The sequence below is a fragment of the Ziziphus jujuba genome, chromosome 9 (assembly GCF_031755915.1).
Source record: "Ziziphus jujuba cultivar Dongzao chromosome 9, ASM3175591v1".
Taxonomy (NCBI): domain Eukaryota; kingdom Viridiplantae; phylum Streptophyta; class Magnoliopsida; order Rosales; family Rhamnaceae; genus Ziziphus; species Ziziphus jujuba.
The window spans coordinates 29554552-29619134 of NC_083387.1; the positions used below are offsets into that span (position 1 = coordinate 29554552).

The following is a 64583-nucleotide window of genomic DNA, read 5'->3' on the forward strand; positions in this document are numbered from 1 at the left end:
ATTAAAAGTTTTTATGTCATTTCTCCTTTTTCTACACCGTAAAAAGGAGAAGATTCATTCACGAGGGATGTGCTCAAAAACACATTCGAACAACTATAATCCTTTGTATTGTATTTGACGGTAAGAGATTATAAATAAACTGTTAATGAAATTCAGAGTATAAAAATTATAAATATATATATATATATATATTGCAACTTGCAATTGAAAATTTAGAGTAGTTTATAGGGTGGTTAGCTGTGTGTAATAGTAGGTTAAGAGTCATGATGCGGTGGATATAGATAGCAGCACAGCAAAAAGATGGATGTTGGGTTAAATCATTGTCATCAAGACTTTTAGACTTTATTTCTCAATCATTTTATATTATATATCATACTCATCAAATATTAATTAATTTGAACTACTTACCCCATTTCACAAAATCATAATTCCAACTCCTTATTTGTCTTTATCATATATTTTTTAATGGTGCTGGTCATTTTTCACATCGATAGCATATCATACATAGGTGTGGTGTGTATATAATATATAATCGTTTTCTGTTGGATAGCATCGAAGATATTATGTTGCATGACAACTAATTGATAAGGATAAAATCCATGGCTAGATTACAGCTAATTGATCAATAGCCTATTGTAACATAACATGTCTACATATACTTGATTTAAAGATTAAAAGCAGATTCCAATCCCATTCAACTACCTATACTAGCTATCTATTTTATAGATTTGATGTTTAGTAGAGTAGCTAGAAAAGAAACCAAGAAAATTAGACCAAAACTGGTTATTTATCCACTTTAATAATAAAAAATGAAAGACACATGGCTTTCTCTTTCATATATAATAAAACAAAACCAAATAATATTGAAGACAAATTCAGGATTCTATCCAATCCAATCGGACACACATTTCTTGGCAAATAGTTTAACAAATAAAAAAAAAGGAAAAGAAATTATTTAGTAATTAAGAAAGTAGGACAGAAAGAGATATATTAATGCATAGAAAGTACAAATTAACATCCTAGAAGCTCCAAGTAAGACTAACCCTGGAAGGGAAAGAGGCAATCAAGACCTTTGGCATTCCAAAATTAGAAGCTTGGTAGCTTTTTATTTAATAAGTTCAGTACCTAATTATATATATATATATATATATAAATAATTTATTCAAAGATGAGAAACTTGTACAAGTTCCACAATCTTATAAAGTTCATGATCATCAATGAGCAAAAACCAGTCCAACTAAATTGGAAAGGCTTGGGGAGCTCCAACATGTTCCAACAGGCCATCAGGACCCATTCTAAGGATCATATTTTGAGGCTTGTCTTTTCCATGATCAAAAGCTGAGAAGGAGTTGGGAAACTGAAGTGAACTCTGGTGCATCTGATCATTAGACTGCACCAGATGATGATTCACATCCATCCCTGCTGGAATTTGCAGTGAAGATGGATTTGATGACAGAAGATAGAGAGCACAACCACCAGTCGAAACCTCATTTGGTACCTTTTCTGTTTGCCCTTTAATGGTGTTCAGAATTGGGTAGTCACAGAGGAATGCTTCTGGGGTTGCTTGGTTGCTCTTTTCAGGATGATTTTCCTGCAAGAAGAAGAATTGGGTGTCTCTCCCATTGGAGAAATCTGGAGGTCTGTTTCTTTGTTGACGACCATAAACAAAAGGTTCTGATCCATTTCTCATAGTAGTAGTAGCGGTTGGAGCATATATCTGTGGAGGACTGCCAAAGTGCAAGATTTTGGGACCTGGAAAGTTGCACCAAAACAAAAAAATAAATAAAATAAAATAAATTGAAGGACTTGATAATTAAACAGGAAAAACACTTCAATCTTATAACAACATTAATTTTTCAAATGGAGAGATTGAGAATCAACATGCAACACAATTAAGAGCCAAAATTCTCTCTGCTGTTGAATTTTAGATACCAGAATATGTATAGATATGTATATAAGAGCATGGTCAACCAGAAAATAAGTGAAATTGGTCCAATCCAAACCTTTGTAAGCAGATGACAAGAAGCTCTTGGAAGTGAACAAGAGGGATTCCGGCTGAGATTTTCTCCGGCGTCGGTTGTGTCCATCAAGACGTTTCCTGCAGCTTCTCTTCACCTCATCAAATTCACCAAGAGCATGGAATCTGAAAAAGTTTTGGCAAAAGCAAAAAAAAACTTGATATCTAATATTATATACCATACCAGCACGAGAAGAACAGAGATAATATTATAGTACAATTTCTACCATATCATGATCAATCATTGTGGCAAAGAAATTAAAAAAAAGAAAGAAAAAAAAAATACCAAAAGCATATTTGCTTTGATTATAATCATATTATTATTATCAATCTACCTGCTGCACTGCTGGCAGAATCGTTTTTCTTCACCCTTAACCATCACAGTTGGGGTCTTGGAATGGCGCTCACAGACCCTATGGCGCTTATGATACTCCCTGCAACTACTGAGGTCTGCTTTGCAATCATCTACCAAGCATGAAACTTTCTGAGCTCCATTAACCTTTTTTGATGATGGTCCTGGAGATGTTGGTGAAGATGCCAAGATTGAGGTTGTTCTTGCTTCGTTTGATTTGCTGAATGATACTGGTTCTGCAGAATCAACCACTGTAAGCTTCAAATCCCCTGAAGATCCATTTACTGTTGTTGTTGTTGTCTGTTTCTTCGAAGTGCTGAATTCCACCATAGCAGTAAGGTCGCTTTCTTCTTTTTGCTGATCCAACTCGTGAGTTGATTCCCAAGCAAATTCCTTCAAGTCCCACTCCATAACACCATCTACTTTTTCAATCTGTTCCCCTTGGTTTCCTGTACATGACAAAAGCCCATATTATACTTCTTTTACTACCTTAATTTTTCTCACCACATAGTAAATATCACAAATTGAACATTTTCTACAATTCTATATCCAAAATCTAAGAGAAAAAAACAAAATTGATGTTAGAAAAACCAGTATGTATATACTTCTTAACAGATGCTGAAAGCAAAAACGGAAACAACCCAGTTCGTGAAAAAAAGTTTCTTTGTGGGCAAAGAGGGCTAACTTGAGAAAGCAAATTGAGAAAGTGGTTTCTGAACCTTTTTGATTCCTTAGTTGCAGAAAGAAATCTGAAGCAAAATACATATAGATTGCAAGAGTTCACATATATGATATCTATATCTATATATGGTTATAAACTACCCCCCAAACAGTGAAAATTGCAGAGGAACTTAATTCCAAGAAGCGGGATTTGAAGAGAGTAGAAGAAGAAGCACTATATTCCTTGTCCCCTCCTGTAGGGAGGGTCAAAGGATCATTGCAAATTTGATCATGTTGGAATAACTAAGTGGCTCAACAAAATAATCTAATTAATGAACCACTAAGTAGGGAATAAAATACTATAAAAATGCAGACCATAACCCTTAAGAAGGACCATCTTCAGTCTTGGTGGGATTTGTTTAACCCTAGCTTCTGCTTTTTCTGTGGTTGTCCCTTCCTTTCTTTTCCGGGGTCCACTTTGGATTTCTTAAATATAATGAACCATTGAAGTGGAAAAAATAAAGAGAGAATAATAAAAATAAAAATAAAAATAAAAAGTGGGGGAGGGATAAAAAGAGAAAGAAAGGTATGGTAAAGATGGAGACAGGTAATGTCACTTTCAACTTTACTTGACAAATTAACAAATATTTAATAATCATAATGGAAGAAAAGGAGCAAAGAGAAACTTGGGGAATCAATAAGACAGGCCAAGCAAGCATATAGATATATATATGTTTATCTAAACTATTTGTTTCACAATCCATGACGAATGGTCCATTTGTTTTTCCGCAAAACGATGATTTGCCTCAAATGTGGTATCAGATTAAAGACTTGAAAATTTTAGTGTACATTGAGATAGCTTAAAATAAGAAAGATAAGATTTCAAATTGAACACACATGTACATAAAAATAAAAAGTAAAAATAAAAACAAAAATACAGAGTGATGGAAAGTTTACTGAATAATTAAGTTTCATGATTTTGGGACACACCACCTTATGTTAGGTAATAGCTGTAGCTATAGGCATATTGGTATAGGTGTCCTTGTCACTAGCTAGTCATTAGAAAATGAAGTTTTCTAATTAAACCTGTTTATCGAAATGAAGTTTTATAATTAAACCTATCTTAATATAAACCTATGTTATAGACATAATATTAAAATAGTTTATTAACATAATATACCATATCTTACCTAGCAAGATGTGAACATTCTTCTCAAATTTCATCATTCAATATATTTAATATATAGTAGAAAAGGGTATATTATATACTACTAACTCCCATCATTCAATATATTTATTATATAGTAGAAAAGGGGTATTTTATGTACTACTTACTCCAATCCATTTTGCCTGTACTATATATGATTCTTTTTCATTTCTTTTTATCTGGTTAAATTAGTTATGGAACAAGGAAATTGGGAGGAGCCAGTGTGAGCTACTTAAATCCTTTCTTAGGAGTGAGTAGGATTATCCCATGTGTCTTCTAATGATCAATAAGAAAATTGACAAAAATTCGTACAATATTTATTTTTGTTTAAATCCTCCAATATCCAACTAGTATGATATTTCAGTTAAACAAAATTCAATTGGCCAATTAATTAATTTCTACCCAACGGTACCATAGTTTGTAAGGGAAATAGGGAACAAAAATTTTCTCCACAAGTACTTCAATTCTCTGACTATTTTAAAAAGTTTTTTTTTTTAATCAAAATTAAGTTGTTTGAGGACTAGTTAGCAGCATATTGAAATGAAAACAATAATTGGGAAGCAAATTTCAAACAAGAATTTGAAGACTGAAGAAGTAAAAAAGCCTTAAACATATAAATAGACTAAGCAAAAAGCTAGGTCATGAAAGATAAAGACAAGGGAAAAAACAAAAAAAAGGGGTTTGTTGATGGGTGTCCATCCTGTTGAAAAACATGAGGCCTTTGTTTAACCAAGGGAGTTCTTTTAACTTATATGGAGTGTTGGCTCTCCAAACCTCAACAGCTGTTGTGTCCTATGGTCTAGTCATTTTCATAGACGGAATCAAACTAGCCTTTACTACAATTCTATATAATTTTGGTACTTTGACCTATAGATATTTTATATATATATATATATATATTTGTATATATTATTTTATAAAAATATAATATTATATTATACATTGGGCCTTTTTTTTCATAATTTGGGCTTCTCATTCCATCTCACGTGTGGCTCAACTTTAGCATTGGAAGTCCAGCCATCCAGTTCTATTTCTTGCAGTTTACAAACACAAGCGTTTCAGTACCAACCTTTTCTCCCATACCCAATTTCAGTTTTTCTTATATGATATATATTTGTCATAAATCATAATTTGAAAACAAAAAAAATGGTGCCAAGAAGGAATCTACCTATGTTGTTTTACACCCCAAAACCTAAAAAATGTTTGACAAAACAAATGCAAATTGAGAAAATTCACATCCAAAATACAAAGAGAGTCATTTTAGATGAAATCAATTCTTACTGTCTCTACTGAGGCCTTTTTTTGAATTTTTTTTTTTTTTTCCCTAGGGTTTCTGCTAAGGGTTTTCTTCTTTCCAAACTTAAAATTAAATTCATGCCATAGTATGTACTTCACTTTTTGCAGCTTGTACAATTACTTCAATTGCTGTATTCAATTATTGTCCTTTCTTATCCGTTCAATTAATTAAAGACAATCTTTCTTTACTGGCGCTTAGCAAAATCATTAAGAACAATTTCATCCTGTGTTGCTTTCTATACACATAAATGCGTATACCAACATCCACTTAGTAAATAAATGTCGTTATCTGTAAAATTATACTTACTCAACCCTTACTCCCTCTATGTATATATTATTTAATTAATACATTCTCGATCATTTACACTACTTGGATATACGTAGGTACTAACAGCAGATATACGTGCATATGTATGTAAGGATGCATACATACATAAACGTCCCCTCCCTTAATGATTCATATATATACATATATATATATATATATATATATATATGATTATAAATAATATATATCACATTTTAAAACTCATTTTATAGAACATTTTTTGACAGACTATATGTATATATATATATATATATATGCATGCATATATATGAAGTCGATCCATAAATAAAAAACAACCATAAATCACGCATTAATTTAGCAATTTTCATATTGTTACACAGCTAGCTATCACCACTTAAGCACACGAAACTGAATAATAGATTATCTCTAAATTAAAGAATATAAACCCGTAAAAGTTATGTTTTAATTAAGTGGTTCTAGGTATTTCAAAATAACTACTCAACATTCACTTAGACCCTATTTAGTTTGGTTTTTTTAAAAGCCACTTCTGATTAAAGCTTAAAAACTGCCTTTAAGAGTAATGTTGGAGAGTTTTTTAGAAACGATTCAAATTTCCAAAAGATCTTCTAACTAAATCCCTTTAAAGGCAGTTTTTGAACATCTTTGAAGAAGCAAAATAAAAATTATCCCAAACAAAACCTTAATATATATCAATTCATAGCTAGAGAGAAATATATTATGCAGGTCACTTCACAAAGCATAATTTTTATTTTTCCTATATATAGGCTACATAATCTAGCTTAGTATCTGCATCAGGACATTGTTTTACAAAACGGAAGAGTAAGCAACTTGTAGTTCAAAAGGGAGTGTAAATTTGCATCTGATTCAAGATATGTTCAAAATTGTCAGTAGGCTTGTCAATTGGATGTGAGTGCATCCCTTCATAAGTAGTCACTATAATTCCATCATCCCTTGTTAGGCGCTGGACTTGCTTCTTTACATTGCACCCCTGATATGTACATCTATAGTAGCTCCTGCATATATATAACATTATTAATTATCAACCATATAATTAATAAATCATAAAAGAATATGTAATAACATCTAACTTACAAATCATCAAATATAATCGCATGCTTTAACCGAATTCAGGTTATCTGCTATTTCATGTCCTTTTATTTGTCTTACTGCTCTTTTACTTATATTTGAATAGTCGAATAGTTGTGTGTAAAGAGTGATCTTAATTTCATGTTGAAATGATGTGAAGGTGATTATAGGTGATCTGACTTGTTGCATGCTACATTCTTATTAAATTGAAATTACAATATTATTATCTATCAATTTTGAGAAAAATTATAGAAAACTCAATTTTCAACGTAATCCTGGAATGATATTAATAGATCAGTTTTCTGCTTTTGAAGTAGTAGTAGTAGTGGTAATAACAATAATAATAATAATAATAATAATAAAGAAATAAAAAGTTTCCTTCTCTTCAAGTAACTTTTGTATTTTGTTTTTTATTTAAAAAAAAATAATCAAAATATAGATATAGAAAAATTAATATAATACGTACTAACATGATGTAAATCCAACAATCAACAAAGTTACATATACTGTTACTTCTAGAGAAGCAATGTCTATAAGTAGACATTAGTTAATTATATTCGTGTAAACCCTAACTATGAACTAACTAGACAGTTCTGTGAAAGCAAGTAATTCTATATTGTCCTGGGTTAATTTTCGTATCAAATCTTAAGGGAAATTCTTTGCATGTGCAATTAATTAATCATTTAATTCCCGATAGCTTTTGCTTGAAGAGATTAAATAGAAATATTGAAACATATAGGTAACCTTTTAGATCGATCGATGCACGCAGATTGAATATCATTTTGTTGTTACACACAAATCATATATATATATATATATATATATATGATATGTGTGTGAACATGTGTAATTATTAATTATGTTCAAATAAAGAATCTCAATTTTCTCAAAGCAATAGAAAGAAAATGATAATTAAGGATTACAATTAGATCTTATATCCAATGAGGGACCGGACAGCATCAGAAAAAGGATCAAAAAACATTAAGAATTAAGAGAGAAAATAAGATGATCTAAGAATATTTCAAGAAATTTAAGTAATTAATGAAATTATAATTACCTCGGAAATTTATTGTTCTTCACTGCCTTTTGACCATATTTCCTCCATCGATATCCATCATCAAGAATATCAACCTGACTTCTTGTTTGAAAAGCATATCTGGGCTTTCTAATCTTCTTCTCCCCCTTCTTCCTCCCAGCTAACATTCTTGCCTGACCATTTTCAGCCCCATGATCAGCACTAGTAGTAATGCTTCCACTTTGAGAATGGTGTTTTTCGACTTCTTCTTCTTCTCTCACAAGCCGGACTTGGTTTTCTGTCCTCAAATTTAAAAACCCATTTAAGCTCTCTCCTTGTAAACCATTAAAACCCATATTAGAACTAGCAGCTCCCATATTTGATGCCATAGGAAACCCTGATGGTTGACCCATTGAAGATGAACAAGGAAAGAACATTTGATAATTCTCCATAAATAGTTAGAAAAATGAAGAAGAAAAGAAGAAGAAATGAACAAAGAAGAAAGAAGAAGAAGAAGAAGAATATATGGACATTCAGGTGGAAACTATAAGCTAATATAAGGGGATGAGGAGAGGAGGCGGCTGAGTGTGGCTAAAAAGTTGCGTATATAATGATGTAATCCATATTATAAATTAAATAATAAAATTTAAGTTATTAATATATTTATTAAATTTTTAGTAAATCACGTGATAATATTTAATTGATTTGTTTTATTTATATATTTAAATATTTATTTATTCATATAAATATATAAATTAATAATATTTTAATATAAATTATTTGTTAAATAAAATATAAAATAAAAATTAAATGTGCATAACAATATAGTTGTAAGGGGGTTGTTCATATACATGTATAAGATCTTACATGACAAACGGGAGGTGCCGTAAACGGCACGAATATACATAATCTGTGTATTTGTATATAATCTAAGGTGAAAGGTTAAAAATTTCAATAACTTCTTTTGGGGATGTGATGTTTGGAATGGAAAAAAAGTGAGTGGAAAAATGGTGGCGAAGAGCTTCATCATTACGGGTTAGAATTATTAGTTTCCTTTAAGTATTAATCACTTTGATGAAAGAATTGATCTATGGTGTAGATTCAGACAAAATATATAATTAACGGATTTTAGTCTTTAATTAATTAATTGAAAATTTAAAGTCTTAGCTTAGGGTAGACTAACAGCAGTTACCTTTAGGCTGAAATATATACATATTTATATATATAATTACAATAATAAAAGCTATGTATTATATATTTATTGTACATAAAGACACCTATAGATAAATATATTTATATCACACGTGTACATTTATACAGAGAGAAGGAGGCGGCCACCAGCCAAGGACGAGAAAGTTCCTTAATTATAATTTGAGGAGTAATTAATTATTCAAGTTTATTATAAAATTATAATTTGAGGAGTAATTGATTATTCAAGTTTCTTATAAAATTAATGTGTTGGTGTTTTTTGGTGGTGGGGGTGCATGGAGTAGTAGTGGTTTTCTAGTCCTAATAAATAGTACTGATTCATGCATGTGGAAAAGCAACCTCATATACATAGTTTCCAAGAAATTGCCAGCAGCATATGAAAGTTTTGATTTGGCTTCGTCTTATTAATATAAAAATATATCCAATATTTAAAGAGTGGTTCTGTTTATGTACTCGGGATGCTTTATGAGCAATATGATATATTAAAAAAAAAAAAAAAAAAAAACTTGACCCAAAAAAAAAACAAAAAGGAGACATGACATATAAAGACAATTACTAAAATTCTAATTTATTAATTAAGAAAACGATTAATGGATGTTTAGAAGGGTTTATTTTTATTTTTCAAGGCTTTGGATAAGTTAATCTTGCACCGGATTCATTAATTTGTAAAGAATATTTAGTTATCCTTATATGTTAAATAATTAATCCTTATTTGTCACACAGAAAATAAGAGTACATTACTTAATTAAAGATGGATAAATATATTTGCGCGCAAATTTACCAATACAACCATCCAAATATTAATTTGGGTCTAATAATTTCACTCTTCTTCTTTAATACGTGCTTAAGCATACTCACGTTTATGATTTAAAAAAAAAAAAATATATATATATATATATACGTGTTTAAGGAAAAAGTTTTCTATACAACGAGCATAATACAGATTAGTTAGCATTTTTTTTTCTTTTTTTGTCAACTGTAATACGCACTAATTAGCATTATAACAAATTAACTAATGATCAGTAAACGTTGTACCTATTTTAATGATATAAAAGAATTAATAATGCTAAATATACCAACTAATATACCAAAATATTTATCAAATGATAAGCATTATTATATATTATTGGTTTATATTTAATTATATTTGTTTTTAAAATAATTATTCATGTACATTAAAATTCCAACCAATAAAATAAAAACATGTATCTTGTGATATTATCTTGGTAAATATGTTGATAAGCTAGTTGTTACTTCTAGCATTATTCAGTTCAATTATATATATTAATCACTAAACTAATATAATAGTTGTTAATAATTGTTAAAATTAATTCATGTGATAAAAATTAGACATTAAATAAGTAAAAGATAAATTTTATTTATTTATTTATTTATTTTTTATATTGAAGATGGAATAACAAATTTGGATTATTGCAAAGTTAACATTGTGTTTTTCTTTTTCTTTTTCTTTTTTTTTTTTTGGTAAATAAATTGTGTTGTATCTACATAGCAACATAAAATTTATTTGATTAATATATATATATATATATACTATAGAGAGAAAGAGAGAGAATTTCTAAGTGAAAATTACTACCTAAGAGGGCGGTGAACAAAAGTTCCACATATGTATAAAATTCATTTTGCTGTTTAATAGTACTATTCAACAGATGAAAATAATAATTTCAATAGTTAAGCATTTCTATCTATATCATAAAAGTACAGATTAGAATAATGGGGATACAAAGATTTGGATAATTTTGAAATGTTAAAAAAAAAAAAAAGTAATATCCAAAACAATTGTAAATTTTACAAACTAAATTGGATAGCAATACTAAATATCATGAGAGTAGTATGCATGCATATATATATATATATATATATACACACACACACACACACATAGTGATAGAGGTTTGAGCATTCCTTAAACTTTTTAAATATTTGATACTCTTTATTTTAAAAAATCAATTCTTTAAAATGAGTCTAAATGAACTTTTTGTTTTAATTTTTTAATATAAATAGTTAGTTTAATTGTAAATATAAAAAGAGCCAAATTAACTGTTTATTAAAATATTATATTTATTTAAATTAATATTACATTCTTTTATACACTATTAATTTATATATAAAAAATTATAAATAAGACAATAAATGTTTATAGAGGAAAATAAAAATGAAAAGCATGCGAAAGATGATAATTTTATATCATGAATAATATGTTGGTTTATTTAAAAAAATCACGAGGGATACTATAAGGAAATACGAAGCACGGAAGGAGGGGCGCCATGTGAATTTCTCCAAAGCAGTTAGAAGAGTGGTCCAACTTCTAAGTGAGGGAAGTCACGGAAAGCATGTCACAATTCGTACATGTGGATTTGACCGTTGAAAAAAACCAAAAATTGAAAAACACAACAGCTTTCGACGGGGGCTGCGAAGTTACATTGTATGTATCTTAGCCTCATAATAAATTTCAAAACATAAGGTTCAAGATACCTTCCCTTCTCTTTTGGATTTTTCAAACCAATTATATATCAACTGTCTAACAATCATATGCTACGTGTTTTATATATAATAATTAATATTTTATTATTATCTTCAATTGTGATAGTTTTTGTTTTTGAAAATTACAAAATATTTTAAATTTTTTTATTTTATTATTCAAATTCATGATTTTTTTAGTATAGATAAAAATGCTTAATTATTGAAATTATTCTGCTCATCTTTTAATTATGATATTAAATATGAAATGATTGGAATTGAATTATCATATAAAATGATAGTTTTTGCACTGGACTTAAAATTATCAATTTTTTTTTTAATTTCTAAAACCTAAAGCTTACTTAAAAATATATATAATTAATTAATTCAACTTTTTGTTTCATATATAAGTAGATTGTGTGGGAAGATTGAATACTTGAAAAATCCTTAATTGGGTTTTAAAGATTCAACAAAATTGGTAGGAATTTCTGGTCTATTAGACTTATCTACGACCAAAGCATTAGGCATGCATGCTGGCTTTCCGGAATTAATTCTGAAGATTTGCCGTTCAAATGAAGTGTCGTGTACTTTTGTCAAGTCAAACTCCACCAAATGAAAAAGCATTAATTTATTATTTCATTCTGATGCAAGTTTCTATTAACTTAATATATATATAGAAAAAAATTGGTTTGAGAAGTGTCCTAAAAAATTGTTTTATTTTATTTTTATTATTTATTTTTTTGGGAAAGAAAGAGGTTGTCATATTAAAGGGTGAATAGCTACTTGATCAGAAAATAAAATATTAGTGAGCCACCTGCGACCCATTTCTAACGTAAACCAGACAGTAAAAGGAGCACAAGACAAAAACCAAATTGTTGCCAAAGCATGAGCAGCTGCGTTCGTACTACGATGAGGAGAGAAAGAACAAGTGAAAGCCCGGAAACTGATTCAGCAAAACATGCAAATCCATCATCAAATAAAACACTACTCTTCAATAAAATGCTCTTCATAGCTTTATAATCTTCATGAAGAGCATCGATCCACCCCTTCCAAAATCTGTTGACTAGACCGTCCACTATGACCATATGAAAAACTTTCATTACGTTTGGACCAGAGAGACCATGCAATAGTGCCCATAACGTTCAAGCTCAAAAAGTAGAGAAAACTAAATACTAGAGGCTATACGCAAATATACATCAGAAAAAAAAGAGGGAAAGTGAAACCCACTCAACACTCCATAAAATATTCGTCAATTTCCAAACATCCTTCGATCGAGGACCGCAACACTAGAGTGCATGGACCCAATCCTCCTCCTCCAATATTACAACGGTCACAAAGACCAGAAATTGCAATTTTTTCTCCTAAAAAGATTCCCTTTACAAGGTAAAATATCATGATTAACCCTCTCCAAAGAAAAAATGTGTTATCTTATTAGGAATGCATAGAGACTTTGTTGAAATATTACTAATTTTTAAAGTTTAAACTTATAGAAAGTAGGCTTTTCATTTTATTTATATTTTTTTTCTAACATTTCTCCTTAAATATGGGCCCGTTTCTTTTGGACTTCTCTTTAAAATCCTTACATTTGTTTTTTTTATTTTGGGTGAAGTTGTTGAGTTTTAAACTCAGAACCTTTTCGATATCTGACTCTGATACTATATTGAAATATCACTAATTCTAAAAACTTAAGTTTATAGAATTTGGATTTTTCATTTCATTTATATTTTTCCTCTAACAAAGATGTTGCCACCCCTGTAAATCAGTTGTTTTTAAATTCTTAAACCTACATAAGTTAAATGAGATATTATATCACTAATACAACATAATGAAAAAAAAAAAAAAAAGACAGAAAATCTTTATCTACACACTTATTTTGAAGTTTTGGAATTAAAGAGATAAGCATATTTGCAAAATGGTACAATGAATTAATTGAATCTCCAATTCTTTTATGTCCATCGTGATGGTTACTTTAACTTAATTAATTCCATATATAATAGATATGGAGTTATATGAACACAAGCTTATGACTGATCGAGAGAAATACATCTTTAATTATTTTGGGTCATCAAAAGGACACTTCTATAGTAAGTCCATATAGGGCCTCTCACCTGAATTAATTTGAGTTCAAATTTTTGAAGTTGAAGTTGAAAAAAAAAAAAAAAAAAAAAAAAAAAACCTCCAATTTCTAGAAGTATAATAGACTTAAGTAATATGAGATCTTTTGAAGAAATAACAGGTGGTATCAACATTTGAAGCACGATTTTAAATTGTATGATAGTTTGGTTGATTTTCTTCAACTAAAATATCATCCTTGATAATATAATAAATTTTCATATAACATTATCATTAGGATGATGATAATATTATCTTTGTAATAGACTAGTTTTGAATAATTTTACATCCAAGAACACAAACTTCAAATGTTGTTCATGAATTAAGTTTGCGATTATCATGAATATCATGGAAAAACTTCCACATGCATATAATAAGAAGCCCATAAACCTATATATGAGAAAATAAGCTCATATTATCTTCCAAAATACAAAGAATTATGCACACCCTCTCCAACAATCCCTTGAGGATATAGGAACTCACTTCAATTTCTATTATTACTTAAAAGAACTGAAAAAGAAATATGAACGTATATATATCCTTACGCAATTACATGACAATGCTGATAATATATGTAGGTCAATTTAGTTAGAAAGCTACATAATATTTTTTTGGGTTGAAGTCCCCCATCTCACTCCTAAGATGAAGACAACAAAATGATACTGCTTACTTGAGTACCTACAATACATTATATATTCATTATTACTCTTAAAAGTACTCATAAAAAAGGGAAAAAAAAAATGGAAAGCTGAAGTTTAATGATTAACTATGCACGATAAATTTTAGAATATATATATATATATATATATGATAAATAATTTTTTAAAAATATCTATACTAGTAATATCTTTGGTACCCTTTTTTTTTTTTTAAAAAAAGTAATTTTCTTAACTTTTTACATGCTTTAGCTCTTTGATGTTGAATGATGATTTGACACGTGTAATAACAATGTAGTAGACGTATGATTTAAAGGTCTCTAGGAAACAGAATACTTTTCCACACAACTAAATCCAATTCATTAGTTTTGCTAAATCTTGTGAAAAACAATTAAGAATGGGGGCAAATGTATATTTTCCAATCCCTATCAATTAAGGAGGGACTTTTTCTTCATTTAATTCCTATTTTTCTCTTCCGTCACACTAATTAAAGTCAGCTATGTGATTAGTATAAGGAATTGGCCCTATATATATGTATTATATTAATTAAAAAAATTATTCAGATGCTAATCCTCATAAATCTGATTTTAATGTAGCAACAATGCATTAATATTATTTACCCAAAAAAAATAAAAAGCAAATTGAAGTCGTTTGCTAATATGGTTAATATTTATTTTTTCTATTTAATTTTGCATAATTTACTTGCATTGTGTTAAACAGTGGTAATTATAATTTGTTTTACATTTTAAACAACTATAAACTTAAAAGAAAAGAGAAAAAATTTAAAATTGTGTTAATTTTGTGTTTTTTTTTTCTCCATTAATTTTATAAGTAATTTAAATGCTTAACAAATTCTATTTATCACTAAAATAATTCTTTTTGCAATGCTTTTGTAATGCAAAAATAATTTTATACGATTTCATAAAAGTTTAAATTAGTAAAATGTTCATATTTATTTTTTTCAATATAATTAATTTTCAAATTTTTTATTTTTTTATTAATTTTCAATTTTTTGTTTTTTATTTTTTATTTTTTGGTCTTCGACTAGCAATGGGGAAAATTTAATATTTTTCAATATCTGAAACTCTTTCATAGAGTTTCTCTGTTAACTGTACTTTTTCTTTAGAAAGAGATTCAAATTTTATCTTCCTTTTCTCAATTTCTTCTTATACCACTCTTTGCCCATCTCCATATCTTTCCAACAACCCTTACAATTTAATTTTCGTCCACGAATCTTTCTTCAGTTTCACGTCTAGATTCTTAGGCTTAATTTCTCGCTTTCCAACCATGGATTTGACCACCAATTTTCAACGCCTTGACCTCCGATGAAGCTTCCTCATTGCTTCCACATTTTTCCATATAGTTTGAAAATACTGAAGGGTTAAAATTTTACATTTTTTGTTTTTTCAAGCTTCATCAATAATGGAACCCTAGCACCCAGTACAAAGAAGAGGAGAAGATTTGCCGGAGAAAAAAGAACATCGACTTGGCAATAGCTAGAAATCAAATTTTGGCAGTCATGACATGGCAAATATTTCACATATGGCACTAATTGAATTTTGACTTTGTAAATGCTCCAAAAGGATAGAAAATTTATATTAGAGAAAAACTGGTTTAGGGTATTATAGAAATTTAAAATTTATATAACTGTATAAAATTTATTTTACAGTGCAATTAACACTTTTTCTATTATTAACTAATATTTACAATAGATAGATTACACAAAATTATGTAAAAAAAATAATATTAAAGAAAATAAAATACCAACTACATCAAATGGCATACCAGTATTATTTGTCCTTAAAGATACTAATTTTCTTATATATAATCCAATAACAAAATCTAAGATCTTATAAGGCAAAAGTTAAAAGTAAATAGCATTTATATAAATATATATGGTATTTGTTTCATACATCAAAATATTTGACAAAGATTTTTAATAAATATTGTATTGCTCATTAAATGCATAGATAACAAATAAAAACTTCTTAATACTTATCCACTCTTTAATATGCCCAATTTAAAGCAACATAATTTATTAAAATATATTTGCCATATATATACATATAATTTATTAAAAGATATTTACTATATATATATATATATATATATAGATCTAATAGTATAAATCATTGGAATAACTACCATAAATTAACTTGTCGATACTTATCCACTTTTAAATGTGTCCAATTAAAAGTCAAAATAATTTGTTAAAAGATTTTAATCAGATATCTTAGCACATTCAATGTTCCTATATATATATATATATATATATATATATATATATATATGTATAAAGTTGAAACTGTCATAAGATTAAGATAAAAGGTATTTAGTTCACGAGATTGACTATGGCCGTCCATCGACACTAATTAATCACGCACAAGCAAAAGAAAGTTTGAAATTAGAAAATATTCCGTCTATAATCATTTTGATAATGAAAAAAGCATGTATAGCTTTACCTATCAATATGAAAAGCTCCTTGGCATCCGAAGTTTGAAAATATGTGCATTATTATTAATTGTCTAGTCATTAACCTTTGACGAATTAGTTCTCTCTCTCTCTCTATATATATAAATAATATTTAGTTACCGTGTAGCATGAAAAGTTTTTTACTTATAGTTCTTAATTTTATTTTAGTTCCTCTGAAGATTCAAACTTTTAGTTACGTTTTACGTTGAAATAATAGTTGGATGATTTTTTTATCATATGGATAATTTGAATCTAGAACTTCATACATTAGAGAAATGCGAAAAGAAAATTAAGGAATGTGTTGCCACCTGACTATAATTGTATTTGTCTCATTTCTCCATTTAAAACAAAATAGTGCACGATTTTAGGTTTTTTTTTTTTTTTTTCCCTCCTCTTTTTGTTACAAATCAAAAATTGAAGGAGAAAATAAAAACCCAAAATTACATATTGAAATAGTAAGAGCTATCTATATTATATATATTTATATCTTAATTACGAAGCTACTATTTTTCTAACTCTTAAATTTCCTTCTTCGTTATAATATATATATATATATATATATATTTATAATAATGATATGTCCGGGACATTCTTAATATAAAATGAAAACACATTAAATATTGAAAATGTCACTTCAATTAAAATTTAATATTAAAATTCAAATAAGTGGCAATCTTTTAAGTATTTATTATGCGATTAACATAAAATGGAAAATATATTTAAAAGAGATAAAAAAAAATAAATAAATAAAGTATAGAGATATTAATGTGCATTAGTTAGTCTCAATGAAATATGGTTTATCGTCAGATAATTTTCATAATACCTATGCACAATTACTCAAATTTCAAAGTCTATTTTATTTCAAAAATAATAATAATAATAAAATAAATAACATAATTATATATATATAGCGAAAAAGGTTCTTATGGCAAATTTCGGGCCGATTGTTGAATTTGGGAATCCAGACAGGCCCACTTACTTGTTTGGGCTTGCAAGTCTACATGTAAGTTGTTCCAAATTAATAATGTTTTGATACACATCAGTTTAACATGTTAAAAAAAATTTTAAGTTTAAACTTTTTCAGTGACATATATTTATAGACAATATTTTAAAAAATAATTAAATAAATCAAACTTAATTATGGAATTCAGATTAGAGGGCGCATTGGGAAATAACGAGGAAGGCCTCTACGCCATGTGGAGGCAACGGTTGTTCTTTTTTAAATTTATAATATTCACATATTATATCTGCCTTTCAAAAAATAAAAAATAAAAAATCACATTATTCCTTCACTTTTATTTTATATAAACAAATTTTGAGATAGATTCTTCAAAGCACATTTCTCCAAATAAAAAAAAATCTCTAAACTAGTGGAAGCAATGTGAATCACGTTCAAAAAAACTTGATAGAATATATAAGTCGGTCACATTATAAAAATCGAATTTAAAATACTCTCCAACTCTAAGCATTCAAGACAAACATTCCTAGCAAGACAAAAATTTCCTGTCATCTAATTAATTTATATAATGTAATATATAATAAGTTTCTACTTTGAGTTCAATTGCTTAATCAAATTAATTATCCTTAGACATTAGCAAGTTTTTTACTATCATTTGTAAATCAAACATTTACTTAAATTCACATACCATAAAATTATTTTATTTTTTTTTCAAAAAAGTTCATATGAATGAATTTTTTTCATCAATTAATACTTTTATTTAGTTAGTTATATTTGGACATTTGAAGAATTTTGACATCATTTTTGTTCCATATATCAAAAACCTTTATGAATATTCAAAAGAAAGAAAAACCTGCATCTTTAATGTGAGATTATAAGGTGGTCAGACAATTACTTGTCTTTGAATAAAGAAAAGAAAACACAAAAACAGGGAATCCTTGCTCTTTTTTTTTTTTTTTTTTTTTTTTTTGCTTTGATATTATTATTTCTTCACATGACTTTAGGAGACATATAAGCTTTTTGGGACAATGGCAAAGCCACCATTTTAGAGCAAAAGGTCCCAAGTTGGAATCCCAAAAAAAATAAAAATAAAATAAAATAAATCTCAATGAGACAACCAAAAAGGCTGTGCTAGTCAAATGAGAGAGTGAGAATTACATATAAGACCTCATTCTTGGCCTCACAAGAGACAAAGCTCCATCAACAAAGATTGTAGTGCCAGTCATATACCTCGAACCATCACTGATCAAATACACAACACTTGAATTCAAATCATTTTTCACATCTAGCCATCTCTGAATTGGTACCACTTCCTTCTCCATCTTCTTTGCCCTCTCCTTCCCCACTGATTTTGGATATTCATCTTCAAGTTGCAAACCTCTTGCTATTGCATTCACTCTGATCTTGTATTTCCCAATCTCCAAAGCTGATACCTGAAAATTAGATTTCATGTATAGAGGCTGTTTTTTAAGACATCTCATGTACATTATGATGGGAAAAGTATACACACACACACACATATATATATATATATATATAAGTAATTTGCATACTGTTTATCGGAAAAAAAAAAAAAAAAGTAATTTGTATACATATCGGAAAGAGTTCTAGGAGCTGGTTTAAGTTAAAAAACGTTGTTTGACAAGATTATTTAACAATATATAGCACCATGCAAGTCCATGCTTTTGGGGCCGACCTTAAGAATAAATTCAAGAATTTCCACAAACAAAAGCTTAGAGAGTTCTATTACCGAAAAAAAAAAAAAAAAGAAGGCCTTAGACAGTTCATTTCAACAACAAAGTTAATTTGCCCATTTCTTGTTGTACAACATAAGTAGCTTATTTGATAGATACTTGATTGAATTAACAGATTCAGGATGTTAATCTGAGAAAATGTTCTATGATTTTGTTTCTTCAGCTCCAGCCAGGTATAGAGAAACCCAGTTAAAAAGAAATAAAACAGATTCACAAGGCCATGAAAGAATACCAGAAGAATCGAGGATATCAGGACATTAAAAAGCTCATTTTATAAAAAGATGGTTCATGAAAAAATGTATAACAACGAGTCTGTATGGTTCATGAAAAAATTGATAACAACTGTCTGTATGTGTATTTGCATCCAGAATATGTGAATATGCGATGAAACATTGACATACCCTAACTAGTTGCTGTATTCCTGCCAAACATGAAGCATATGCAGCAGCACCGGGATAAAGCCCTCTTTCAGAGCCTATTATCGATGTCAATAATACAATGGAGCCTCCTGATTTATGATCGCCCATTTTTCTGCCAACGTACTTTAACAAATACCATGGAGACATGAAGTTTATTTTCACTATCTTTTTAAACTCATCCTCAGCTAATTGTAGCTGGTCCTGCATCTTTCCTGTTTCAAATAATCAGAAGCAAATAATCTGTGCTCAGTTATAATACTACACAAGCCACTCTTCATGTTAGAATAATATAACGTTTACAATTGAATAAAAAAATAACGTAGATGGAAAAATGTGCATCAAAATAGGTTGTTGTCAATTTGCATAACATCAATACTATCTTGTCCATTGTTACTTGCGACTATCTATCAGAATTTTTCTGATCTTCAAGACTGAACCAGTAATTGTTTTAATTGGCAGCTTCTGTAGTGTCTTCATATTGTTTTGCCACCTACAATCCTCTCTGATGTTTGTCATTCCTATTCTACATCTTGTGATTTTATAGACTTGGTATTCTCCTCTGTATTCCCATATGCATGGAGTGGTGTTCTCTTCTAGCATGTAATTTCCAGTTTTTTTCTTTTTCTCTAAAGAAAATAATCTCTTAAACCATTCCTTTTTAAATAAACCATCACTAACAAGTCATGCTTAGCAAGAACTGCACAGACAAACAAGAAATTTTTATCATGTTTTGATTCTAGTTGTCTCTGGTCCACCAACTTGTCTTTCTAATCCCTGCTCCTGAATTTGCCACAACCTTTGCATAAATACTTAGCAAACATTATATACCTTTTTTCAGGGTTCACAGTCAGTCTAAAACCCCAGACATATGAAACAAGATATAAAAAATATTTTTACCTCTACTGAAAACCCACTAGCTAGGATATTGACTAAAGGGAAAAGAAAAAAAAAAAAAAAAAAAAATTCATGTGCCACTTTTTGGTTATCTGAAAGTCAAATTATCAAAAACTGTAAGCAACTCAACAACTGGAGTAACTAGACTAGACTTTACTTTAAAAGCCGCTATTGACTTAAAAAGCCACCTTTGTTTCCACTCAAATACCTACAATCTAATGCAGCTTTTCTTTGGGAACTTGCTAGTCTAAAAAGTGGTTGACTTTTCCGGTGCAGTTGACTCCTCTTTGAATCAAGCCCATTATGGTGTATGCGTGTCGATCTATAGGTAATATAGCATTAACACTCATATCCATAGCTCCGAAGACAAAGTCAATATGTCCCACTTCAACCTTCTTGATAAACCGTCTGGTTCAGTAGCAAAATTTTCTAATTATTAAGCTGTGAGTATACCATACTAGGAGTATTTTCTTAGACCAGCAAGTAGACATGAGTTTCAGACTAATTATAATATAATAACAAACTTCCTAACTGAGACAAAGAAGCCACTGAAAACCCAGATTATATAAATGGCCAAACTGGCATAACCATTTCAATGAACTAACTATATTAAATAATATATTTTGTGTTTCCAATGGAGAGAATATATAGCATACCTTCATAAGCATAGCAATTTACAAAAGCATCCAAATTCCCCAAAATTTTGCACGCCTTTTCCACTGCCTCCTCGAAAACCCCCTCTTTTTCTTCTTCCATATCTAGACCAACAACCTCCACCTTGTCCGCACCCTCGACAGAACTTTTAATTTTGTTGACAACATTCTGGAGAGTGCTCTCATTTCCCATCAAAACAAGCCTAATTACTCAAAAAAACAAAAAGAAAAGGACCCTTTAAATTCATATATAAATTCAAACCAATTTGTTTGTTCCATAAGAAAAATACCCAGAAATAGTAACAGTTTCCTGATTCATTTATTTTCTTCTTCTGCAAACCAGAAGCAAAAAGCAAATGACATTCATACAAGATTTTGAGAATTAACCTGCAGCCCCCTTGTGCCAAATGCAAAGCCAAATTCTGAGAAATATCGTCTCCATTAGCGGTGAGCAAAACATTCTTCCTACCAGAACTACCCATCTTGCAGAATCACTTTAAAGATTGAAACCCCTTTTTATGTAATAAATTCCAGAGAATCAAATCAAATCAAACCCAAAAAAACAGAATAAAGAAATCAAAAAAAGAAAGTTGGTATGAGAAATCACCAACAACCCAAAGTGCGTTTCCCACTTAAATATGAACGGTGTGAAAGAAAAGACACACGGCAGTCAAGTCAGTGAGTCAGTCATAGTCTTCTGTGGAATCAAAAAGAAGAAACTCAATCTGAAATTTCGCAGAAACCAAAAATTATACGTAACAAAAACAGAGTTGTTGAAAATTCGTTATATTCATACAAAAGTATATGTATATAAAACCAGCAAACTAAAACGGTCGAAAAAAATCACAATACTTGCATTTACTCCACATATCCAATACTTGGTATCAGCCACAGAATGCCCATTAAAGCCCGCCTTTTCAGACGATAAGGATAGAAACGAGGAGGAAAAGCATTCGCTTTAGAAAGAACAATGCCACCAGCTTGGAGAGAGAAATTTCATTCTCAGATCAATCTCTTGGTGATAACTTTAAAGACAAAAAACAAAATACCCAGATAAAGGTTTTACCTGACTCAGCCAAGAACACAATCATAGAATGGATGAGCATATTACGGGTTTGGATTTCCTATTATAGGGAAACTAAACAAATCAGAAAACTTATCTGACTCAGCCAAGAACACGGTCATATATAGGATGAACATATTACGGGTTTGGATTTCCTTTTATTGGGAGACTAAACAAATCAGAAAACTATCTGTATTTGGTTTATCATAAAGCATAAAAATAAAAAATCAATACTTTGAAGCAAAAAAATAAAATAAAAAAATAAAAAATAAAAAATCAATAATTCTTATATTAAACAAAGATCACATTTTTATGTATTTTTTCTCAGTTAAAACATTTTTCATGGGGATCACATTTGGCAAACCATTTTTATAGTCAATTGGTTTTTGGAAAGAAGGTTGACTTGGTTTTTTTTTTTTTTTTTTTTTTGGGGTCATGGAATGTATATGAAAGGTTCACTGAATTTTTGTATGAGAACCATTGAAGACGGTATGAATGGCGGACCCAAAAAAGTGCCACTTTAGAAAGCATTTTTGTAACAGATCAGTATTAGTGGAGAATTTTTATAATATATAAAACTTTTTGGCGAGTTTTTTATTGAACCAAAATAAATAAATAATCGCTGTTGATGGTGGAACAAGATCTAGTAGCTAGACCTGAAATTGATTGGACCCAAAAAAAGGACCCGAAATTGATTTTTTTAAGTGGATGAAGGAATTTATTTATTTATTTTATTGTTTGAGTGGAATAAGGAAAATAAATTAAAATAAAGTAAGCTAGTAAATTAATGTACAACAACTTTCCATGGCGTGTCAGCTTTTTTTTTTTTTTTTCCTTTCTTTTTTACTTTTTTTGAAGGCTTTTGCTTCGGCTTTTATTGCGTATGGGGTTAATTGAAAGCCATCACCTACCCCCAGCTTTTTTGGATTTTTTTTTTTTTTTTTGGAATATTTCTTTTACATTTCTTACATTCGGTATAAATATAATAGAATTGAAAAGGTTTTAAACAAATCGTCCACGTCTTCTGAAAGCAAAGTAAAAGTGAAGGACAAATTCAGAGTATAGCAAAAAGAAAATGATAGATTTTATAATTATCCATATTTTTTATAAAACGGTTATGGAAGAAAATGAATGTACCAGTCCTTAATATATTTATTTATTAGTCCTTTATATATCAGTCTTTTTCTATATATATAAAAAAAGAAAAAGAAGTTTATTTATTTATTTACTTCTTAGGAATACCGTTTCCTAATTCTACAAATGAAAGATTTCCCATGAATATTAATAATGCATGGATGTTATTATTTTAGCCTAGTTCAGTAATTATTCATCCATTTAGTATAAGTTATATTAAATTGTAATAAAAAAATGTAATTTTTTTGAGAAAAAAATGTTATATTAATTTGTAAATCATTCATTCATATATTGCTGCATCAATTCATATCCAATTGCAATAATTAAATTGAAAAATAGCAATTAAATAAATGGGTGCCTTTAAGACAGGACATCCATCAATATTTATCTAATGAGAATATTAATAATCCAATGACTTGCAGTGGAGCTCCAGTGGCAGAGCTCTACAACCTTGGCCTGTGAATCTGAGGTTCGAGTCTATGGGGTGGGTTGGGGTGCCTGGGGGCAACAGCCACACTAGCCAAAAAAAAAATATATATATATATATATAATTTAATTAGGATAACAATATTATAATATGTAAAACGGAAAACACTAAACACAAAGCAGATCATGGTTTTCTTTTCTTTTCTTTTCTTTTTCATTTTATTTTTTAGGATGCTAAGAAAGCAGATCATGTTTGACAAATTTTAACGACAAGGTTCCATGTGTTACCTTATTTTTGCAGTGGTTCATATGGGATTAAAAAGAAACAATAATATAATGCAAGCCAACTAATCATTTTTTTTTTTAAATTTTATCTCAAGTAATTCAAGCTTAACATAAGTTTTTCCTTGGATTTCGACTAATTTTACTTTTTTTCCTTTTTTTTTGGAAATTCCTATTGTATGATATCTTATAGCTTCACAGTTAGTCATTTTCTCATTATTTTGAATCTCTCATTTTCTATTTTTATAATCTCTTTCTTTCTTAAATAGTCTCTCATTTTATATTTTTATAATCACTTCCGTAGCCACTGGTGGACCACACATTTGGTATTTCACTATTATATATGTATATATAGTAGCAATTATTTATAAATTGTCCCCTTATATCAGGAAAATTTTGAAAGGACTTTAAAAGAAGACAGTCTTTCAATTATCAAATTGAATACTCTTTCAATTATCAAATTGAATAAGTAGCAGTGTCCCACACGATTCTCCAATTTGTTGGAGGTCTTGTTTGAATTCATTAAAAGCTAGTTATACATTTATTTCAAATAATATAGACTTTCTATAATTTGTTTCAAATAACAAAGACTTCTTTTATTTTATTTTTTATTTTTTATTTTTAAAGTCATATAGACTTTCTTGTACATGTATAAGAGTTGAAGGTTCATATCTCAAATAATAATAATAAAAAGAGAGAGAGGTCTATCAGCATTTTTTACTTCAATTCCATAGAATCCGTTTTTGGTTGGTAGATAATGCAACCTCTCTTTTTTTTTTCTTTTTTTTTTTTTTTAATATTAAAGTTTTTATTGTTATTCTTTCTGATAAATTAAATAGAGAGACTACAGGCCACCCAAAACTTGCCATTTGGATTGTCCTGATACTACTTTGATATATACTGAAGCTAGGGAAATCGAAACAATAACGTCTTATTTAAATAACAAAGCTAATATTTTTTTTATATATAAAAAAAAATAAGTTTAGTTTACCATTAAAAAAAATCACATTAATTTCTTTTTTTTGATAATAAAAAATCATATTATTAATTTTTTTTTTTTTGGTAAAAAAATTATAATAGTTGAATTGAATTGCCAGTAGAAAAGAAGATACCAAAAAAAGATACCATGTTAAATATTCTATTTCTTTTAGTAAGATTCAACAAACCCATAAAATTATTCATAAAAAAAAAAAAACCATAAATTTTAATTTGCCTCTCATTGTTTTGCGTTCTATGCTATTTCTTTTGGCTTTAGAAATATCTTACTATTTTATAGTAGAGTTTGGAAATGCTATCAAAATAGTTTAACTTTATTCATATTGATAACTAAAATGTAGTGGGTTTGAGATATCAATATGGAAAAAAAAATCATTGAATTGTTAAAAAAAGTTTTTGATTCATTCAAGATCTAACATATTAGTCTGCTGAGAGAGTGTCGAGGTATAATTATATTTAGTGACACCTGAAATTTTCTTTTGATTCTTGTAGGTTTTCTTTTGTTGCAGATAGCGCTAAAAATAGAAATTTTTTTCTTTTTTTTTTTTTCTAAAATTAAAACTTACCTAAGCCTTTTAATTTTTATTTTAAGTGTTTTTGCTAGATGAGTCGATTTTATGTACTTGTTAATTGAAATCATCTTTAACGAGTGCAAATAAATATGTGCCTAAACGCATGTTAAACTTTAATTTGCATTTTATGTGAGATAATGAAACTCAATAATAATAATAATAATAATAATAATAATAATAATAATAAAGCCCCAAAACAAAGGAAACTATAAAAAGTCTTTTTTTTTTTTTTTTTTGGTACATAACTACAAAAGTCATTTGTTCTGAACTAATCAACACCAAGATAGAAACAAGACAGTCTAGCTAACTAACTTGATCGGCTTCCAATATAATTAAATGATGTTTACTTAATACACCGTGTTAGTTTAATTATAAATCTTTTTCTTTTTCTTCTATTTGTTAATTTGATCTGCAGTCGATAGATTAATCAAACTTAGCATTCAATTACTCATCTATATATTTTAAAACTTTTTTGAATTGATGATAGTTGGCAAATTGCAAGTTCTACTTTTTTAATTAATGACGATTAGCTTTTGCCAAGTTGTTACAGTTTTTAATTGATGACAAGCCCAACACAGTTGGTCATTAATATTCAAGTGCTTTACAACATTTTGTATTTTTGCCGTTTGTTTTGGATCATGAATAAATCTCATTTAATTTAGAAATAATACATGGTATTAGCTATTCACCCAAAAAAAAAAAAAAAAAAGACATGTTATTAGCTTCTTTTTTTTTTTTTTTTAATTACTTTGACATCAATTAACAAAGACAAATTCTTTGTCCAATTAACGTCACAAATTTTAAATTAAAGTTTGATAATAAAAAAACGTCATGTTTTATTTATTCATGATCAATTGAATGAAATGTAACCAAAGAAATTAATAAATAATAAATGAAAGAGATTTGATGATTCAAAACATAAATAATAATAGCCAATCATAAAACTTAATTTTTTTACGTTAAAAACAATGAAAACTTAATTTAGTGTTTCTCTATTTTCAACTTAATATTCTTTTTTACCTCATTATTATTTTTTCCTTTTTCAAATGAATTGTTATTGTTATTATTATTTTCATGCTTTTGACCTTTTTTCTTTTTCTTTTTTTTTTGGTTTGCTTTTAGCTTTTCACCTTTTTTTTCTGGATCAATTGCAAGCTAACTAATTAGAAAACTCTAGAAAACCTTAGAATATCGGTTGATGGGTTAATAATATCTAGTAAATATCACTTTTGTGGTCGTTGACGATTGTTTTGCACATATAAATGCATCTCTATTTCGGAAAATATCATTATAGTCCTTCATATTCCATTTTTGTTTCATTTTAACCTTTACAATTCATTTTATTTTACTCTACTCCCCTTAGTAATCAAACTAATTAACTAATATGGTTGACTTTTTTTTTTATGAAGACTAATATGGTCGACTTAAGTGACACTTTAAACCTTTTTATTATTTTTTTTCTATATCTTATATTTGTTTTCAATTGATAGTTATAGTTTCATTCATAATTACTTTTAGACATAAATATTGAAAAAAATAATGGATAGTTAATAACTAAAAAAATTGTAATTAGTCTTTGTAAATTTTGGTTTGTCTTTTTCTTTTTTTCTTGTACATTTAAATTAAAAAAAAAGGGGTTAAAATTGTCTTTTTGATTAAAATATATTAGTTAACTAATTTGATTAGCAAAAGGAACTAAACGAAACAATAATACCACACTAAATATATTTGTGTATTAAAATTTTAATAAAAAATAATATGGTATTATGTAATTGGTTTTTCCTTTTATGATTATAGGATGTGGATAATTTATTAACCACTCATATACTATCACGACATTATTTATTAAAATTTTAGTAAACAAATATGATAAGTATAACATTACTAAAAATGAAATATGGAAGGGCTATGATGACACTTTCAAAATAAATATCCTTTGTGCAAAAAATTCAAATAAAGAGGGTAAAGTGATATTTACCCTATCTGGTATGGAGGAAACATACATAAGCTTCTAAAATTCTACTGATTGTCAAAATTATAAGAGTATCATCAATAATAACTGTAGATTGTTACATATTTATTATATAAATTTATTAGAATTGAAATCGATAGGATAAGTGGATGTAAAATAGAAGAATAAAATAAAAAAGCTCATTTATTTTTGTGAAAATTATAGTGGCACCTCCTTTGTTTTATTAGTTTCACATATAGTTTAAAATATCGAAACGTTCTTCAAAAGTTTCATAAAATTTTTATTTTTTAAACACATCAAAAGAAAATTTAGCTCTCAAGTGGAAATAAATATAATTTTTATAATTTTTATTGAAATTTTTAATATTTTTCTATAATTTCTATGAAAATTTTCATTATAATATCTACATCAAATTTTTCATAATTTTGTTAAGAAATCCATAATTTCCATCAAATTTTCATAAATTTCCATAGAAATTTTGAAAATATCTATGATTTTTTTGTTAAATTTTTTTATCAAATTTTTTTTATAAAAATTATTAATGTTTAGTAAATTTTTTTGCCAAATTAATATTATTGATAATTATTTTGAACTTTTAATTGTCTTTCAATAATTAAATAAAAAAAAATCACATTTAACAAATAATGTCCAAAATGATATTAGCCAAATCTACCTATCATATTCTTAGAGAATATTAGTATCATAACTTATAAATATACCTATCTATTATTATTTTTTACAATAATAGATTTAATGTTTATATAAATATTATAAAATAAATAAAAATTAGAAAGTAAATAAAAATTGAAATATGTGTAGGAATTATATTTTCTGCAAATCAAAGTTTAAAATTTCAATATCAATGGTATATCATTAATCATATGCAAATATTATTAATGTGATATATTTTTTAATAATTATTTTTCATATTTTATATTTTAAAATGGAAATGAGGAATATATAAATAATTTTCAACCACCCATAAGTTTTTTTTTATAATCTTGAAACAAAATTTATAAAATATAATATAATTGTAATAATTGTTCTATATATCTTAATTAATAAATAATTTCATTAAATATATATTATTTAATTTTTTTTATTAATAATAATATATTTTTAAATATTAATGTTTATTAAAAATTGATTGAATAAAAAAAATTATAATTTCCATTCAATATTTTTTATAATTTTAATAGTCAATTTGACAATTAATTAATTAAATAAGCTAATGTCAAAATTTTAATAAAAACTATTATTTTTAAAATAAATTTTCATCAATTTTTATTAATATTTGATATTTTTATAAATATTTTTATATTTTAAATTTTCGATATTTCTATCGAAATTTCAAACCTTAATTTCACATAAATGTTATCTTAATTTCAGAAATTATAAGAACACTGCTTCATGACTTATATTTCTACTTTGTTATAATGTCACCCATTTTATAAGTAAATTTTGAAAAACTTTTCATGCAAATTGAAATGTGAGACAATTTGAAAATGTAAATTACAATTTAAGCAATCGCATTTATATGAAAAATGTGTTGGTTTATATGTGAAAAAGTCAAAAAAAAAAAAAGTGAAAAGGGATGATACCGCAAAAAAAGAATTGAAATGTGAAAATAAATTATGGTAATTTTTGAAATTAAAAAGGTAATATTCGAAAAATTGGTAAAACAGAGGGTTGTTTAAGAATCAAATCTCATTGGAACTTTCTCCATGTCCAGTTCATCTTTTTGAGTTTTATCACAACGGAAAAATTTAAAGTATTGAATAATTATTTTGGTGACAAATAATAACTATTTTCTGCTCTACCAAATAACCATTATTTTTGTGAAAAAAAAAAAGAAAAAAGAAGGGAAAACCGAAACAGAAAATGTAAACAACGTTATCCACTTTGGCAGTCACAGGATCCCCATTGAACACAGACTGTAAGAGTAAGACACGGAGTAGAACGGAGGTATATAGAACGCGGTTTGGTCTATCAAAAACACGGAGACAGTGGAAATGGCCTGAGCTAAACCAGAGCGTGAGTTTGGGAGAGAGAGAGAGAGAGAGAGAGAGAGAGTTTGTGTAAGAGGGTGAGGAGGACTAAGAGGGGTTTTCAGCTGCTCCAAAAATGACATCCTATACACATACCCAGCTGCTCTATCCTCTCCCTTTACCAGTTTCATCGTCAAACACTCTCTCTAATTCCCTGCAAACCCACCAACCCACAACTCTTAACAAGCACACTCCTTTACTCAACCAATCCCTTCTTTCCACTTCTCCTCCCAAACCCATATCTCAGTCTCGCTCTTTAGCTTCATGGGTAGAAACCATTCGCTTCCAAGTCCGGTCTGGTCTTTTTCACGATGCCATTTTGACGTACATCGAGATGTCTGTTATGGGTGTCTCGCCGGACAATTTTGTTTTCCCTGCTGTTTTGAAAGCTGCTACAAGCCTTCAGGACTTGAATTTGGGGAAACAGATTCATGCCCATTCTGTCAAATTCGGGTATGGATCGTCTTCTGTGACTGTGGCTAATACCCTTGTTAACATGTATGGGAAATGTGAGGATATTGGAGGTGCGTACAAGGTGTTTGACAAAATAACTGAGAAAGACCAAGTTTCTTGGAATTCGATGATTGCGGCTTTGTGTAGGTTTGAGAAGTGGGAACATGCTTTGGAGGCGTTTCGTTGTATGGTGTTGGAGAAAGTCGAGCCTAGCTCCTTTACTTTGGTGAGTGTGGCACTTGCTTGTTCTAATTTGAATAAGCATCATGCCTTGTGGTTTGGGAAGCAAGTTCATGCCTTTAGTTTGAGAAAGGGCGACTGGAAAACGTTCACAATCAATGCTTTGATGGCTATGTACAGTAAACTAGGAAGGATTGATGATTCAAGAGGATTGTTTGAGTTGTTTGAGGACCGAGATTTGGTAACATGGAACACAATGCTAAGTTCATTATCACAGAATGACCGGTTTGTAGAAGCATTATTGTTATTGCCCCCTATGGTTCTTGAAGGAATTAGACCAGATGGGGTGACAATAGCAAGCGTTCTTCCTGCTTGCTCCCATTTGGAGATGCTAGACTTGGGGAAGCAAATTCATGCGTATGCCTTGAGAAACAATTATTCAACTGGGAATTCATTTGTGTGTAGTGCTTTAGTTGACATGTATTGCAACTGTCAGCAAGTAGAAAGTGGTCGTCGTGTTTTTGATACTGTCATGGATCGGAGCATTGCACTCTGGAATGCTATGATTACTGGTTATGCACAAAATGAGTATGATAAGGAGGCTTTGAACCTATTCCTTGAATTGTACGCTGTTTATTCGCTTTGTCCAAATTCCACTACACTATCAAGTATTGTGCCTGCTTCTGTACGTTGCGAAGGGTTCTCTGATGAAGAAGCTGTCCATGGTTATGTAGTAAAAATGGGTCTAGAGCAGGACAGGTTTGTTCAAAATGCGTTGATGGACATGTACTCTAGGATGGGAAAGATTGAAATCTCGAAAACCATATTTAATAGTATGGATGACAGGGATGTAGTATCTTGGAACACTATGATTACTGGCTGTGTTATTTGTAGATGCTATGATGACGCACTAAATATGCTCCATAAGATGCAATGTATAGAAGTAGAAAAGAACAAGATCGATGATGAATTTAAGGATGAAAATCGAATACCTCTTAAGCCAAATTCGGTAACACTCATGACTATTCTTCCTAGTTGTGCTGCATTGTCGGCATTGGGTAAAGGGAAAGAAATCCATGCTTATGCTGTCAGACATTTGTTGGCATCAGATGTTGCTGTGGGAAGTGCACTAGTTGACATGTATGCGAAGTGTGGTTGCTTGGATGTATCTAGAACTGTGTTTGATCAAATGCCAATCAGAAATGTGATTACCTGGAACGTAATCATAATGGCTTATGGAATGCATGGAAGAGGGAAGGAAGCCTTAGAACTATTTGGTCATATGGTGGATGAAGGAGTTAGGAACAAAAAAGTAAGGCCTACTGATGTTACATTTATAGCAGTTTTTGCAGCGTGTAGTCACTCTGGAATGGTAACTGAAGGCATGAATTTGTTCAATAAAATGAAAGAGAACCACAGGATTGAACCTGGACCAGATCATTATGCTTGTGTTGTGGATTTGCTCGGTCGGGCTGGTGAAGTGGTGGAAGCGTATCAACTCATCACCTCCATGCCTGCCAAGTTTGACAAAGCAGGTGCTTGGAGTAGCTTGCTCGGTGCTTGTCGAGTTCACCAGAATGTTGAGATTGCAGAAATCGCAGCCAAGAATCTCCTGCATTTGGAGCCAGATGTGGCTAGTCATTATGTCCTACTCTGTAATATCTACTCATCTGCTGGATTTTGGGACAAGGCAATGGACATTAGGAGAAAGATGAAGGAATTGGGAGTAAGAAAAGAACCCGGTTGTAGTTGGATTGAGTTTGGGGATGAGGTTCATAAGTTTCTGGCTGGAGATGGTTCGCATCCCCAAAGTGCACAGCTCCATGGATTTCTTGAAACCCTATGGGAAAGGATGAAAAAGGAGGGATATGTGCCTGATACTTCTTGTGTGCTTCACAATGTTGACGAGGAAGAGAAAGAAACTATACTTTGCGGGCACAGTGAGAAATTGGCAATTGCTTTTGGTATTCTCAACACACCTCCTGGAACTACTATTAGAGTTGCCAAGAACCTTAGAGTTTGTAATGACTGCCATACAGCAGCAAAGTTTATCTCAAAGATGGTGGAAAGAGATATCATTTTAAGAGATGTGAGGAGGTTTCATCATTTCAGCAATGGAACTTGTTCATGTCGAGATTATTGGTAAAAAAAAAAAAAAAAAAAAAAAAAAAATTGTTGGCCCAAAACTCATTTGTTTAACATAGGATTATCATAAAATCATTGTATTCTACTGATGATAACATGTATTGTATAACAAAAAGTATCATGTAGAAATTAGTTTCAAAATTGTGAAGCTTTGCGATGTTGGTTGTAAAGAGAAATTATTCAATACAAGATAAATATTCAAAGTCCTTTTTGTTAGTAATCGGTCTATTGACCAAACCGTTAGATTCTTTTCCTTGAGCCTCCTATTTTTATTGTACAACAGCTTTTGATAATTTTTGACCTAATATTCTAAAAGGTTCGAAACTTACAATCCTGTCGAGAAAAGATGGTTTTCAATTGCAAATACGACTGTTATCCAAGAATAGAGAAGAACATGGAACAACTATTTGAGGAGGAAGAAGTTGCGAGAAGACATGCAATGTGTCAACTTCAAAGAGAAATTTCTTTCAACTATATAATTTCTATGCCATTGATTAATTAATGCTAATTTGATCCGTGCATATTTAGTATAGATTGTCAATTTTTTGGTTTTTTATTTTTATTTCTATTTTTTTTCATATAGGTTTTATAATTTTAAGTTGTCTATATTTAGGAAGAGGTGAGGAATTTATTTATAAAACTGAAATATTGTACTCTAATTGTTAGGATGCGAGAGCGATTGATATAAAGATTGTTATATTGTACTCTAATTTGTTAATTTCCGCCAAATTGATACATTTAAAATTGAAATCGACCATAGGTGGTGGAATTTAAGCTCGATTGCTTCATGATATATTTCTTACATTTTAGTGAACAGTAAAAGAAATATAATTCACTTTATTTTCTATGCTTACTTGTTTGTTCAACGTTACTGTCTAATATTTTTATATTCGTACCAATTAAACACAATATTCATGTCCAATTCCAAAATAACAGTTACATGAAATTGCAATATGGTAAATCAAGGTAAATATTTTTTACCTTGAACAGGAGGTAGGTCCAAAAAGAAAAACATAAATTTTGGCTAGCACAAATTGCAAAGGGAAAACATTAAATTTCCTAATGTTGCATTTCTACTTGCTACGTTTAGCAGCACGCTTTCCTTGGCCTTTCTTGGGTGGTCCTTTTCCTCGACGCTTCAGCATTTCAAGCTTTGATAAGCGCCTGGTAAAGTTAGATAAACAAGCACATCAGATATGGTTATCAAACATGACCCAGTAGAAACTGGCAGTCAAATTACATGCTTTAAAATAAATTTTACATACTTCCTGATTAGAATATAAACAGCTACATCTTTGCATCATGGTATCTGAAGGATGCTTAATAATAACACAAAAAAAGTAGAAAAACATGAAAGATAATGCAAACCTGTTAGCAAAATCTATTTCTTTCTATTTAAATCTTTGACCTCAATTCAAAAAGGTTATGAGAAATCTCACAGTAGGAACAAAAGGGTACCAAATTGAAAACCCAAACTCAACGATGCAACTTTGCTTTTCCACATTCATAATGTGCACACCACAAAAATTAAGCACGCACAAATATTATATATTTCCTCTGAAGGATACTTCTTAGTGGAAGAACCTATTGAGTTTCCTATGAACTATGCATCAAGCACCTGATATACACTGACTTTTTTTAAAAATTAATCAAGAATCAAAGCAACATAGTGCTTCATAGTCCAAAGAAACAACATTGTTTTGGCTGTGCTTAAACAACATCATTCTCCTTCCAAAGAGCAAGGAATTGTCACGAACTTATTAATAACACAAGAAGAAACATAAAGCTATGTGGAAATCTGATACATGTATATACATATATATATATATATATATATATAGAGAGAGAGAGAGAGAGAGAGAGAGAGATTACTCTTGTTCTTGACGAGCCATGACAAGAGGGTCATCTTTCTTGATGTCATGAGGGTACCACTGAGCAACTTTTTCGCCGATGAGCTTCTTGCGCAGAATCTTGTGGGCAGATTTCTGGCCTGTTGGGTTAATAACATGACCAAATATCCTTGCTCTTGCCCCACTCAGCCCTTCGCCTAGTGCTGTAGCCAGCATTCTCTTTAGACCTCCACCAGCCATCCCTCACTCCACCTCTACTCTATTTCAAAAACCCCAAAAAAAACAAAAATTTCAGAACACACACATTATTCTTTAAGCCCCCCAAATTGATGGACTTTAAAATCCTCCCCCAACCAAATGCAATATTTGAGTTAGAAACTCACAAGCTCATTTCCATCTACAAATTATTGCTTAGCAAAATGCATTTAGAATCTCCAATTTATTATAGAGCTAGAAAAATACGAATAGAAATACAGAGGAAATGGAAAAAGCTAAAAGCAACAATACCCCCCAAAAAAAAAAAAAGTCGGAAATTAAAATCGCCGATTAGCTATTACTACGGCGCACGAACCTGTCAGATGATGAGCAGTGCCGGAAGATTCAAAGCTCAAGACCTTCGAAAAATCAAAACTTTGTCTTCTTCAGAAAAAAAAAAAAAATTAAAAAGAACAAAAAAAAGAGAATATAACTCGCAGCCGCAGTGGAAAATTGAAGCTTTCAATAGAGAGAAGAGGACCAAAATTCCCAGCGAAAGAGGAAGATGAAGATGAAGAGCGTCATTTGTGCGTTGGGGTCTATACGCACCGTTTTATAGAGACCCTTTTCCTATGGGTCCTTACACGTGTGGGTTGGACACACGTGTACCTTCGTATCCTACGCGATGAAAAGCCCAATTGGTGCTCGTTGTTTGAGGGAGCGTGAGAGCAAGGTCGTGATGACAATGGCCATGGCGAATTCCCTTTCATCTGGTTTCAACTCCATGAAAGTTTGGAAAGCGATTGGACATCCGAAATGTTACGAGCCCAAATTTATCTCGAGGCAAGCAATTATTTTGACAAATTTGCTTTTTATTTTTTTATTACTATTATTTTTTTAAATCCAATTCTATGGCATTACTTAATTTAGCGGTGAAAAAAATTAAAAATTTTGATTAATTTTTCAAGAAAGTTTGTTCCTTTATACAGCTTGGGTTTTGGAAATTCTCGGGCTTTCAGGACTAAGTGTGACTACTCCTGCTTCGAAGTAATTCTCGTTCTATGTTATTTTCCATTTTTTGTTTTTCTGTGAATTGTTTTTTTTATTTGTTTTGTTTTTATGAAAACGTTTATGAATTTGTAGTGAGAATGTCAAAGCTTTTTGTGTGTTCTTTATGGGAAAACTGTGAAAATTAACCTTCAGTGGTGAGTGGCTCAAAAAATAATGCTTTTTTTTTTTTTTTTTTCAAATTCATCTCCTTAAGCATTTCAAAATTTTGAACTGGGGTTTTGGATTCATACTTGCCGAATTAAGTTGTTTTTTCCATTAATTTTTGCATAGCTAAAATTGAAATTGTTGTTGACGCTTATTTTGCATAGAAAATTTTCCCTGGTCATGCTTAAACTTGAAACTTATCTTGTACTTCTAGTTAGTTTGTAACTGAAACTACGAAATTTTGATGTGATATTATTTCCATTGCTGCTATACATGGACACCATTTATTTGTTACATGTTGCACTACTTTGCTTTGTATTCTATACTGTCCTGTCGTGCTGCACTTTCTTAGCATTTTTTTTAACCTGAATTTGAATATCAAACTTATAAATTCTATATTACTTACTCATTTACTTTGAAATACTAAAAATGTGCAATATGTTACTTTAAGGTTAGGGAAGTTAGCTACCGACCCCCAGGGACTGAGCTCAGCCTGCTAAATGCTGTTACTTTTTCCCTTCCAGAGAAGAGGTAGATATGTTTGGCTCGATATCAATATGTAATGGTATATGATGCTAAATTGCATTGCATTACTTTTTGAATCTTCCATTCATTTTTTTTGTCTAGTAGTTCACATTTTGATGTTTAACTTCTAGGAGAACTTATGCTTCCTTAGATCTGTCAATATATCTATTATTATTTGTCATATTTTATGCGGAAAGCTGACCAAAATGATAATTGTGAGGGTTAGTGGCTCTAGGAGTTAACATTTATTTTGTGGCTATTTGAGATTGAAACTGTAAGATGTTGGGGTGCCTTCTCTACTAGATAATACTAAAATGCACCATGTAATAAAATGCTGGCAATAAATTTAACTTTGATATGGTGGGTAGAGTATGATCTGCTTTCAACAGATGAATTACTAATGTTTCTTCTTGCAGCTTCGGCTTAATTTTTGGACAGAGTGGTAGTGGAAAGACTACTCTCTTGCAGGTCTACTTTTTTGTAGTATTGGTTATTTTAATTTAATTTTTTTTTTTCTTATCTGTTTTGGTGTATTTTTATATATGTTTCCTTCCCTCTTCCAGCTTCTTGCAGGGCTAAGCAGACCAACTTCAGGTTCCATTACCATTCAAAGATATGGAAATGATGGCAATCCAAATCAATCTCCTGAACCCTTACCCTCAGAAAGAGTAGGCATTGTCTTTCAGTTTCCTGAAAGGTACTAAATGATAACTAAGAAAAGGGTGTTTCGGTTTTTGTTAATTTCATTGTGAATCATCTCTTTTTAGTTGTTTAACCTTTCATGATTGATGTTTATTTAACATGATTTTAAGGCCTTCATTGTCTGTTTTTTATTCTGTTTGAATCCTGGTGACTCTTGTGTTAGTAATGTAATATTCTGCATATACAAGACTTTTTTTTTTTTTTTTTGAATTTTCATTTTTTGTTATTCCTGTATCTCTTTATTTTAGGTGCATAAATTAGAAATTGGGTTTCCAATGCCCTCATAGTTCGTTTGACATTTCTCATGGTTTTTTATTGTTAAGTTTTACGGCATGTCATGTTTCAAGCTAGGTATTTTGTGGCTGATAACGTGCTTGATGAAGTTACCTTTGGGTGGCCAAGGCAAAAGAGTGACATAAAAATGAAGGAGCATCTTGCTTTGAGACTTCAACGAGCAATTAATTGGGTATTTTTCTCCCATCAACTCAGTGTCTTTTCTTTGTGGTTTTCTATAGATGTTAAATTTGTGTAGATTCTCATTGCTCAAACTCTCATCTCTAATTTGATTTACGATTGTAGGTCGGTTTAAATGGTATCTTACTGGATAAAGATCCCCACTCACTCAGTGGTGGCTACAAACGTCGTCTTGCTTTGGCAATTCAGTTAGTAAGAACCTTAGTTTATGTATATTTAAAGTGTAAACAACATTTATTATGCATGTAAACATGAAATACATCCTGTAAAGCTCCAACCAAATGGTTTCATCATAATGTGACTTTTACGTGGCTGCTCATTGTTCTGACATGAATTGATACATCTTTTTGGTTAATCAATTTGATTCTCCAGGTGCAAATCCCAGATTTATTGATATTGGATGAACCTCTTGCTGGTCTTGGTATGAAGATGATTATGGTTCCCATTTAATTTTTCTTTGGCTCATGCCTCCAAGCAAGGTTTTCTGATTGATTGAGCTTATTGTTTAATGCTTTTTGTTGAAGGATTTGCTATTAATGCTGTCTTCTTGCACTCCTGACAGTCAAGAGCTGCATTTCTCTTTCATTCTGAATTCTTTTCACTCTTTGTTGTATCAATCCTCATGCTTCTTTCTGATATTTGAAAATAAATATTTCTTTTGCATTTTACATTACCCTGTCCATCCTATTGCTAACTTTTGTTGGCATTCTATTTTTGATCAGATTGGAAGGCACGAGCAGATGTCGTGAAGCTTTTGAAGCATCTAAAGAAAGAGTTAACCATACTTGTTGTTAGCCATGACCTCAAGTCTGTCTTCTTATTTCCCTCCTTAGACTTACCCTTTCTTCATTATTGTTTTCATGCTATTATATTATTACCTGTAAACTAGTGACTGTTAAAAATGAATTTGGAAGTTAGAGATCCTTAGTTGCAGAAAAAAAACATTGAGATTTAATTAGGAATTGTGATAATCCACTGACTCATTTATAATTTTATTTTTATGTGCTCTTTCAACTTCTTGTTCTATCGGATTCTCGATGACATTATGAATGCCACAAGGTTTAGGAAGATATGACCATGTCTGTCTAAATTGAATTGGTCGGAAGATAATTGTATTTATCCTAAATATGTTGATAAGTTTGAGAACCTATAATGAGGACTTAGCCAATGGTAAAGAAGTCACGGCACAATTATTTCATCTGCATCTTTTGGTTTTCTATTTTATGTTCTGCTTATGGAGCTTCCACTTTGCTTTTCAGAGAGTTAGCACCTCTAGTTGATCGATCTTGGAGAATGGAAATGGGTGGAATTCTTAGGGAAGAGCCGTTACCAGTTCAATTTCACGAATTTGGTTTTGTCCCTTCCAAATCTGACGCTCCATGAGGTTTGACCCTGATGCTACTAGATTTTATGTGATACTTCTGACATGTTAGTACATGATATATTGATATGAATTTTTCAGATAGCTTAAAAATTCAATGAGAGAATGACAATATAAAAAATGTTGATCTCTCATGTCAGTGATTTATGTTGCAAGGGGTCAAGGATTCATCTACATATTTTAATAAAATTGATTTTTGTTGTGGATAAAATAGAAATTTGGTGCTTTACAACGGCATTGGGCATTTGAAATGCAAATATTCATGAGCTTGAGTACTTATATTTATGAGCAATTTATAGTTCATAGAGATTCTGTTCTAGAAAAATTGAATTTTTTTTGAGTTCAAATGAAATTGTCAAACATGAGTATCAATGTCCAATTAAGGTCTGAGGTGCTCAAGCAACAAAATATGCAATGATTGAAAAGTTCTCGTTACATAAAACCTGGGATGGATGCCATGATAAATGGTTTTGGAGTATGTCCTCATTTAACACCAAGGTAAAATCTCAATCCTTCAAATAACATTCGTAGATAATCAAAGATAATGTTTAGTGATAAGCGACATACATGAAACTTAGTCACTACTTTATCATGGCACTAAGGGATACCAGATGGATAACTTTGTAATATTGAGTTTGTCTTGAATCCAGCATCACTAGTCACTCACAAACAAGAACATAACAAGATGACATATCAAACATTGATAACCTAATTATTCAGGATGGTGTCTGAACTCCATTTGCTACAGCTTCTCTTACTAGAGCTCCAACACTAAATCTACAATGCCAACATTGGAAATGGTTAGATCTATGCATTGAAATAATATCTTAGCATCACCTAGCAGACCACAAACTATGCTTGACATTTGTTTTCATTTTTTGTAAAAACATGCCATATAATGGAATGATATGTTGACAGTAAATTTTTCATTTATGTTCGATGACAGCACTATAAACTTTCTAGTGTGGTGCTGACTGGATTGATGGGTGGAAGTTGTGCGATAGGGTATACTCATCAAACATCTATCTAATAGAAAATAGTCTTACATAGTGCTAATTCATTTAAGTTGATGCCAACTAGTGTTTTTAGAGTTTGCATCACATAAATTCATAGATGTTGGTTCCTTGGAGATTTCTTCATGTTTTTGGTAATATGTTATTGGATTTTGATGATATCTTAATGATGACAAGGAAAATATTTGAGTATTTGAAAACAACTTAGAGAAGATTTATCGTCAATAATACTTTCAGCTATAGACATGCATGGAAAAAATAAATTAGTAGTAAAAGATGAAAATATCTAGAGAATAATAATAATAGAATTTATTACCATCAAAATAGGAGTTCAAGTTTGATACCTTATATGCCAAAAGAGAATAATAAGAAAAGACAAACACATAATAGTAGATTTAAGCTTACAGATAAAATAGGTTGCGACTACTACATTTAACTACACTTTATTAGTTTTCTATATCCGTTTTCAATAGTTTCCTTGTGAATATAAATTAACTTTGATGTTGTGACATATAAAAAAGAAACATCATATTTATATATCATGCACCTTTAGGTTTCAAGAAAAATAATCTTCGCTGGTTTTTTGACTTTTCATATCAATAGATATTGAATTTGAAGATTTTAAACAGATATTCAGAATAATTGCAATTAAATGTCACACAAAGGGGTTCTCTTGCTTTCCCTATTTTGCTGTAACAAAGATGTGTGACTATTGTTCAAAAAAGCATTTACTTCACCACTATATTGTATTGTTTCTTCTCCATTTTGTAGGCACATTAGGAGATTCAAAGGGTTCAATGAATTAATTGCTTTTCTTAAAAACATTTGCTTTATATGTATATGTGTGTATATATATTATATGTATATGTATGTGTTCACAAGGAGAGACAGAGAGAATAAACTATTTTGGAATCAGGATGTATTATTTGTTATGTGTTCCTATGGTTTCTTCTTGTTTTTGCAGCTGTCTTATAGATGGGAGAGTTTCAAATTGTTCTGATTCCCCTAAGACATGGATACTTTTTGGATATTTCAATGAAAACAAAATGTTTTCCTAGGATTTTCCTTCTGTTTTTCCCCCTCCCTCTCTCTCTGCTGGATGTTATGTGTTTCTAAACATGAATAGTCAGAATTGGTAGGAATTTGCCAGAGTATTTTTTGCAAAAAAGTATGGAAAGTAATACGTACAGTCTGCATCTGTTTTGATCCAGTGTTCTCCTTTTCCACTAAGATTGCTGCTGCTTACCCTACATTGAGGCAACTTCATCTGGTTTTTATGACATTGCTTTCCGTCTTTTGTCTTGGATTCCCGAGAAAACTTTCTGTTGTTTCCACCCAGGTGTATCAGATTTCCATTAGTATAGCCACTGTCATTGCGAGTGTGCTTGAGGTTGCATTTCCCAGACATCAAAAGTTCTCTTGCCACTATGGAGCTTTCAGGATGGATTTTTCTGTGGAACATATGCAACACCTGCATGCCACACTCTTAAGATACGAAAATATTGAATGGGGATGTTTTACTTAATCCTGTTCTCTTTGTAAAAACTTAGACACCAGATGGTAGTTTTCTTCAATGCCAAATTAGTTGTTAGTCTTACTGTCAGATGAAGATAATTACTCGATGTTTTTTTGAATAACATATGGTATTCTACTTGGATGCTAGGATTGTCAAAGAGCATGAATTGGTAATTGACCTGTTTTACAGTGGCTATTTTGCAGCCTTATGCACAGTATAAAATGCAAAGGCATAAAGCGAAGTCTTTCACTAGCCTTGATGAGTTGAGGCATAAGTTTTTTGAGAATTAAATTTATAATTTAATAAATATATAAATTAAATAAGTATTTCATCTTTAACTAAGAACGATTATTAAAACACTTAAATTATATAGTTTATTTTCATGGTCATATATTTCAAGGTAAATAGTTTATTATTAATAATTCTAGAAAGATATTGAAAATTCTAACAATTATTTGCTTTTATTTATTGGATTAGACTTTTTGTTTTATGATTTTATTCTATTTTCATTTACTTTTATATGATTGTTTATAGCCAAAAAAATAAATAAATAAATAAAAATAAATGGAAAAGAAATAGAAGAAATAAGGAAACACCTTCTTAAAAGTGCTGTAGGGGTCTCGTGGTACCTTTAAAACTAGTGGCCTTATGTTACAACTTATAAGAAACTAGCATTCATTTGATGGATGATTTTAATGCTACATATATTTAGAAAATCAATCTATATTTAATGTCATGTCCTTTGTGTTATGGATCATTAACTTTCACATTTGATGCCCCACTACCAGGACTAAATTGGTGGAATCAGATTTTCAACTCTATCCAATATGAGTATCTAGATTTCCTGTCTTGATGGTAGTGTGTGTAGAGATTGGCATATTGATTCAACTTAACAGTCTATGGATCATAATGTGCAGTGGTATATTTCTAAGTTTGATGTCAAGATTTTTAATATGCTGTTGAAATGTACCTCTTAGAAGATATAGTTGAATGAGACCAACCTTTTGGAGTTTATTCTTGGCTGAAACTGAATCAATATCATGATCAGGTTTCTTTTTGGTTGGGTCAGAACCACTCGGGTAGCCACAAGCAAAAGGAGTAGAGTGCTTTGACAAGGCATGGAGCTTTTTGATGATTTTCTTCATGAAATGAGTAGCAGATTTATCTCTGTGCTTGCTTTGAATATCCTCAATCTCCCTTTTCCCTGTGCAATTTTCGGCTGTTATTTTTGTTATTTGAAATAGCTCTGCCAGTGATGCCTTTTCTTTCTTCACTTCTGTTCTTATTTCTGGCAGTTCTACCGAGGACCCAAATAGATATCCCTGGAGTGGACATGTCACTGTCTTTTGAGAATCTTCATCTCCAGCCTCATCCACTTGCTTGCAACAAAGTGTAGTTGCACTAACATGACTGTTCCTTCCTGATGATTCATCAAACCCCTCTTTACTTTCTGCCTCAAGGAACTTCTCTAGCTCATAACCGATGAGCTTTAAGTCATTCTCTGTCACCTCTGGTTTTGTCTCAGTTGTGTTCTCCAAAGGTGTAGCAAATGTTGGTGTTTCTGGCTCAGCTATGTTTGGTTCTGAACCAAGTGTTCCAATGGTTAGAAAGCCATGAAAGAGTTCAGAGATAATAGTAGAAGTTTCTTCTTCTATGTTGGCTTCGATTTGAGAAAAATAATTCTCTTGCTCCTGTTTAGGTGGCTTTAAGGATTTGGATCCATATCTAGAGCCAAAGTTAGGCTTTGTGTAGGATTCTTGGTCATCAACTGAAGATTGTGCTGAAAAGCAAAGAAAATGGCTTCCTGTAATTAGTTACAGAATGAATTAGGACGTAACTCAAAATAATTAGGAAAGAAAGTTTTGTTATTCTATTTGTTCTCTGAGCTGAAACTAAGCATGCACCAATTTTGTGTGACAACATCTGGATATTGTAACTTGCTGGTCTCAAGGATGAATAATTTCACAGGTTAATAATATCTAGAAAACTGTATGATTTGTTAAGCGGTCCCAACCTTTTTTGGGGAGGAAGGGAATCAGGTGGCTGTGTCTCTATAAAAGGTTTGCTTGTCTTAGTCTATCTGGTTGCTGCAGTGTCATAATCTCTCAGGAGTTATGTGTTTCTAATACAAACTACTGCAGGCGTGATTGAGTGACACCACCTATCATTGGTGGGCTTAGGACCATGTGATTCTTCACTTTTGCTTGAGTTGTGAAGTTTGGCTGTTACATTATCTCCATCTGATTATGCAAGTAAAGTAGATTTTAGTGTGTAGTTGTAGTGTTGGAATTGGGTTGGCTTAAGAAACTATTACAGACGTGTTTATGACCTGATCTTCTTTGGATTTCTTAAGGTTTTTAATGCATGCAACATGTCCTTAGTATGTTTAAATCGTGAAGTGAAAGTAACAAGTAGAAATTACCAATATTGAGATCCTTGTAAGGCTCAGTGCTACTATGACGAAACTTATGGTGCATCCAATCTAGTAGCTGCAAAATCAAATGCAAAGATGAAGTTAAAGGGTTGCAAACATGTTTTATGTTATTCTAAATTTGGCAAGAGTTTTGACTTACCTTCATTTTCATCTTTCTTGGAGGCTCGATGTTAGATTGCTAGGTTAACAAAGTTGACGCAAAAGAGTAAGATCTAGATGAGCGAGGGAAATAGGTGTTTAAATTAAGAGGTGGGATGGCCAAAAGAACAACAAATTCAACGTGACTGTTGGTGGGTTGTACGTCACTTGTTGCTAGAAGGGTCTGAGATGGTTTTAAGAAGAGAGAAACATTAAGAAAGGTACAAGATTGTGGTTGGCTGTTCTTTTCAAGATCAAATCGATGTGGAGAAATTTGAGATTGGTTTGGAGACCCACAATTTGTTATTATGGATATCGTGCATATGCGTTCATGGAGTAGGTGGAGCTGTATTTTATTAGATGCACGTATTTACTATCTATTAAAATCTGTAGTAATATATAAAAGTTGAAATTTATATTTTAATTTGGCTGCTTCTTATAAGCTTAGATGCTTATGAGCACATCAAATAGCCAATATGTACATGTAGATTACCAATAAACATATAAACATAACTGAATGCATATGCATATTACTTCCTGTGTGGAATGATTATAATGACAATGATACACAATGATACATTAAGCTATCCTATATCTTCAATTATTTTACGAGGTACTTTCTTAGAGAGGCCCGCTATGTCTGATGGGAAGTTAAAATATTAGGTTGTTAATTATTGTTGGTCCCAAAGTTTGCCAAACTGTGAATGTGTATGATATTAGGGACCCCGGCCTGGATGTATCTTTCAAAATATTTTCCTGTAGGGCATGCTTATAGTGGAATAATACTCCTAAACAAAGACAACTTTATTGGTTCATCAGCCCCACTGTGACTGCCTTAAATATCTTTAACACATTATCAAACAGATATATCTTTGATTCTAGTGTTTGAAGTATATACCGGCCATAGTTAAATTGTTTTAGGATATACAGTTTCTTGTACGATCAGTTTCACCATGTCTATCTTTGGAACCCTGAAAATTAGAATCGCATATAAATAATTCATAGCAATCGTATGCAATATAAGTGAATTAATTTGATTTAGATATCTGTTCTACCTTTCAAATGACAACACTTAAAATGTTGCATTGATATTTGCTTTAACTAATTTCGCCATCAGAAATATTTACTCCATACAATTGCATTTAGATGTAGGATCTGTGAAGTGATGTTCTTTAAACTCTAATTGATGCAATTTTGTACATCAAGGGAACAGAATTAGAACCAAGTATATGTTAGCCTGATTATGACATTGATACAACATTACTTACAGGCTACAGTCCTTAACAACTAAAATTCCTCTCTTGCTTTCTCGTGATGTCTCCAGAGAACTTTAGCATTAAATTATTTATGATGTTTTAATTTGTACTAAATTCTTCATGCAGGCATGAATTTGACATTTACCAGCTACAGAAGTTTGCATTCTCAACTGCCTTGATTTCCATGTTGAGAGTCTTTTCGACTGAGGAGCCGCCAGGACATGGATGCTGGCAATTAAATGTAGCATACCCCACAGGCATCTTTGCAAATTGCGTGAACTTTTAGTTGGAGAAAGCTGTGGTAAGCTTAGAGACAAAAGCCACACAATTCTTTTGTCAAAGAGACCCTTTACATGAGGCCCCTCTGGATACATTCTGGAAGGCAATTGAAGTACAGAGAAAGTAAATAAAGCACTTTTAGGTAAGAGGATACATATAGTACGTGGTTTGCATATAAATTCACAACTGTGCACGTCATCTTTGTGATTTTAAATCTAAAGCATTACTTAGTGATTGAACTGTTCCCGTCTAACAGGATTGGAACACATGAAATGCACATTTATGAATGTTATTCAGGTTTGGGTTATAAAAAAAAAGTTCTGGATTCCAAATTCAATCATGTAAAAACCTTACAAATTTCAAACAGTTCTCTCCAAAGTGAACAGTTGCTGGTGACAATAAATATTTTCGCTTATTCCTATTTGCACATGTTGCAAATGATTTGAGGTTGTCTAATTGAATTATTAGGAGCCAAATTCCATTGCCTGGTTTTGACTGTTGCTAATGGTCTAAAACAATCGTGTGGGGTCGCCTTGTTGCAGAATAATCACAGGAAGTGTGATCAGGCAAGTTGGTTCTGTACCTTGCCCTTCCTGTTATTTCTGAAATACTTGTGAAGAACTGCAGAATTACTCATAGAGCTTTTTCACTAATTTGCAAAACTAGTAGTGATTTTTTTGTTCCCTCTTTATTTTCATATCTCTTTTCCTATTGAGTCCTACTCTATAATTGAAACCATTAGGTTGGTACAGACAAGATTGCCCAAATCTGTCAAAATTTTAGCCAATAAGGCTGATTTAGGTGTTGGGGGATCCTCATTTTTAGCTAGCCAACAAGCGGCTATCTTACAAGAGGGACTTGCCAGTTTTGGAGGACTAAATAGAATCCCACGCCCTATAAAAATTACAAAACCAAGACAAACACTAGGTCTTGCAAAAATTAGGGATCATTTTCTTGTAGGGTCTATAATAAGTCAGTCGCTCTCACCAGGATCCAGTCTATCTCCATTATCAAATAGTGACCATGTGGATTCCACGTGGAACTTCATTGGATTACCGATTCTTATTGGCACAATTTCTAGGAACTTATCAACTTCCTAATAATTATGTTGTTTATTATTGTTGCCATTCTCATTGTTTTATTTTGAACTGAGTTAATCAATGTGACATTCAAATTAAAGGGCAGAATCTTAGATAAGATATTCAAGATTTCCATCCATATTCAACTTTAAATGTTGCTTTATGATGTCGGTTTATCTTTTGAATGTCCAACAAGAAATGAAAGAATAGCGTGAGATTGATTTTATTTTGGAATTTCTAACTCAATGAACAAGTCCAATTCTCTTTGGTACCACTTTCATGGAAGTTCTTCTAAGCTTATTGAGAGAACTAATAGACTGAGAGTTAGAAAGGAAGAGTTGATGAAGCTTATGGAGTTGGGAATGTTTTATCCTAAATACCTAACAAGGCATAGATTTAAAATTGAACCAAGACAGCTAAACGGTCGAATTAATTACAAATTACAAAACCGCAATGGGTAAAGTTTAGCCTTTTTTTTTTTTTGGGCAAAAGGGTACAGCTTAGTCTGATATAAACAAACCAGTCTCCAAGACTTAAATATACAGAGAACAATCACATATTGAAAATTATACATAAAGATTAATTGGAAATAATGTATAATGCACTTAGGATTCTTACATTTTTAGAGGTTGCGTATTTGTAAAACATGCTTTTATATGTAAATGTACTAACAACACTGGTGCTAACATTTTGCACTTAACAACTCATTGGATTGCTTCAACCTCTGTGAGTGAGCTTCAAACAAGGAGCAAGGACTTGGACTTTGTGAGAAGAAGGTGAAAAAAAAAAAAAAAAGAAAAAAAAAAGAAAGAAAAAATAGGGAAATCTGCAAAGAATTTTGAGGATTAGGCCAAGAAAAGTGAGAATTGTACGAAAGGATGTTGAAAGAAATTGCGTACTAGCTCAGGATGTGCACTCTTTGGGTCTCAAACAACACTTCACCTTTTGACTTGACCCATTTCATATTTGGCATCATGGAAGGCCTCTGAGTCGTCTTTGTTAGGGCTGCACAAAAAATCAACCAAATAAAAAAAAAAAAAAGACCAATCTCGTCCAAATTGACATATTTGACTTGGTTATTTTATCTATATTGAATTGGATTGGTAGGAAAAAAAACTGAATAAATAAGATAATATTAAAAAAGATGAAAGGCTGTTTGTTCATCTGTTTTAAAAATTGTTTTTTTATTTTCAAAAATAAAAAATTATTTTCGAAACAAAAATGTATTATTTGGCTATTAGTTTTTCAAAATTATTTTCAAAGAACAAAAGAAAAAGAAAACCAAAAATAGAAAACAATAAAAAGATATTTTTTTATTATTTTTAAAAAAATTAAAAATATATTGGTTCATACTTAAACATTGATTCATCTAGTACTTAAACATTGATAAAAAAAAATAAAAATAATAATTTATCCCACATAATCCGAAAATGCATGCACCATCTCCTAAAAGTATGTTTTTGGCTTTTGAAAAATGTTTCAAACACAATTACCAAACATTCATTATTTTTATAAAATAATATAAAATTATTTTTGTTTTATCTTTTTAACATACAGCTCCATTTAACAAGTGGACTTACCGCTTTTTCTTTGTTCCCTTGCTGCATAAAAAGAACCAAGTTAGGGTAATGGTGCAATCTTTTCTTGTCACCATTACATTCAGCCGCGGGCCCCATCTTCACCCACGTGGATGATTTTGAGATCTTGCCCATCTATTTTGTCAATCTTTTATCTCTTGCATATTCCCATCAATTATTTTCCTTTGTGCTTGGCTTTCGATGGTAAAGTTGTAACTTTTATTTTCCTCTGTCCATTCAAGTTTCACGTAGCCAGAGGGTGGATTTAATTTAAAATTTAAATTTTTTTTTTAAATATTTAAAAATTTAGAAGTATTTAATTTATATTTTAAAAAAATCTATATAAGTTTAATGATATCCAATTTATATTTTAATAGATTTTATAAAAGTCCATTAAAATCCAGATGTATTCAATTATGATTTTATAAAATTTTTTTAAAATATAGTGATATTTAAAAAAATTATTAATTTTAAAAGAGTTTAAAAAATAATAGATTTTAATGGATTTGAAAAAATTTTAACAGTAAATTTGTAAATATGAAATTCAACCTTAATCCTAAAAATTTCATTAGATTCTTATAATTTTTTTATGAAATCTATGGAATTCCATTACAATTCATTAAATCTTTTAAAATCTATAATTCATTTTAAATTCATTAAATTTTAAATTGAATACACACCCTATAGAACAAACTATTGTGCCTAAATGCCAAACAACAGTCCCTAACTTTAACATCTCTTGCATTTTTTATGGCAAGCAGCAAGCTTCAATGTTTCCTCCAAGAAGCTTCTATTGCATTTTGTGTTTCTGGATCATAATTTCTTTCTTTTTTATTCATTGGATATTAATGTTTTTTATATTTAGATTTTTTTAAATTTTTGTTTTGTGAATTCAAGCCATATGATCATCCAATCCAATCCAAACTGAGCTACAACGGATTGGATTGGATGATTGTTGCATGTCTATTTGGATTGGTTGGAAATATTTAAAAACCTATTATAAATTGAGTAGTTTTATTAATTCACAAAAATATTAGTTAAAGATCAAAGAACATCACTAATCTTTACAACTTAGGATGTTCTAACTAATTTTCAAATGAAAATAATCTTTTCCTTTTAAGAAATGACAATAACCTTCCTTAAAAAGGCAATTTTATCTAAATTTTACCATTTAATATTCATTTTTTTCCATGAGGCAATTTGTATCATGTGCTTGTCTATGGCCACTTGATCATAGTGGAATCGGGTCCTAACCCGCTTCCGAACCCGTTTCAATTTCCATGAAAAAAATGTGGAGAGAAACTCAATGATATGAGACACGTGGCGACTTGACAGTGGATAAGACAAGGAAGCAGAAGCAGAGAGCGAGCGGTGGGATTTTCACACCAAAGTTTCAAGCTTTAGCTACCCTTCCCTTTCCCTCCCTGTGCGTGCTCATTCTCAATCAGTCTCAACCAAATGCTCATATCCTCTCGGCCAAACTGTCAAACACCTCGTGAACAATTTCATTAAAAAACCCAAAATCCAAAGGGGAAAAAAAAAAAAAAAAAAGGAAAAAAAAAAACACCGAGAGAGAGTTGTTGGAAACTTGTTCTCATGGGGACCCAAACTGGGTTCCCGGTGGAGATATCGGAGCCTTTGCTCGGTGATTCGAAGGAAATCGGCTCCATTCTTGTGCCTGAATGGAAGGACCAGATCACCATTAGAGGGCTAGTAGTCAGCGCCTTGTTGGGTGGACTGTTCTGCATCATCACCCACAAGCTCAGTCTCACTGTCGCTATGGCCCCCACCGTGAATGTTGCAGGTGGGTTGCTGGGGTTCTTCTTGGTCAAGTCATGGACTGGGTTTTGTTCCAAATTTGGATTTTCTGTCACCCCATTTACCCGCCAAGAGAACACCGTTATCCAGACTTGCATTGTCGCTTGCTGTGATCTTGCAACTAGCGGTAAATATAATTTGCTTATATATGTTATCGTTTTTCATTAAGTAGCTTGTTTGTTTGCTTTGTGTGTGTGTGCTTTTTTTATTTTTTATCTTTTTTTGTTTTTTCAAAGATTGGATTTTTAACTATGAAGATTCCTTTATTTATTTATTTTTTTTTGGGGGTTCAAACTTATGAATAATATTATTAAATCGATAACAGGGGGTTTTAGTTCATATTTGATTGCAATGGATGAGAGGATTTATGAAGTAATTGGTGTTGATTACCCGGGTAATAGGGCTGAAGATGTTAAGAACGCTGGATTGGGGTGGATGATTGCTTACTTGTTTGTCGTCAGTTTCCATGGCCTTTTTAGTCTGCTTCCGCTTCGCAAGGTAACTGCATTGGGCATTGTATCTATGACGCATTCTAATAATGAGTTTGATTTTGTGTTATGATAGTGTTTTTGTGACTTGATTTTCAAGTCACTCATGAACATGAGTGTTTTGTTCAACTATTGCACTGTATAAGACTGACTGGTTTATCAATATTCTTTATCAGTTTGTGTAGTTCATGGTACCATGCACTTTTCTCAATATGAATGCTCCATAATGTAATCTTTCTTCAGGAATGTCTTAATGAACTTTTTAATGTGGCAAGTGAAAAAAGTCTTTCTGTACTTGTAACTTCAGGTTATGATCATGGACAACAAGCTTACTTATCCTAGTGGCACGGCCACTGCAATGTTAATAAATAGCTTACACACAGATGCTGGAGCTGAACTTGCAAGGTGAGACTTAAAGAAATGCATTTCGTTGTTCTCTATATTTTCATCAAAAGTTAAATAGCTGCAAATTTCCAGGCTAAACTGGTTATCATTTTAGTTATTTTCTTAGTACTTTTAGAAACATACCTGGTCTAATTATTTGCTTTCCTAGAATCAGTGTGTCATTGATTTGAAAACTATATCCACAGTAATGTTTTCCCTGAAATGTTTTTGTAATTTTATCTTTTACAGGAAGCAAGTACACTGTCTTGGAAAATATTTGATTATAGGTTTCTCATGGAGCTGCTTTAAGTGGTTCTTCAGTGGTATTGCAGATTCATGTGGATTTGACAATTTCCCAAGCCTTGGGTTGACACTTTTTAAGAACACGTAAGGCTTTATGGTATTGATTCTTGGTAACTTCTTTATGTTCACTCCATCCATTTTCTTACATCTTCCTGATATCTCTAATCTCTCTTCCTAGCAAAGCGAAATCTGTTTTTAAAGCTTGTTTTCAAGTTGTGTAACTCTATTTTCTTTGTCTAACTTAACTAGTGTAATAACTCAGTCAGCAGTTTATGCTAACTTTTACCTTGATATTACTTTGATATACATGCAAAGGGTGGGGAGAATTCTTTTAAGTAAGAAATTAAACATAGGATCGCTGGGTTTTAGGGCTCATTTAAGTGTTTTCACTTAAGATAGGATCTTCTCAAAGTCGAATTACCAAATTACATTTTCATTTTTGTGCCAAATACTGAAAAAGCACTTTTCTCTTTGAAAGCTGTTTTAATAATTCTAAAAGCACTCCCAAAAGGAACCTACAGTGTTTTGAGGATAATGTTTTACATGACTCTTTTCATTGCAGGTTTTATTTTGACTTCAATCCAACTTTTGTTGGATGTGGTTTTATAATGCCTCATATTGTCAGTTGCTCAGTGCTCCTTGGGGCTATTGTATCATGGGGTTTTCTCTGGCCCTTCATTTCCAAGCATGCTGGGGACTGGTATCCGGCTGACCTTGGTAACAATGATTTTAAAGGTCTTTATGGATATAAGGTTAGTTAAAGAAATTCCTTTATGAATTCACTACCTTCGTCTTCTATGCACATTACATGATTCCAAAGCTTTCAAGTGATCATAGCTTACATGCATAAATCTATAGTTAGGAGACGCCTGAATAATTTTAAGCACTTACTTAAAAATAGTTTACCGAATTACAGTATTAGCATGTAATGTTTCTAAATATTATTTTTATTGCAGGTCTTTATAGCAATTTCTCTTGTCCTTGGGGATGGATTATACAATTTGATCAAGATTGTAATTATTAGTGCAAAGGAAATCTTCAACAAAAACATCAAACAGAATAATTTTCCTGTAGTTATAGAGGTCATAGGTAAGTGTATGTTCGGTCCCTGATATGTTAAATGGGTCCTAGTGACTCTTCATGATAAAGTCATATGTGTTAGGCATGTGTCTTATATAGTGATGACATTTTGAAGCATAAGTTACCGTTGTATTAATGATGTTTAACCATTTTGGGTTAAAATAAGTTAATCAAGCAGGAAATTATGTATTCTTCAGGCTCTGATGTCATCAGAAAATAAAATTCCTCCATTCTGCTTGTAATGTTAATAGTTAAGTCTTTTAAGCCACAGGCATATGGCTCCCATTAAACATTAAGAATCATTGTTATGACTTATTCTAGAATATATAAACAAGCGAAGTATTGTTGAGTATTTATGTAGATTTATTGTTGAGTATTTATGTAGATTTTATAACAAGATTAAAAAACTTATCTTTATTTTCATAGCTCTTAATGGTATCCATATGATCAGGATGATATGCAACATCTATTGTTCAGTCTATTATGTACACCATCTTCACTTGTTTTCATTTTCAAAGTGCTCTTTGCAATTATCATTATCTCACCTATGAGATTATAGGTTTTTTTCAAGAGGACCTCTTTTGTAGGTCAACTGTTTTTGGCTGGAAATTAATTGTAGAATTAATGCCATGGCAGATAGTGAGTGCTCTAACCTACAGCTGGAGCAGAGAAGAAGGAATGAGGTATTTCTGAAGGATAGAATACCCTCATGGTTTGCAGCTGCAGGATACGTGGGACTGGTGGCAATATCAACAGCAACAATACCAATTATCTTTCCTCCCCTTAAGTGGTATCTAGTTCTTTGTTCCTACATTGTTGCTCCTGCCCTAGCCTTTTGCAACTCTTATGGCTGTGGCCTAACTGATTGTAGTTTAACTTCAACCTACGCAAAGGTTGGTCTTTTCATTATAGCTTCCTTAGTTGGAAGCAATGGTGGGGTGGTAGCTGGATTGGCTGCTAGTGGGCTGATGATGGCCATCGTCTCCACTGCAGCTGATCTCATGCAAGATTTTAAGACAGGTTACCTCACTCTCTCCTCGGCTAAGTCCATGTTCGTGAGCCAGTTGTTGGGAACGGCTATGGGTTGTGTGATTGCTTCTCTTACATTCTGGTTGTTTTGGACTGCTTTTGATATCGGGTCACCTGATGGACAATACAAAGCACCTACTGCTGTAATATTCAGGCAAATGGCTATTCTCAGTGTTGAGGGCCTCTCCGGGCTCCCCAAGTACTGCTTACCCATAAGTTGTGTATTTTTTGTGGCTGCACTGCTTATAAACCTCCTGAGGGATGCAACTCCTAAGAAAGTATCTCAATTTATTCCCATACCAATGGCCATGGCAGTCCCTTTTTATATTGGAGCATATTTTGCCATTGACATGTTTGTGGGAACATTGATATTGTTTATATGGGAAAGAATTGACTGGAAGGATGCAGAAAATTATGCAGGAGCTGTTGCTTGTGGCTTAATATGTGGTGATGGGATTTGGACAGTTCCTTCAGCAATCCTTTCAATCTTCAGGATCAATCCACCCATATGTATGTACTTTGGCCCTTCTTTGGACACCTAAATGGTGAAACCACTAGGTTTGGACATTTTGTAAATAACTTATCCTATGTACTAGTCATTGCGAATTTGAATTCTCTGAGCCAAAGTATCTTAGCACTCTATTGTCTTTCAGTCTTTTTAGTTTCATAGCAAGATTTCTTTTTTCCTTCTCGGTATAAATTTTATTTTTTAATAGATAAACTAAATTAATTAGCAACTGAAGTATATGCATGCTTATATCCAAAAAATAAATTCCAATCATTTGAGACACGTGGAAACTTCTCAGTTGATAAGACAACAAGCAGAAGATGTTCATCATTGGTTGGACTTTCCTAACATTCCTAACAACCATTCTCAAAAGAGTCAAAACAACACCATGAAGGAAGAGAGAAAGGTCAAATTTTTTTCTTCCCATGTGCAGTGAATCAGAGCCGTTGCTGCAGCATGATTATTTTCAGACAAGCATCAGCACCGTCAAGTCTGGTGACTGTGACGGGACTATTCCCGAAGGCTGGTACTGAGTGCCTTGTTGGGTTGCCTACTCTGCATCAGGACCTACAAGCTCAGTCTCACTGCGGGGCCCGTTGCCTCCTTGAACGTGGCTGTTAGGTTGCTGAGCTTCTTCTTTGTAAAGTCATGGACTTGGTTGGTTTCCAAATTAGGTTCTGGGTTCCTCCATTTACCTGCCAAGAGAATACCCTTATCCAGACTTGCGTTGTCTCTTGTTTGACCATGTAGCTAGCGGTAACTTTCTCTATGGGGAAAAGGAAAAAAAAAATAAATAAATAAAATAAGTTTGTTTTTTCACCAACTACTTTTTCCTTATATTTTATTTTTGTTGCTGTTCCATTGCTTTTCTACTTAATTTTCTTTTTCAAATTTTTACGTGTATTTGAGCGAATTAAAATGTACAAATGTCAACCACAATTTATCGATTGTATTTACACGAACATGTGGACAATTTATAAGTGATTTTTTTCAAAATAATTATAATAATAAATGTGTAAGAAGAGGGTGATATTGCAACAAAACTGAAATGGGAGGGATTGTTTCTGCAATTTTTTTTTCCCCCCTAAAAATATAAAGGTGTTCTTGCAAAATTGGCAAAACAGTCGAGTGTTACTGTAATGTTCCTTTAATTAAATTTGTGTACTTTTTTCAAAGATTTTTTATTTTTCTTTATTTTTTCCTTCATCAAGATAGATTCAATGGGTTAAGGTTCTTTACTTTTTTGGTAACTTATTAAAAGAAAAAGAACAACAGGGGTCATTGATTCGTATCTGCTTGCAATGGATGAGAGAACATATCTGACTTATTGGTAATGATCATTACCCGGGTAATAAACTTATTGGTAATGATCATTACCCGGGTAATAGGCCAGAAGATTTTAAGAACCCGGGCTTGGGGTGGATGATTGGTTTCTTGTTTGCTGTCAGTTTTGTTGGTCTGTTTATTCTTGTTCTACTTCGCAAGGTAACAAGTGCCCTTTGTTATCGATGGCATTGGCATTAAACTAGGCATTTCCATCAACAATAAGTGTGAAAGATGAGTTTAATTTTGTGTTATGATAGCGAATTCTGGTAGAATTCCAATGTTCTTGCAACCAAGTTTATTTATGGGTGTTTTATCCAACTGATACTGTATCATATTGGTGGCTATCCAGCTCCATGGTAGTTGAAAAATATTTTTAATCAATTATAAAAATTATCCAACTGTTTTATACAGTTCATGTTACTATGCGCTTTCATTTGCTTCATGAATGTAATCAGTCTCCTGGAATGTCTTGACAAACTTTTTTAATACAGCAAGTGAAAAAGTATTGCCTGCTAAAAACTTTCTCCTGTACCATTTGTGTAGCAACATGTTTATGCTTAACTTGATTCAGCTTTCGACCTGAGTTTTAACACGTCTATGATTGTAGCTCAGGTTATGATCACGGACTATGAGCTTACTTATCCTAGTGGAACCGCCACTGCAACGTTGATAAATAGCTTACATACAAATAATGGCGCTGAGCTTTCAGGGTGAGACTAAAGGATTACTCTTCGCTTGTTTTTCTAATATTCTCAACAATACTTAGCTTCGTCAAAACTTAAACAACAGCAGTTTGCCAGTGCTACAAATAAGTTAATACTGTTGTTCTTCCCCAACTACTTTTAGAAACATATCAGATCTGCACTTGCTGTATCAGAACTCTTGAGTGTTATTGGTTTGAAAAATACATCTTTTTAATATTTCTTCTGAAGTTTCTATGTAATTTTATCTTGTACAGGAAGCAAGTGCACTGTCTTGGAGAATATTTAAGCATATAAGTTTGATGTGGAGCTGCTTTAAAGGTTCTTCAGTGGTATTGGTGATTCACGTGGGTCACTTGGGGCCCTTCTAATATTGCTTCTTCGTAATTTGTTTCTGTCACTGGCATTCTATTTTGTCATCCTATTTTCCAGTTGGTGGGAGCAGCCTTGGTTTGTGTGATCGCTCCACTAACGTTCTGGTTGTTTTGGACTGCTTTTGATATCGGATACTAATGGATTGTACAAAGCACCTGCCATTCCTAGCATAGAGGGCTTCGCCAAGCTCCCCAAGCACTGTTCAGCAATTTGTTATGGATTTTTCATGGTTGCACTGCTTATAAACATCCTTGGGGATGTAGTTCCTAACAAAGTATGTCTCAATTTATTCCCATGCCAATGGCCATGGCAGTCCATTTCTATATCGGAGCTTATATTGCCATTGACATGTTCATCGGAACATTGATATTATTTATATGGGAAAGAATTAACAGGAAGGATGGAGAAGATTATGCAGGAGCTGTTGCTTCTGGTTTAATATGTGGTGATGGGATTTGGACAGTTCATTCATCAATCCTCTCTATTTTCAATATCAATCCCACCCATTGGTATGCACTTTGAGCCCTTCTTTGAGTGCCTATATTTGGTGGGAACCACTACATTTGTTGTAATATAAGTTGTTCAACCTGAATGGTTGAACATTTTGTAAATATTTATCTCATGTTTGATATAATATTGAGATTGCCTCATACAAGACTCTATATGAGGCAAATATCTTCTGCCTTTATTTGTTGGCTTTTAGTATAAATCTTAGAATTTCAGATCATTGACCAACTTCTTTTATAATTGTCCTGTTTGGGGGCATTAAAACCTTTACTCTCCCTCAGTAATTTATAACTAGGCATCGCTATCTAGTTTGGAATTTTTAAATTTACCAGCGAGTTGGACAGCTATTTATTAGTTCTACTAGGGACAAAATAGGTTATTATTAATGGATATGGAGTCAAGTGTTGATTTTTTGTGCCATGAGCATTCACAGCTTAATATTTTTCTGGATTTTCATTTTTCTTTTTCACCTCGTAACAGGTAGAAAATAAAAATAAATAAAATAAAATAAACAATTTGGCAAATCCAAATTGCGTACGTATTATTCTGATTCACCTCTACCACAAAGAGGTCCAAATACAAGTCATTCGTCTTTACATCAATCAATAAATCTATGAAAAGGCACTTACCATAAAACAATTAAATCTATGAAAAAGCCACCTTGGGCTCAATTACAAAGCCCACCACAAGGGAATCAGAGGAAGTCCCTATTCCCAAGAAGAATTTCATCAATAATGATTAAAAAAAAAAAAGAACTGAAATAATTGAAACAAGCACATGATATGTTAACTTGACAGTTGATAAGAAAGGGTTTTTCCATAAATAACCACCTTACAACTCCATTTTAGAAAAATAGCAAATTTTTTTTTTAAAAAAAAAACTAGCCACTTTGGGACAAAAATACCCTTGATAAAATTGAAAATTACACAAAAGCTTTCCTTTCTTCTACACAGCCGTTCGTTCGTGGGGGTGGAGTTTATACAAAACTGTTCGTGGGGTTTCTCTAAACTCTTTGCATCTCATCGCCTTTCACTTTCATTTTTTTGTATTTTCTCAGATCTTAAACTAAAATCAGATAAAAATTTTATCTTTTTTCTTATTAGATAAAAGTAAGAAAATATGTATTTTTTTTGTTTTTTCTCTTTCTATTTTTTCTTGTAAGTTTTATTAGTTTAGGGTTTTTTAAGCTTTTTATTTGATATGGGTATGCAAGAAATTGATTTATGAGATGTTCTATGTGATTTTAAAGATACTTTAGGTGGCATATGGTTTGAAAATGGGAGAAATTTTGTGTAAAACTGAAAAATCGCGAAAAACAGTAAAAACGGAGGAAATTTGGCGAAAAAGATGAATTTCCGCCAATTTCCTCCAGTTTGTCAGTTTTCGCAAATTTCCGCCAATTTTCCGCCAGTTTTCCGTCAGTTTTCCGCTAGTTTTCCGCCAGTAGGAAAAAGCTATATTTGGCCCGAAAAAAAAAACAGAATCAACTTTTTTAATACAGTTAATATGTTTGTTTAATATTATTCAAAATTTTATATATTTATTGATTTAGTTTAACGTTATTCATTTAATTTTGTAGTCAAATGGAAGATGATGACATTGTAATTGCAGTTTTATACAATGGAACATTGGTACAAAATGATAGTGGTGATTGGGAATATCGAAATGGTAAAAATGTAATGGTTTCCGTCGGCAAGAGATGCACAAAATCAGAGTTAGAGGATGAGATTTTCAATTCTATTGAGATAGATCGAAATGAATATTTGCTAAAGCTAAAATGGATATATGGACGATGTGCAGAAAAGTTGGATCCTACAGAAATACGATGTGATAGGGATGTGAAATGCTTTCTTCAAGAAGTGAGGAATGGAGGGATGACAATGATGCGGCCTCCATTGTATGTTGAGGTGATTTCAAAAGTTGAACATGTATGTAGAAATGTTCATCAAACAGCATTTGCTTCGGATAGTGGGAGTAATCTTCATTCTTTTTCTTGTCCTCCAATTGGCGGTCGTCTACCACAAGCTTCCGGTACTGAACCAATTCAGGCTACATCTCAGGAAATTATGGTTCAAGAAACTCAGTTTAGACATCAAGTTGATGTTCATGGGGGGGCCTGGACATCATTTAACATTCACGAAGGAGTTGATGTTGGAGGTGACTATGCTGAACGGTTTCCTAACGACGAGGAGTATGAGCAGTTGCATCATATTGATCATAATGAGAATTACAATGCAGCAGGGGATGATGTTGGTCATAATGATGTAGATTTTGATCATGAGTTGCCGGATAATGATAATGATATGCATCCTGAAATGAACAATGAAGGAGTTGATGATGTTAGGGTTCATCGTGCTACAAGTGACCACATATCATCGAGCAACAGAAGTGGTTCTATGGCCATATTTTCGTCAAAGTTCACTGGCTGTGAGAGCATAGTAGTTGGACAATTATTTCGCAACAAACGTGACCTACAGAATAAACTGAGTATCTATTGCATGCGAGAAAATAAGGAGTTCAAGGTGACACGATCAACTACACAACGGTATGAGGTTGTATGCTTGAAAAATACTTGTAAATGGCGACTACGTGCAACCACATTTAAAAATGGAGAAATATTTGTTGTGAGAATTTTTGATAATGTACACAGTTGCTCGTTAGATATCGTGCATCGAGAACACAAGCAAGCCAGTAGCCGGGTTATCGGGCAATGTATCAAATCTAAATATGAAGGTATTGCACGTGTTTACAAACCCAAAGAAATTCAACATGATTTTTTGCAGAAATATGGGGTGAATATAAGCTACAATAAAGCATGAAGAGGTAAAGAGTATGCACTTAACAGTGTTAGGGGATCTCCAGAGGAGAATTTTGCTAAGTTACCTGCCTACTGTTTTAAGTTAGTGTCGAAGAAATTAGTTTCTAATAGGAGTAAAAATTATTCAACGATTTCCGCTTGGAGGAAATGTTTTCCAACAGGAGGAAAACTATTTCCGCTTGGAGGAAAATTTTTCCACCTGGCGGAAATTTATCAAGAGGCTTCAATTTTTCTTCATATGGGATTTCCGACTGGAGGAACGTTTTTCCTCCATTTTTCCTCCAGTAGGAAAATTTTTCGGCCTATAGGAAATATTTCCGACAAGCGGAAATTTTTTTAAAATTTGCAATTGAGCTCTTAAGGCGTTTGTGCATAACGGAAATCTAATAAATAAACATGACACATTTCCTATAAGGTCAATTACTTATCATTACATCAATACCACATTGTTATCGTTGTTAAATGAACATTATAAGCCACCATTATATTTACAATTAAAAGTCAAATATAATAAATAATATGCATCTATAAACATGAAAAAAGGAAAGAAAAAAGCATCACCACGCAGCTCATATGCTAAGTTCTTTGTTGTAAACCTCATATGCATACTTCTTCCTAAAGAACTCCATGTTATCTTGTGTGAATGTCAATGGTAATCTAGCATGTAAGAATTCGATGGTCTTGAGTGTAAATATGCCACAGTCCTCTAACTCTGATTTTGTGCATCTCTTGCCGACGGAAACCATTACATTTTTACCATTTCGATATTCCCAATCACCACTATCATTTTGTACCAATGTTCCATTGTATAAAACCGCAATTACAATGTCATAATCTTCCATTTGACTACAAAATTAAATGAATAACGTTAAACTAAATCAATAAATATATAAAATTTTGAATAATATTAAACAAACATATTAACTGTATTAAAAAAGTTGATTCTGTTTTTTTTTTCGGGCAAAATATAGCTTTTTCCTACTGGCGGAAAACTGGCGGAAAATTGGCGGAAAACTGGTGGAAAAATGGCGGAAAACTGGCGGAAAATTGGCGGAAAATTGGCGGAAATTTGCGAAAACTGACAAACTGGAGGAAATTGGCGGAAATTCATCTTTTTCGCCAAATTTCCTCCGTTTTTACTGTTTTTCGCGATTTTTCAGTTTTACACAAAATTTCTCCCATTTTCAAACCATATGCCACCTAAAGTATCTTTAAAATCACATAGAACATCTCATAAATCAATTTCTTGCATACCCATATCAAATAAAAAGCTTAAAAAACCCTAAACTAATAAAACTTACAAGAAAAAATAGAAAGAGAAAAAACAAAAAAAATACATATTTCTTTACTTTCATCTAATAAGAAAAAAGATAAAATTTTTACCTGATTTTAGTTTGAGATCTGAGAAAATACAAAAAAATGAGAGTAAGAGGCGATGAGATGCAAAGAGTTTAGAGAAACCCCACGAACAGTTTTGTATAAACCCCACCCCCACGAACGAACGGCTGTGTAGAAGAAAGGAAAGCTTTTGTAGATAAGGGTACTTTAGTCCAAACGGGTAAAATATTGGTTAGTTTTTAAAAAAATAAAAAATTTTGCTATTTTTCTAAAATGCAATTGTAAAGTGGCTAGTTATCAAAAAAACCGATAAGAAAACCAGCAAGGAAGTGTTCATTGGTTGCACATTCCCTGCAAACTTTGAGAAACTTGCAAGTAGTATTTATTTTAATTTGCAACCTTTTTCCTGTTCACAATCAATCGCAAAGCCCAAAAAGAAAGCTCCAAGCTTTCTCTCTCTCCCCTCCACATCCAAAAGCAAAATAGTGAAAAAGATCTATTCTTTCTTTATTGAATTTTTTTTTTTTTTTTCTGGGCCTTTTTGGAGAAATTTGATTGAAAACCCAAAGACCCCCCAACCAAAATTCCAGAGAGGAAAAAAAAGAGGTCAAATTCCTCAACATGGGGAGCGAAACTAATTCTGTAGTGGAAATAACAGAGCCGTTGCTCAATGATCCAGACAAAATCAGTGCCGTTGGGTCTGAGGAGGACTCAGTGCCTATCCCAGAATGGAAGGATCAGATCACCATCAGAGGGCTGGTTGTGAGCGCCTTGTTGGGTGGGTTATTTTGCGTCATCACCCACAAGCTCAATCTCACAGTTGGGATCATACCCTCCTTGAATGTTGCAGCTGGGTTGTTGGGCTTCTTCTTTGTCAAGTCATGGACTGGCTTTTTGTCCAGATTAGGGTTCTCTGTCACCCCTTTTACCCGCCAAGAGAACACCGTTATCCAGACCTGTGTTGTCGCTTGCTATGGCCTCGCATTCAGCGGTAACAATTCCCATCTCCCATTTTCCATGTTAACTTTTTTATTTTTTTATTTTTTTATTTTTTTATTTTTTTTGTCAGTTTGGGTTTGATTAAAGATTTTTTTTTTCCCCTATTTTAAGGATTGAATTTTTGAATTCCATGAGTTGCGGTTTTTCCATTTTTGTTTTTGTCTTTTGTTTTCTAACTTGTGAATGTTAAATCAATTACAGGAGGTTTTGGTTCGTATTTGATTGCAATGGATGAGAGGACATATCAACTTATTGGTGCTGATTACCCGGGTAATAGGGCTGAAGATGTTAAGAACCCTGGATTGGGGTGGATGATTGGTTTCTTGATTGTTGTCAGTTTTCTCGGGCTGTTTAGTCTTGTTCCACTTCGCAAGGTAATATCTGTCTTTGATATTGATTAAAATACCTTTACATTTTGGGCAATCAACCGGTAATGTGAGCAGAAGATGAGACCAATTTTGTGTTATTATAGTGTTGTAGTTGAATTTCAATGTTTTTGCAACTAAGTTTACTTATGTGTTTGTCCAACCATCAATTTATTGGACTGGTTGATATTTAGCTGCGAAGCAATCGTAAGATTTGTTTTTCATGTTATTTTCTTATCTGCCATAAATGGTCCTGCTCAATTTTACGTCGTTAATGTTACTTTCTTCTTGGATTAATATGAACGCTTTTTTAATATAGTCATTCTCCATTTGTCCGAACTATCTTCTTAATAAAGCAAGTGAAATAGTGCTCCTACTAAACACGTTATCCTATGTCATTTGTGTTGTAGATGGCGATTAATGGTTATGTTTACCATTTTTTTGGCCTTTTGCGTAGCTTAACACGTCTCTGTACATGTAACTTCAGATAATGGTGATGGATTACAAGCTTACTTATCCAAGTGGAACAGCCACTGCCATGTTGATAAATAGCTTCCACACCAATACTGGAGCTGAGCTTGCAGGGTCAGACCTCTTGTTGTTTTGTGTTTATTTGCCATAAAGGAACTAACGGGTCTTGTTGGTTTGAAAAATACATCATTTTAGTACTTTTTTTTCTGAAATGTTAAGTATATCTTTATCCTGTACAGGAAGCAAGTACACTGTCTGGGAAAATATTTAAGCATAAGCTTGTCTTGGAGCTGCTTTAAGTGGTTCTTCAGTGGTATTGGGGATTCATGTGGATTTGACAATTTTCCGAGCCTTGGATTGACACTATTTAAGAACACGTGAGGCTCTTCTAATCTCGTTTATTTATAGTTTCTCTTTATTCATTTTTCTCCAACCTGTCCTCCTCTATTTGCTCCTTTTATGGTTTGTTTTTTAGTTGACTGGTCTCGATCATGGGCAGTTGGTAGTGGAGGCAGCAGTGGCAGCTAGTGATGTTAACAATTGATTTAGTTTCTTGGATGATAGCCTTTCCTGTTTCCTGGTGAAGCAAACATAAAATAAAATGGACTTCACCATCCCTCATCTTTGCTCATCTAAAAATTGCTTTTTCACTGGGAATGAGAATAATAGATTTCCTGTTCTGGTCTGAAAGAAACCTGTTCCAGACTTCAAGTTACTTCCAGACTGTTGAACTTAGCCTTTGTGTGATTATTGAGCCAGCAATTTACTGCTAGCCTCTTACCTGGATATTACTTCTTGGTATTTATGGAATGGGCAGAGCACTCTTTTTATATATATTGGTGATGTTGCTAATTATTTACATGATTCTCTTCATGCAGGTTTTATTTTGACTTCAGTCCAACTTATGTTGGATGTGGTCTTATTTGCCCTCACATTGTCAACTGCTCAGTTCTTCTTGGGGCTATCATATCGTGGGGTTTTCTCTGGCCCTTTATTTCCAAACATGCTGGAGACTGGTATCCAGCTGACCTTGGTAGCAATGATTTTAAAGGTCTTTATGGATATAAGGTATGGTAAAGCAACTTTTGTGTGAAGTTTACTACCTTCATTTTATAAGTAAATTACTTTATTGTTAAGTTTTGGAGTGATCATAGCTTACATTTTAGGATATGGCATGGGGAAAAAAGGAAAAGCACATAAATCTATGATTAGGAGGCATCAGGCAGTCATCTGAATAATTTTAAGAATTTAGTTAAAAATACCCCTTTCTTAATTCCTTGATGAACTAGTCTACCCAATTACATTACTCACAAATAACATTTTTCCTTGCAGGTATTTATAGCAATTTCCCTTATCCTGGGAGATGGACTTTACAATTTGATCAAGATTATAGCTATTACTGCTAAGGAAATCTGCAGCAAAAACACCAAAGAGAAGCTTCCTGTAGTTATGGAGGCCTTAGGTGAGTTTATATCTTGTCCTGATGTCTTAAAATGTGTCCCAATGACATTTCATGGTAATGTTAATATGTTTTCACAAGTTTCTTTTTTGTTGAGAATTGAAGATGATGGTTTAATTAAATGATATTCACCTATTTTGGGTTTGATCGAAGATAAATTG

At 31.6% G+C, this 64583-nt stretch overlaps 9 protein-coding genes across 28 annotated transcripts in view; 4 read left to right on the forward strand and 5 right to left on the reverse strand.

Annotated features, from left to right (window-relative positions):
* Window positions 1–971: 971 nt before the first annotated feature.
* Window positions 972–3552, reverse strand: LOC107408885 (squamosa promoter-binding-like protein 13A). Of its 6 annotated transcripts, none has more exons than XM_016016314.4 (4): window positions 3405–3552; window positions 2353–2818; window positions 2004–2143; window positions 972–1752 (listed from the first exon to the last, which is right to left on the reverse strand). In XM_016016314.4, exons 1-4 carry the CDS (start codon window positions 3424–3426, stop codon window positions 1238–1240), a joined length of 1143 nt encoding a protein of 380 aa, XP_015871800.1. In that variant the 5' UTR covers window positions 3427–3552; the 3' UTR covers window positions 972–1237. The 6 variants fall into 6 exon arrangements, with proteins under 6 accessions (XP_015871800.1, XP_024925872.1, XP_024925871.1 ...); XM_025070104.3 differs by having other exon boundaries at window positions 3411–3441; XM_025070103.3 differs by lacking the exon at window positions 3405–3552 and adding an exon at window positions 2975–3390.
* A 2952-nt stretch (window positions 3553–6504) lies between these two features.
* On the reverse strand, window positions 6505–8479 carry LOC107409025 (probable WRKY transcription factor 75). The gene is made up of 2 exons (XM_016016458.4): window positions 7986–8479; window positions 6505–6855 (listed from the first exon to the last, which is right to left on the reverse strand). The coding sequence occupies exons 1-2, from the start codon at window positions 8393–8395 to the stop codon at window positions 6678–6680; spliced, it is 588 nt and encodes a 195-aa protein (XP_015871944.1). The 5' UTR covers window positions 8396–8479; the 3' UTR covers window positions 6505–6677.
* A 10427-nt stretch (window positions 8480–18906) lies between these two features.
* Window positions 18907–22957, reverse strand: LOC107403504 (uncharacterized). 7 transcript variants are annotated; one of them, XM_048480938.2, is made up of 7 exons: window positions 22615–22956; window positions 22401–22528; window positions 22156–22245; window positions 21936–22060; window positions 21552–21751; window positions 19984–20213; window positions 18907–19261 (listed from the first exon to the last, which is right to left on the reverse strand). In XM_048480938.2, exons 4-7 carry the CDS (start codon window positions 22028–22030, stop codon window positions 18983–18985), a joined length of 804 nt encoding a protein of 267 aa, XP_048336895.1. In that variant the 5' UTR covers window positions 22031–22060; window positions 22156–22245; window positions 22401–22528; window positions 22615–22956; the 3' UTR covers window positions 18907–18982. The 7 variants fall into 7 exon arrangements, with proteins under 7 accessions (XP_048336895.1, XP_015865882.2, XP_015865885.2 ...); XM_016010396.4 differs by having other exon boundaries at window positions 22156–22273; XM_016010399.4 differs by lacking the exon at window positions 22401–22528.
* A 6880-nt stretch (window positions 22958–29837) lies between these two features.
* LOC107406927 (pentatricopeptide repeat-containing protein At3g57430, chloroplastic) lies at window positions 29838–33035 on the forward strand. Its single transcript, XM_016014143.4, has one exon. The coding sequence runs from the start codon at window positions 30118–30120 to the stop codon at window positions 32818–32820; it is 2703 nt and encodes a 900-aa protein (XP_015869629.1). The 5' UTR covers window positions 29838–30117; the 3' UTR covers window positions 32821–33035.
* A 638-nt stretch (window positions 33036–33673) lies between these two features.
* Window positions 33674–35428, reverse strand: LOC107407371 (uncharacterized). 2 transcript variants are annotated; one of them, XM_016014646.4, is made up of 3 exons: window positions 35241–35428; window positions 34692–34923; window positions 33674–33983 (listed from the first exon to the last, which is right to left on the reverse strand). In XM_016014646.4, exons 2-3 carry the CDS (start codon window positions 34907–34909, stop codon window positions 33893–33895), a joined length of 309 nt encoding a protein of 102 aa, XP_015870132.1. In that variant the 5' UTR covers window positions 34910–34923; window positions 35241–35428; the 3' UTR covers window positions 33674–33892. The 2 variants fall into 2 exon arrangements, with proteins under 2 accessions (XP_015870132.1, XP_015869634.1); XM_016014148.4 differs by having other exon boundaries at window positions 34692–34928.
* A 106-nt stretch (window positions 35429–35534) lies between these two features.
* Window positions 35535–46238, forward strand: LOC107407319 (ABC transporter I family member 11, chloroplastic). Of its 7 annotated transcripts, none has more exons than XR_003054322.3 (12): window positions 35547–35707; window positions 35854–35911; window positions 36531–36610; window positions 37021–37072; window positions 37168–37301; window positions 37658–37772; window positions 37886–37972; window positions 38153–38201; window positions 38503–38587; window positions 39040–39164; window positions 40108–40166; window positions 45645–46238. XR_003054322.3 is itself a non-coding variant. In XM_016014583.4 (11 exons), the coding sequence occupies exons 1-10, from the start codon at window positions 35550–35552 to the stop codon at window positions 39161–39163; spliced, it is 942 nt and encodes a 313-aa protein (XP_015870069.1). In that variant the 5' UTR covers window positions 35547–35549; the 3' UTR covers window position 39164; window positions 45645–46238. The 7 variants fall into 7 exon arrangements, 2 of the variants coding, with proteins under 2 accessions (XP_048337584.1, XP_015870069.1); XR_003054323.3 differs by lacking the exon at window positions 40108–40166 and adding an exon at window positions 42739–42806; XR_001580652.4 differs by lacking the exon at window positions 40108–40166 and having other exon boundaries at window positions 45645–45939; window positions 46054–46238.
* LOC107407642 (protein LAZY 1) lies at window positions 39171–45638 on the reverse strand. Of its 2 annotated transcripts, XM_060811631.1 has the most exons (5): window positions 44264–45638; window positions 44113–44179; window positions 42692–43470; window positions 41363–41645; window positions 39171–39938 (listed from the first exon to the last, which is right to left on the reverse strand). In XM_060811631.1, the coding sequence occupies exons 1-5, from the start codon at window positions 44273–44275 to the stop codon at window positions 39919–39921; spliced, it is 1161 nt and encodes a 386-aa protein (XP_060667614.1). In that variant the 5' UTR covers window positions 44276–45638; the 3' UTR covers window positions 39171–39918. The 2 variants fall into 2 exon arrangements, with proteins under 2 accessions (XP_060667614.1, XP_060667612.1); XM_060811629.1 differs by lacking the exon at window positions 39171–39938 and having other exon boundaries at window positions 40173–41645.
* Window positions 46239–49813: 3575 nt separating the features above from the next.
* LOC107403502 (probable metal-nicotianamine transporter YSL6) lies at window positions 49814–54241 on the forward strand. The gene is made up of 7 exons (XM_016010393.4): window positions 49814–50398; window positions 50597–50769; window positions 51067–51164; window positions 51393–51530; window positions 52009–52198; window positions 52403–52535; window positions 53163–54241. Exons 1-7 carry the CDS (start codon window positions 50050–50052, stop codon window positions 54095–54097), a joined length of 2016 nt encoding a protein of 671 aa, XP_015865879.3. The 5' UTR covers window positions 49814–50049; the 3' UTR covers window positions 54098–54241.
* Window positions 54242–61458: 7217 nt separating this feature from the next.
* The window catches only part of LOC107406121 (probable metal-nicotianamine transporter YSL6), a 4658-nt gene continuing 1533 nt past the window's right edge, over window positions 61459–64583 (forward strand). The window contains exons 1-6 of the mRNA XM_016013218.4: window positions 61459–62119; window positions 62329–62501; window positions 62980–63077; window positions 63203–63340; window positions 63842–64031; window positions 64296–64425. Of these exons, the coding sequence (XP_015868704.1) occupies window positions 61750–62119; window positions 62329–62501; window positions 62980–63077; window positions 63203–63340; window positions 63842–64031; window positions 64296–64425 (1099 nt within the window). The 5' untranslated portion in view covers window positions 61459–61749. The remainder of the gene's footprint in view (window positions 62120–62328; window positions 62502–62979; window positions 63078–63202; window positions 63341–63841; window positions 64032–64295; window positions 64426–64583) is intronic.

What these genes read in the sequence shown, in the direction of transcription:
- LOC107408885 (XM_025070103.3), bottom strand. Translation starts at nt 3,134, where the DNA reads ATGTATTTTGCTTCAGATTTCTTTCTGCAACTAAGGAATCAAAAAGGT. An exon ending in CTTTCAGCATCTGTTAAGAA is followed by an intron (nt 2,819 to 2,974) that starts GTATATACATAC and finishes TGTCATGTACAG; the next exon opens with GAAACCAAGGGGAACAGATT. An exon ending in CTTGTCATCTGCTTACAAAG is followed by an intron (nt 1,753 to 2,003) that starts GTTTGGATTGGA and finishes GCAACTTTCCAG; the next exon opens with GTCCCAAAATCTTGCACTTT.
- LOC107409025 (XM_016016458.4), bottom strand. Translation starts at nt 8,395, where the DNA reads ATGGAGAATTATCAAATGTTCTTTCCTTGTTCATCTTCAATGGGTCAA. An exon ending in AAGAACAATAAATTTCCGAG is followed by an intron (nt 6,856 to 7,985) that starts GTAATTATAATT and finishes ATATATATGCAG; the next exon opens with GAGCTACTATAGATGTACAT.
- LOC107403504 (XM_060820519.1), bottom strand. Translation starts at nt 22,030, where the DNA reads ATGGGTAGTTCTGGTAGGAAGAATGTTTTGCTCACCGCTAATGGAGAC. An exon ending in AAATTGCTATGCTTATGAAG is followed by an intron (nt 20,214 to 21,551) that starts GTATGCTATATA and finishes TATTTGAAACAG; the next exon opens with GAAAGATGCAGGACCAGCTA. An exon ending in GAATACAGCAACTAGTTAGG is followed by an intron (nt 19,262 to 19,983) that starts GTATGTCAATGT and finishes TCTAATTTTCAG; the next exon opens with GTATCAGCTTTGGAGATTGG.
- LOC107406927 (XM_016014143.4), top strand. Translation starts at nt 30,118, where the DNA reads ATGACATCCTATACACATACCCAGCTGCTCTATCCTCTCCCTTTACCA.
- LOC107407371 (XM_016014646.4), bottom strand. Translation starts at nt 34,909, where the DNA reads ATGGCTGGTGGAGGTCTAAAGAGAATGCTGGCTACAGCACTAGGCGAA. An exon ending in ATGGCTCGTCAAGAACAAGA is followed by an intron (nt 33,984 to 34,691) that starts GTAATCTCTCTC and finishes TAACTTTACCAG; the next exon opens with GCGCTTATCAAAGCTTGAAA.
- LOC107407319 (XM_016014583.4), top strand. Translation starts at nt 35,550, where the DNA reads ATGAAAAGCCCAATTGGTGCTCGTTGTTTGAGGGAGCGTGAGAGCAAG. An exon ending in GAAAGACTACTCTCTTGCAG is followed by an intron (nt 37,073 to 37,167) that starts GTCTACTTTTTT and finishes TCCCTCTTCCAG; the next exon opens with CTTCTTGCAGGGCTAAGCAG. An exon ending in TTGCTTTGGCAATTCAGTTA is followed by an intron (nt 37,973 to 38,152) that starts GTAAGAACCTTA and finishes TTGATTCTCCAG; the next exon opens with GTGCAAATCCCAGATTTATT.
- LOC107407642 (XM_060811629.1), bottom strand. An exon ending in TTACAAGGATCTCAATATTG is followed by an intron (nt 43,471 to 44,112) that starts GTAATTTCTACT and finishes TTTGCTTTTCAG; the next exon opens with CACAATCTTCAGTTGATGAC. An exon ending in CCAAGAATAAACTCCAAAAG is followed by an intron (nt 41,646 to 42,691) that starts GTTGGTCTCATT and finishes TGTGGCATGCAG; the next exon opens with GTGTTGCATATGTTCCACAG.
- LOC107403502 (XM_016010393.4), top strand. Translation starts at nt 50,050, where the DNA reads ATGGGGACCCAAACTGGGTTCCCGGTGGAGATATCGGAGCCTTTGCTC. An exon ending in GTCTGCTTCCGCTTCGCAAG is followed by an intron (nt 50,770 to 51,066) that starts GTAACTGCATTG and finishes TTGTAACTTCAG; the next exon opens with GTTATGATCATGGACAACAA. An exon ending in GCTGGAGCTGAACTTGCAAG is followed by an intron (nt 51,165 to 51,392) that starts GTGAGACTTAAA and finishes TATCTTTTACAG; the next exon opens with GAAGCAAGTACACTGTCTTG.